Source organism: Centrocercus urophasianus, unplaced genomic scaffold, assembly GCF_019232065.1.
Source record: "Centrocercus urophasianus isolate 14NV4802_14NV808 unplaced genomic scaffold, USGS_Curo_1.0 seq_10, whole genome shotgun sequence".
Lineage (NCBI taxonomy): Eukaryota > Metazoa > Chordata > Aves > Galliformes > Phasianidae > Centrocercus > Centrocercus urophasianus.
Genome location: NW_024884142.1, coordinates 67,244,681 through 67,316,769, shown reverse-complemented (window position 1 = coordinate 67,316,769; position 72,089 = coordinate 67,244,681).

Genomic DNA, 72,089 nt, shown 5'->3' with positions numbered 1-72,089 from the left:
AAAAGAGACGTGCAGTTTTATAATATAGTCCTGGGTTCAATTAAGCCTTTTGTACCTGATCTGAGCGATTACAACAGTAAGCTTTCATGTGGATACCTAATATATATCCTTCTACTGTCTGCCTGTGGAGAGTGGCTTAACTTAACCAATACTTTGTACTGAGGGTTTTCATTTGCACAGAGAAGTACTTTTGCCAACAAGGATACCATAAAATGGTTCTGGAGACTGAATTAACTTTTCCACAAAATGGGAACTTTTAAAAGTTGGTCAAAAAAGTAACAATTAGGAAAATTAGCATACCTACTGATGGAGCTGTGATATCTCTGAAACTAAGAAAACCTTCACTAAAAGTGGAAATCTTTCTCAAACTTTCCATTAATAAGGAATGGTGTGGAATATCCCACTTTCTTTTTGAAACAGTCAGGTTTTTGTTTCTTGTTTATTTTTTTCTGTCTTGGAAGAGCATCATAATAGATAAATATGAATTTGATGTTTGAGTATTGTAGCTGGAAAACAAGAATAACTTTTTTTTGAGTGTGTGTGAAACTGCAGGTATAAAAGGTGTTAAGAAGTGTCATGTTTGTGTTCAGTCAATTATGTGTTAAATAATTTCAAGATAGATGCTATTAAAAGCTTAAGAAATCAGATCAGAGAACGTATGCAGAAAATACTTAGACCTAACTGGTCCAAAACCACTATTAGAACAATACTGAATCATGTAAGCAAGCTATTTTAAATCTTAGAAATGTGTGTAATACTATAAATATTAACAAAAAATATAAATTCAGGCATATTTGCCCTAGGCTTAGACTTGAGAAATGCAAAATTGACTACAGGAAAAAAAAAAAAAAGTTATAATGGATAATTACAAAAGCTATTTTTTTCATCCCACTATACAATTTTATGAAGAACCAAGTACACTAAATTATATACCTTATTCCAAAAAATATATTACTTTATGATATATTTCTGTAATAGTGTAGAAAAAGTAGAATGCATTTTGGGAATGACATTATAGAGAAGAACCTTTCTGTGACTGATAATTTTCTGCAGTCATAGCTGATTTCTACACAAGGGGCAGTGACCTTGGATGACAGATTATGCATGTATTCCAGTATTCTACACTTTCCTGCACTGTACTGTCAGACACCCTACAACCACGCACCTACATCATGGTTTCTGCTTTCTTCCATCTCTACATATGTAATTCTGAAGTGGCTCCTCAGAGAGAGAAAAGGATGAAGACTGCTCTCAACAGTACCAACATCACTTTGCAGGACTGATTGGCATGTTGTAGAAAAAGTTACATGTGCAAGGTCCACCTGGTAAATATGTTTAGCTTTTCTACATAGGAAAGCAATATTTTTGTACAGTACTTGCTGCTATCATACAATCCATCCCATAAATCTGCATAACTACATAAATTATGCCAACCTAACAGCAGGTGTAGTACACAGCTCCTGCCTGATCCACCCATACTAACGTAGACACCAGGGAGACCTCCTTTCTCCCTTCTCCTACCCTCTGCAGATCCACCAGCTCTGCACCTTGCATTGTTATACAGAAGGACATCTTGACTGTGTATTCCCACAGGAAAGCATACATCAGGGCTCAGTGGCAACATCTAGCTAAGAAAACCTGAAATCCAATCTAATTTTTAGAAGTTTTGTAAAAGTTGTCTCCCGTAGGACTGACTGTTACCTTCTGCCTGAAGGTTTTGGAAAGGGATGGGGAATTGAAATACTACCATGGTACAGGAAGCAGACTGATACCAGCTAAAAGGGACACTAGAGAGAAGTGGAATAACAACTGGGTATTTGAAATCTAATGACCGGGGAAACAACAGGCACTGCTAATTACATCAGACCTCTAAGTACTGGCTAACTGCTCAAGGGAACAAGAGTTTCCCTGAAGCAGCACAGCAGTAAACTGTACAAGAACTGGCATCAACCCAAAATTAATGATGTGTAACTCTGCAGGGAAAAAAATTGCTCCAAAATTAATTTAAAAAAAGAAAAAAAGAGGAGCTTTAAAAATGAAGGTGAACTACTTTAGCAGACAGAATAAATAGAAGAAAATGTTGAATTCCTGTAGTGTGAAAGAGGTAGAAATTAAATAGAATAGAATAAAACATAAACACGAATATTATGCAGCCTGTTAAATGTTTTCCAGACAAAGCTTAGATGCATACGCTGCTGCTTACGCAAAAGATCATGAGTACTTATTTTTTTTTTAAAAAAAAGAAGCACTGCATGCAAGTTCTTGATCATCACTGGCAAAAAATATTTTGCTAATGGTGTGGTTATGCTGAAAAACAGTGTTTTGTAGCTGAGAGCTTGCCCTATTCAGATAGTATTTTGTTCTCTTTGTAGCTGGTAATAATTTGAAGGCATTCCTTTCAGGGTTACCTATGTATATGGTCCCAGACTCACCTGCTGCACCATGTCACTTCAGGACAGTTTGACTCTCAGATACAGAGTTCAGATGGTATTCAGTTCCTATTTAAGGTATTGCAGTTATTTTTTAAATTCCTCCTTTTCGGAGGAATTCCTCCTCTTAAGGAAGAGTCAACAATCCTCTTAAAGTGGAAGGATTTTTTTTCTCAGAATTCAGAAACATTAGCAGTATATCTTAGGAGAATATTTTACATCTGCAGAATAGCATCTCAACTGAAGAATGACAGAAACCTAAGTACAGCAGTGAGATCCCTGAAGCTTTTGTAGATTTCAGATATATATATTTACTTGAAATAAAACATTTTTTTAAAGTATACAAGCAATTGAATTATTCATAGAAGTTGTTATAATTTGATGATAAAGCAGCTTTCTCAGGGTATTAATTGATGCTGTCAGCAACACTTGTCACTTTAAGGGAAACCATTTTCTTGGCATCATATACTTCATAAGTCATTCTTCATTATATTGTAATGATTATAGTTCACCTATGATGCCAACATTTAGCATTTCTGAAACATAATTTCAGTGGTCTAAAGTTACAAAAGTCTATGAGACAAACTTGCAAGGCAGATAAAATCCTTGCCAACAAGAGGAAAATTGAGAGGCAATTGCAGAGATGTTAATGAACAAATAATTGCCTCAGCAAATCATTTGAAGCTGCAACTATTAAGTTCTTCAATAATTATGCCTACAAAGTGCAATTTCATGGCAAGGTAAATATTTCTTATCTGATTTCTATGAGAAAATGCTTATTATACAATGTAATGGAGTAACAAGGGCTAGTAGAGTGTAAAAGCTAAGAGAAATTCTTGCTATAAAGTTTCTGGGACAAAAATGAACTTGAGTCCATTTAGGAAATATTTTCAGTGTTGCTTGTCACTGTAAAATATCTCACTTCAGTTAGGTAAGTTTTGTCCTTTATTTTCAGGTACAGTAGGTAGGATTACAACTACTGCCTTTAAAGAATTCTCCATGATTTATTTGCTTAAAGTTGACACTGCTTCCAAAGATGCTCCTTAATTTACAATCCTATTCGTATTTCAAAATAATCTAGATTCCCACTGCCAAGGCTAACAAATATTTCATGATTTAAGTAGAGTGCATGAAATTATATGCTTAGTGCCACAAACTATTATTTTAAGGTATCTGTGTATTGTTTTCCCATCTGGTTTTCAGGGATTATAGTAATTTAGAATAGAGAAAGAAATTACAATAGGTGGCATAGAAATACGTTTATTATTACATTAAAGCAAGCTCCTTCATAGCTGAATTATACTTGCTTGAGTTGGTTTAATATAGGCAAACAAGATTTTGTGACTCACAGAATAGAGAGGAAAGAGAGAAAACCTGTAAGTTGTAAAGATATTGTATGTCTTGACATACTAGGGAAAGTGCTCCTCAGATATGGATGCGGTTTGCTAAGAATTTTCATGTAAATATGCTCTTCTCTGTTGATTTGCGGAATCAAACTCTATAACCCAGAGCTAGGTTATAAAGCAGGTATGTTTTATTCAGCATTTGGCATCAAGCTGGGTGCAAGGGGGATAGCTCATCCAAACTTGCACACTGTAGGACAAAAGCTTGGTACACATATAGGCCGAACTAATACATAATCAATGATTTTCCCAGAATTTGTATCCATGTTCATTACATTTCTGAGAATCCATCAGCATAAGGTCCCTCCCTCTTGCACTTGCCCCACCGTGGGCAGTGGGGTCTCCTTGTGGTGGTCATGGGATGAAGGCTCATTGGTCTTCAGCCAAAGTAATTTGATCCTGACCTATCCCTTATGTGATGCTTTCTTGAAGTTTACAACAGAGTTTCAAGATGTTTTTTTTCTTATCTGGCCTCACATGCTGCTTACCTGCATTCCTATACAACAGTTAACCCTTATCGTGTCCTCTCTTTACTCATATTCCTATACAATGGTTAACCCTTATCTACTGCACATCCTGCTTGCTACTTTTTTTTTTTTTTTTTTTTTTTTTTTTAAATCTTCAGCTTCCTATACAGCCAGCCCGTATTTACCATCCATCCCCTAACTCATTGTGATGAACACACTCCAATTTATAAATCAACACTCAAACAAACAAGACAAAATAAGACATTTATGCAAAATAAAAGTCACAATGAATGTCAGGATGCTACAGGTAATTGCTGTGGTGTATTAAAAATTTATCTATCAAATGTATTGAACCAGGGCTATGCAGGAAAAGAAAATAATGATAAATTTCACAGTTCACATCTGAAAAAAAGATTCATACAAACACATTTGCAAAGAAACTACAAAGGTGCCCCTCAAATTGTTCTTTACAATAGTTTCTTTCCTTCGACAATGCTTTGCAGAATAATAGTATGCAAAATACTTAACTTCTCTTGTAATGGTAACAATCACAGGAACCAAGCAGCTAATGTTCCTGGCCATCGTTTAACACTATGGGAGAAAAAAGAAAAAATTCCTTGTGGGTCTATCAGAAAAGAAAGCAAAATTAGTTGCAGTGAATTGCCTTGGGAAGATGACTTGTCTCCACAGAGGCTACATAGCAGCCTCGAGATTTTGTCCTCATTCAGCTATTTTTAGCCTTCATGAATGACATGTAGTATTGATCCTATATGCTGATTGCCTGAAGAGGTTCTACACAGAAGTACTGTAGGAGTGCCATAGATATGTTTCTCCACATTCATTCAATGATTTGTCGCTAAGAAAAATTTACATTAAAAATTATTTCAATAGATTAAAAAATTCTAAATAATGTACATGGAAAATTCAGCTAAATAGATTTTGTTTATGAAATCTACGATCACTTTAAAAAAACTTTAAAAAAGTATACACTACAGCATCAACATCCCTTCTTACGACAGTTCATTATTTTAATGAGATTCTCAAATAGAACAAAAGTTCTGTCCAAACAAACATTTATTCAATATTCTTGACTTCAATGTTTGTTCAAAACAAAAGACGTTCTGTAAAAGATTAAATGAAAACATGAATGATAGGAGATAAATTTTATCAAAGTGTAGGTGTTATCAAAGGAATAATGTTAATACTTTAAATTCCTTTATCATATATAGGCTTCTTTTAAAAATCCACAGATTTAGGAGGAGTGGAGTGAAAAACTAACACTTCACAATACACTGGGAATGAAAATAAATCATCTGAATTCTAAGCATGGTTTACAATAATAGTTAGGATACCTGCAGCCAAGGCAACAAGAGCAAATAAATATGATGGTGCTGAGAGACTGAGAGAAATTTTTCTTGGATTAGTTTTCAGAGTTAGCTGTGGACCAACAATACTGAATGGCAGGCAGAGTCTCACCAATAGTCTTCCAGGAAAATAAGTATTTCTGAAAGGAGTTGTAATTTGTCAAAGTGGACCTTCTCAGTCACCTCCTCCTCATTAAGTACGCAATCTATTGGTTTAAAAATTAGCACGTAAAACATGAAAAAAAAACAAACACATAAAAGGTTATGGAGGAAAGTTTCAGAAACTTAACAGTTCACAGTGCTCTGAATTTGTTCACCTCTTTTGTCTCACCAGGACAGAATATCGTGAGTAAATTCTGAGCAGCAAGGAAAGACTGTGCTTCATCTATCTGCATAATATGTGTGCACCACTATTGCTGTAGTGGAACGCTGAATTGATTCAGAGTTATTAGTGACATTTTAATTTTTATAGTCACAGTACAACTGCCACTAATCTTTTTGCTTTACAGATGAGAACTGAAGCATTTAATTCTTCTGGAATATAGGGAAATCTTGTTGAATATAAAGTATAAAATAATTGGCCTATTTGAATACTAATTACAGGTAAGAGTCTTACTTCCCTAGATAGAGAAATTCAGCTTCAAACATGAATTGGAAATAAACTTAGTGGAATACGTCTGTGAGTACAAATACAGACATTAATGAAGAAACAAAAGCCATTAAAAGTTGACAGGCTGTGGGAGGCCGGAGAATAAAATAGATTCAGATAAAAATAGAATAGTTTCATGCTCTGAAGTGAGTAAAAACAGAGATACGATTGCTAATGTACTGGGGTCCGGGTCTTCTGATATCTTCAAAGATGAGATAAATATAACAGCGTGACAGATAAGCATCTTACTGTGTCAGTAGTTTAAAAGACAAATTTGTTTCTCATGTCTTTTCTCATCACTAAGATCATTTTGGTCCTTTTCTTATCTTGTTTATATTTAAGATGAAGAAGGAATTCAGTTTGCAGCAGTTAGGAAGTGGGATGTTTTCTTGTTGAGAAGGAATCCTAGGTTATGCCTCTTACGCTGATGAGCCTCAGCTTGTCTGACATTTCTACTATTCATCACAAGTAGTTATTGCACCAGTCAGTCTCTCAGCAGTCAGAAAACACTATCTGAATTGATGGAGGACTTGGAAACAGACACCTAAAACTGTTTTTGCCTGCGGCCCAAAGCTTAGAAGGAAAGGTAAATCACTGCTGCAGGATGACAGTAAGTTATACAGCTAGTGACTGGATCTCCGATTCATTTTTTCCAGATTGAATAGGATATATTTTCTGATCATTGCTGGCCAAGAGAGAACATATTCCAGTAAATATATCAAAAAAATACTAAGAATTCAGAGATCTTAGTTCTGACAAATAAGAAATGTAGATGCTAGTAACGAAATATGACAAATGAAAAAAAGCCTCTGAAATAAACATTCTCTAACTACTCTGAATCTTAGAAATGTAAGAGACAATGCCTAGAATTGATGGATTTTTTGATACATGATGAGTATTACTTAGTTATAAATGAATAATAAAGAACTCGTGCCAGAAGAGATTAAGCTGACTTGAAAAAGCAGAGGAGCCCAGAGAAAGCCAGGCAACCATTTGTGAAAATGTTTGCTTCTGTAAAGGCATCAGCAGAAGCAACATATCTTCACAGACATACTGAGCACTCCTTCTTGCTGCTGTTTCCTCACCAGACCATTAATAATTTTTGCAGTCACTGACAGTGTGATTTATCTGTAGATTAAGTGGTCAGTATTGCTTGTTTATATTAAATTATATTCAAATTCATGGAAAATAAGCATTAAAACAGTTATTCTGAAGAAATTTTTATCTGTCAAACATGAACAGGTTAAGATGATTTCTTTATTTATGCTTTGGAAGGGGTTGAAGGTGGGAGGGGGAAAACAAATACCACAGGAACCTAAAGCAGTTCTAATGGCAAAAACTATCACAGCTAGTAAAAACACAGAAGTGACTCTGGTCTCTTCTGGTCTCACAGAAGAGACAACTCTGCCAGTTGTCTCAAATGAACTCTGGAGAGCCACAAGCTCATGTCCTGTCAGAAGTACCTTCTAGGCTGTCATCTTCTCTGGAGTAACCTCTGTTCAGCCTCCATTTTTTGGAGCAATTATCTTTTGTATTACTAGTTTAAATGTCTTTAGATGCAGGTACTTGAGATTAATTCTGCTAATTCTGTAAATACACGGCATAATATCAAGTCTCTCTTCTTTTTCAATTGGCAGTGCTTGCATCATTATTATCCATCAAAAAAAGTGACTGCAGAAGAACATTCCATATTTTTTCATCTGGAACAAATAATTTTAAATTTAAAATACTTGTAGAATAGAGGGATTTCCTTCTCAGATATAATTTCAGAAATGGTACAAGAAAACTTCATATCCTTAGCCAGAGAGAGTAGAAAGGATATTGTACTTTGACTGGGAGTTTATATTGATTTATATCTTTGCTGTAAAGTGCAGGAGTTGCTGATAAGGAACAGGGAGTAAAAGAGAGTCCCTGTCACTGACAGGATAAAGCTCCTTGATCCCAAGAAATGCAGTCTCCTTTTTTATCTCGTTGGCTACAGTAGCTACAGGGTCAGGCAGCTTCTTTGCAGTAACTTCTTATTCTTAGTCAAAAGGAACAACATACTCTGTATTTGTTTATTTTTAATATTTTCCCAGGCTCCCTCTACCTGCACATATTTTAGGCTTTACCTGATCAATCAACTACATTACATCAGTACGAGGTTTTCTTACAGCTCTCAACAAACTAATCTCTAAATCCTATATTTTTCTGACAAAAGCCATAATTTTCATCACAACTATTTCCCAGGGCCACTGCTGAGAAAAGGCGCTGTGTGACAGCACCCTCCTGCACCAGGCATCCCAGATGTAGGGACTGGTGATTTATTTCTTCTGCTATACGTACTACTGAGAACCCAAACACATCATACTATGTACTGGGATGAACTTGCTATACTCCTGATAATAGTGGAAGACACAAATTGTAAGCTATTCTGTTGAAATGTTTTGATTCTGTAAGAGAAAGAAACACCTGACCATTTTGCTTTCAACTACTGTGTCATTTAATTACCTGGAGGCAATCTGTTTTCAGACAGACAAACAAAACAAGATTAGTGCTTTAGTAGCAAAACAGTACACTGCCTCATATGAAATGGAGGTATTTGTGCTCATGGCAGTTTTGTCTTATACTCTACAAGTCAGAAGAACACCTAAATATAAGTTACTTGGTACTTAAAATGACTGTGACTCAAAATATTAATTACCTAATTCAAGAGTAGGATACAAAACTGAGGATTTTCTCCACTGAGGCTAATCATGTTTGAATTAGATCCTAATTTAGTCATTTTGAAAAAATGGTTGTTCTTTTTTTCATTTCATTGTTTGTTCTATTTCTCTTATTTTCATTTGTCTCTCATTTTTTGCTCCTCACAGAAAAAGCAACAAGACAGCAGTCTGTACATCCTACTCATCAGGAATGGTAAAAATCATATAGTTTTATGAGATTTTGTTTTCATCATAAAAGAGCCTGTTGCTTATATATCTATACATGCACATCTTTTAAAAATGACATATTTTACAATGCCATTTAATATTAGAGATCTTAGCAGAGATTTACATTTGTAAATAATAATTTATAAAAAGCATCTGTTATCTCAACAGATGGTAACACTGAAGTACTAACAAATTACTTTAACGAATATAGTTCATTACCACCAACACTTCCTATGATAATGTGAGAAAATAATTAGTTTTCCTGATACAGAGTCACAATAATCATTTTAAAATGTCGGTAATAGTGGCTGCAATATCTAGAAAGAGTATTATTTTGTTAGTAATTCTAAAACAATACACGCCTGTTCCAAGAGTACCAGTCTGAAACAATCCCTCTCTTTATGGATGGAGGTGCCAGCAGTAAGGCCCCAGCTTTCCTTAAAGGCAGTGGAGGAGCCTCTGGGGCTGGTGCTGCAGTGGCTTGCTGCATGCTATGCAGCAGGAGGGCTCTGGATTCGGAAGGGTATCAGGAAGGTAGAGAAGGGATGTAGTCCTCTTTTTTTGTTCTGGGCAAAGCAGCTAGAACAATGTCAGAAGGTTGGGGCACAATGTTTCCTTCCATCTGATGATGATTAATGCAATTCAAGGTCATGAGAACTTTAGTTAAGAATTTCTTGATTTTTTTTTTTTTTTTAAACATTCATACATCCATGTCACTTAATTGCAGTAATGTAATTCCAAAATTTAATTGGATTAATGTAACTATATAAATCATGAAATACTTGCTTCACAGAAGTTAACTGCAATACATTGGATGTCACAGATAAAACAGGTTTCACAAGTTCAGTCCTAATTTCATCTGTACTCTTTAAAATTATCTCCTGTACAAATTACTACTATTCTCTTATGATGATCCCAATTACATGTGTTGAAAAGGCAAGTGATGAAATAAGCCTATCAGCATATTCCACATTAATTCCAGTACTACAATCCCGTATGTTGGATTTTTACATAGGTCACCCTGAAAGTAATGCTTCCTTATTTCCACATGTACTACAAAAGCACAATAACACTACAGGATAGAGAAAATTCTCAGCTACAAAGTACTAGTTTTCAACATAGTCACTACCATTAGTTGTGCATTTTCACCAGCAATGAACAAGAGCCTGCATGCTGCACTCAAAAATCTGCACCAGTGAAAGTGAGCCACCACCACTGTTGCTGCTGCTGAAATGCTCCACTCACTGCCTCACTATGCTCATCTCCACTATTTGGTCTCCAGAAATATCCAGCAAGCATAAGCGAATGTCAGCGTGTTCCTTCCCCCACCCTTCCCCCCATCCCTCCATAGAGGAATTCCATTCCACAACTTTGCAACACAAGCACTTCCATGTCAGACGCTATTTTGTAACACTGTCTCCTGCCATCTGTCACACAGCAACAACATGTAACGGAATATTGATGGGAAGGTTCAACCTCTACTGCCATACTGCCAACGCCTGTCTCTGACGTAATGGGCCAACATAATAAAATAGTGGATATTACTTTTGGTGTAGCAAAAGCATCTCTTAATTCAGAGAACAAGTTTTATGATTAATTTCCGATTGCTCTGTTCTTGGCCAGCCTACAAAAGGCCATAACATATTGTTCTTCCTTTATAACTGCTAGGATTGTCTAATTAGTCTAATGGCTAAATAAAGAGTTTTCTCTTCATTTCGTTCATGCAATTTTTTCCAGAAATATGCCACAGACCGTTTTAATTGGAGAGACAGAGACAAAAAAGCAAGGAAAAAAAAAAAATTACAGAAGGAAGAGAAAGGGTAATAAAATTGGGGTTCCTATGAGTGTAGGTTTATGCTAGAATATAAATATTTTTCAAAGCATAAAAAGAAGTTGTATACTAAAACAGATTATGCTTCATTCTATTATATATCATGCTAGTGAGCAGAACAAAATGACACAAGATGAAATTAGCTCCAGAACTTTAAAAGTCAGCTAGGAGAAGTTCAGATTCTACATTTATCTATACAGTGTTTATAACCAACATTAGGTATTTAAAACTAGAATTGTTAAATTGGTGCAAAAGGATTTCAACTCCTTCAGCCACCACCTACTTCAATCGTAAACACAATGTCTTGTGTGAGAGTAACAAAGAAGTAAAAAAAAAAAAAAAAAAAAAAAAAAACCTAAAAAAAAAAGGAAACCAAATAATTTAAAGAAAAAACTATCATCAGTGTTTGATATAAAGAGTGATGTTTGGCATATGATAGGAGTATGACACAGGTTTCTAAGTGCTGCATATTATATTCAATTTTTGAGTTAATTCTAAAACAACCTATGTTTCTAGGTAAGACAGTGTACAAGGTCTGCTACCTCAGAATACTAGGTAATAGTGGAATGTCTCATCTTGAGATCTTTAATGATTTTTTAAGCCCATCATCTTTCGAAGATGGTGGTGTTTTCTTAAACGAGTAGAAAACTTTGAAATGTTCAGCATTTTGGGAGTTAGGCGAGAGTTCAAGAACTACCAGCAAACACTAGTGCTTATATGCCAAATGCATCTAAGTCATCCAGATGCAAACCCATCCACTTCCTCATCAGCCATTTTACTAAAGCTGAACTGAAGTGTAAATGGAAAGGAAATTTCAGTTATCTTCTAGCAATTTTTTTCAGAAGTATTCTCAATCAGTTTAATAGATAATAGCAAAGAGTACTCAATTTGGTTCTATAATTTATCCTCCAGGAATTAGAATCCCAATAAACTTAATTACTTCATAGCAGATATAATAGGTCCCCAACACAGTAATTATCTGTAACCTGATAATTACTGAGGTGTAGTCATACCCAGTTATATGTAACTTAATAACGCTGTATTTGATGCATCTTAAGTTTCTTCATTCCAGGAATGTTATTTTTTACATTATAAAAACAATACCAATTTCATATAGCATATATTCTTAAAAATTCTGGAAGCTAAGATGTGAATATAATTGTGGGTTCTTCACAGACTCATAAACAAAAAAAGCCTAATTCTTTTTTCCCAGGATGCCTTTTATATCTCTATGTTGAAACACTAATTTTGTTATTTGGTATATTTCCTTTAAGATTGGTTTCCCATATTTAGATTGCAAAAGCTACAAGAACCATAGCTTAATTAAAATTCTGACCCCTCTACAAGTGATAAGCCAGTTTACGTCACCTGATATAAGCTACTATTTACAATAAAATATAAGTACAAAAACTGTTAGCAAAATCCAAACATGAGGGACAAGATCTTCTTCTCCCTGTCACTACAACATTCCCTTTTCCTATTAGCCAACTGGTGGCTTATACACAAATTAAGTGTATGCAGTAATGGTCTTACCTTTCAACATTTTCAATGAATGTGGCTCTATTGACATAAAGTACCAGTCCCTAACAGCAGAACAAAGTCTCACAATGCATCATTTATAACTTGATCTACATTTATGAGAGGAATGCAGCCAGTAACAAGATATCAGGATAGGACTATAGTGACATCACAAGTTTCCCCTTCCATATTTCAAATGCATAATCAGAAAAACATTAGTTTTTGAGACGTGCAAGTGACATATAGCTTTCAATATCTACTCAGTGTATTTGTTTTGCAGAAAGGAGAGAATAGATATGCTATGCTCTTATTTCTCTCTTCCTGTGTTTTCAGTTTCCCACCACTGGGAGCAAACTTCTGCTTCTCCTTATCTGCATGATGCACAAGCATCGGGTTGGGCCACCACCTACACTTCCCTTGATGCTTGCATCCCATGGGTGGGTGCAAGTGGCCGCGTAGGGCAAGAGAGGACCATGCGTCTGTGGCATCACTGTAGGTTTCAAAGGAATAAAACACATGGCACATTAGTAGAATTTCTTGCACCAAAATAGAAGTCTGTGAGTGGAGGTGTGGATGGATCAGGTGTATTCTGCTCAAAATCTCATGCAATTAGTGTGGCAAAAATGCCTAAACTGGGCAGTAATTTAAAATCCTAGAAGCACTGATTAGTTTGCTCTAAGCTAAGTTTTGTTTGTTGCTTTTCTCCATGTAATCGTTTCTTGTGCATGACAATTCCTATCAGCCTGGCTGCTCTGACAATGAAATGACAGGCCAGCAGCCAGGCAGCTGCCAGCAGTTGGCTGCCCTGCTATCACTCCTGGCTTCCAACTCAGAGCTTCTCAGGCACTGGGTCCTGATGAGCTTTCAGGAAGTCAAGAGTCCGAGCCTGACACATTCGATATGCTATCTCTCATCCAAAATAAAGGGAACATGAGCTCTTTTTTAAAACACTGTTGCAAGAGAGCAATTATATATTTATTTTTGCCAGCTGTGAAATTGTATCTTGATGGAAGGGGAAGCAGGTACCAATTTATTACTTAACACAGCTGTATGCTTTTCTGCTCAAAAGTTACAACTCAGCGGTTGGAAGAATCAATAGCCTGTTTTTGTTTAGGTTTATATGATTGTCTGATGACCAAAACAGCAAGATTTGGCTTCTTACTTCAATTTTTTTTTAAATGGAAACAAAGCAATCAGTGTACATATGTTCAGCATTTGATAAAAGACAGAATTATCCATGCAGTCTGGATGCATGTATTCCGAGTATGCAGCTGATCATTTCACTCCTTCCTAAGTGCTTTCTCACTGGACTGACAGCTCCATAGACTCAATTAATGACGGAGGCAAAAATTACCAGTGGTCAAGTTTTTAGACTCTGTTTCTGCTATTTTCCTACCTGATGACATTCTCATTTCTGAAAAATATTATGAATCTAATTTATTATTTTGAATTAGTTCACCTCTGAAGTCTTCCTTAATGTGCCTGTGCAAGCAGAAGGGAATTACTCTACATGCCCTCAACTCATAATCTTTCTCAGCTACCTGTATTGCTCCTTGCTCCAGATTTCCTGTTCTTAAGTTGGCTGCTGGCTTTCCAGAATTTCCCCAACAGATGCATTCCATGAACTGCATCTGCACTGCTGCCACAGGTAAAATTAATTTAAGTGAAATTAAAGTTGCATTCCCCGAGTTTGACACAGATTTTTTTGGTCAGGCAGTTAGCAACCTGTGTTAAGTAACAAAACACCACTATTGACTTCTAAGTACTAATGGATTGATATACTCAGTATATGAATGATACAGGAATAAGTTATCTCACAGGCCAAACAATTTTTGAAATGATTCAAGTCCCTCTCATGGGCAGATGCTTAGCATATGTGTATTCTAAATTCTGTCACATTTGTTCTTTTTGTCAGCCTTATCAGCTTGTTAGCCAGTTTGCTTGCTCCAAATGCTGGCACACAGTACCATAATCCCACTTCACAAAACTGAATGGCTGGGAAGCATGCTTAGATACTCTACTTCAAATTTCATACAATCCTTACTACAATACAACAACTAGAAGTGGGATTTAATTAAGCCTGAATTTTAGCTGTAAAATTGAAGAGCTGATTTCAATACTAACAGGAAGCAAGAGTACAGAAGAATAAGAATACAAGATGGGAGGTCTTAACTGGGTTTCTTTCTTTAACAGAACATATATAGAAATGATAAAGGAGAAGTAAAAAGCAAACCAAATTCTTTCCACTTTGTTTGGTTTTATTGGTGTATTTCTACTTGGCAAAAGATAAGCCTGGTCAGGCCATTTCAATAGTTTTGTATAACACAGTTGTAAAAATACTGAAAGGGCTGGTTACAATGATCATGGAGAGAAAAAAACCAGCCCTTGAATCTTTGATAAGCACCGTTGTCCTGTCCTCTAAGTCCGGCTCCTAAGGGAAATGTTAGTCTTGAGAATTTATTAATGATCATCATATGGCATGTATGATATGTATAAGAGAACTAGGGATCAAATTATACAGGAACTTTTGTTCCTATTTCAGGTACTTTAACATTGTCAAGTACGTTTACAATTACCTGCTATTGTGGCTTGAAATTATTGGTTGGGTTTACCTGATTCATGAATTTTACTAATAATTTATTAACACATTCTTAGATATTTCACTGGTATTAATGTATGAAAAAACTTGACTACAACTTTGAATTCACATTACAATCAATAATTACTATATATTTTATATAGGAGAGCATTTCCTTTAATGCACAGCAATATTCTCAGTACTAGCTGGATCCCCTTGGACTTTGTGAGCACACCGAGCCAAATATCTTACTAAAAAGGCACTTCTTATGTATAACATCCCCCACATTTCAGCAGCGTGCCTGGATTTTACAGAGTTGGAAAAAAAAAAAATAAATGAAAAAGATTTATTGATTTTGCTTCCCCTGTCTTACTACTCGACATAACAACCCCTGAACAACTTGAGAAACGCGAATCTGAATTCTTGAGTTAGGTTCCTCTTTTTGAAGGTGTTCCTGTAACAGGTTCCAGACAGACAGCTTATAGTAAAGGAATGGTGACCTGGGAATCAGGTCCCACAAGATTTTATGCTACTTAATTTAGTTTAAGATTATGCTAGGCAATTGTGAAGCTCAAACTTAGATTCTCACTACCTATTAAGTGCTTTTGAACTATACATCTGTCATTCACTTACTAGATGTATGAAAAGTACTTCTGACTTACTTTTTGGATAACATACATTTTGTTTTCTCTTTGAGAATATAAGAATTCTTCATCATCAACTTTTCACATACTGATCTTGTGTAGTATGTATAAATGTTTGCAGGGTAGTTCACACAAGCATGTAATAGGTAACCATTGTTTGCGGCAAGCTTCAATGAAGTTTCCAGGGCTTAAATTTTCTTGAAAAATGTTTTCTAAATATTGCTGAGAAAAGAATGTCATCTTAAGTAGAAACCTTAATGAAGTTACTTCTTTTTCTCCTAAAAAAATGCATGTATTACTTTTCTTGCCATAAACTAGCTGTTGCTCCAATAATATCCCCTAATATGAGAAAGTGCATAAAAATTATGCACCAGCACTCAAAACTTCTCTGTGATCTCCTATTCAGAAACAATGTAATCACCACGATTCTAGCATCAGGATGAATCCAACAAACTAAGGCCATACAATTGTTGACAGAACTGAAATTATGTATTATATGTGATTGTTCAGTGTATATTCAGATTACAGTAATGAGGTTTGAGGAAAAATAGCACAGAGACTTCTTGAGCTGAGCTGTGAGAACAAAGCTTGAATACTATGACAACGAAATGAAGAAAAACTAGTATTCTGATGAGACTTGAAGAATAATTTACGCTCTATTAACATATTGGTCATACATTAACTTGTAAGGATGGAATTCCAATTTTTGAAGTACTTCACTGCTTTGTCAGCAGTGGATTTTTCTTCAAGAACTAGCAAGGTGAAAAATACATAATCAGATATTTTGTTATCAAAGAAGGAGAAAAGGGCTATGCCAAATGATGTGATTTTTTGAGCTGACACCTCCCCTTTAAACTTCTCATAAAGGCTGAAGTGATAGCCTTGAAACTGACGTAAACTGTTATTCTGGAATATATATCATATATACAGCCAGTTGGTCTTTCTGGAGGAAACAGACTCCTTGTATTTTCTTGAGGAAGCAAGAAACATAGAATGAGCTGCATATCATTAACAGCAAGTCAACAGCAGGGATTTAGGAATTATGACTGGTTATTTAGAAGCTCTTAATAAGAAACTTTTCTGGAATAAGTAAGTCACAGAAATTTAGGCTTTACTACAGAATTTACAGATTAATTTCTGGAACATGAATTGTACAGAAACTAAGATAACCAAATGGTCTTTAAAGGACAGTGAGCTCAACAACAATGAGAGATTAAAGCACAGTAGGATTAAAATACATTCAACTTTCAAAATATGACAACAAGAACAAAACAGAACACATGGATGTAGAAAAAGCTTCCCAGAGCCTAAATCAAGAAGCAGAAACTTTTGTCTCAAAAGCAGGATTATACCCTGAGAAAGTCAGCAATTTGCCAAACCCAGTAACCCAACCTTGAACCTGAATTCTGCAAAACTCGATAAACAACTACTCTCCTTCTCCTTGCTGCTAACATTATATATTCATAGCAAGATTCAGCTGTGTTTGACTAAACCTCATATAATTCCAGAATACAGCTAGTTGTCTTTTATAGCATATAAAACCACTAGAACAGCAGCGCTAGAAGAAAAAGAGCAAGCCATCTTTTTGCATCCTTTTTCTCCAAAGCAAGATAAACTTTAAGTGACCTTTACCAGTGCTTGTTTAACCTTATAAAGAAAACAAATAGCAGATATAGCTGCTTCAAACCAGTTTAGGATCACCCATGAAAAAATAGAGGTTACAATCTGATAACGAAGAAGAAATTGCTTACCTCTTTCTCCAAGGATCAGGGTTTGCCAAATAATCCAAAGGTTGCTACAACTTTCCTCCTGGCAACCAGCCCTTCAATGAGGCTAGGAAGGGGTTCAGCCTGACTCCACCCCTTATGATTGCACAGGTGAATTGGTTCCATCTGTGCACTCAGGGCTGGCTATGCCCCTTCACCAGCTGCTCCACTACTGGTTCAGGCAGTGACTTAACAGTTCCCTAAAAACTTATTCTCAAAAACTGAATTAGTTTTGTAGCCTCTGGGGCAATTTATTCTAGTGTATTACTATTTTTATTGTAAAAGAAGTTTTTTTCTGTTAGCTAAACTGTATCTTTCTTACTGCCATTTGAGCACATTTCTGTACATTATAAAGAGCAAATTGTTACTTTCCTTTTATCAGCAGTCCTTTAAGCTTTGGAAAGTTATTGTTACACTTCTCTGTAGCCTTATGTTCCTTAGATTTTAAATAAATGCAGTTAATTCAATTTTTAATTGTTATTTTTTTTCTGATGTTTTTGAAACCTCTGGTTATTCTTCTCTGGACTACATCCAGCTGATCAACATTTTTTCTGGAAGTATGGCATTCAAAATTGGACAATAAATTTTAGATAAAGCTATATTCTATATATAAATATGTAATACTATTTATATATAAAATTTGTTCATTTTTATCACACTTGATTCATATTGATGATGTCTGTATCAATCAGGATTCTTTAAATAAATGATACAATTTTAATAGCTTAATCAAATCATTGCTATTAGCAGTGTGTATAAAAGCATATATACTATAAAAACGTATAAGCTCCTTAAACAAAACCTTACTACAATTATCAGAAATACTGTTTTCCTGAAAAAAAATTTATGGCAGCTTCTTGAAATGGAGTATGTTTTGCTACTCTCCAGTAAATACTAAATACAATCTCAGTTCAGAGGTATGTGTTCCACAACTATTATTATTATTATTACAGTATTTCCCCTGGTATGAACCGGCTGACATTTAGCAAGGTGCTCGGAATCATTTAGAAGAATTGTAGCACAATCAGCATATCATATATATTTAAAAGTCCAAATCAGGAGTCATTGAATAGATTCAGGTATCTCAATGGCAAAGTCCTGCATGTAGGATTCTGAGGATATTTTGATTAAATTTTAAATAATTAATGTGTATTACAAGTGACAAGAATTAAGAATTGGTTATCCATTTCCAGGAAATGCTTTGGATATTTCCACAGTTAATGAAACATACATTTTTCTGTTTGGAAGTTATGATTCTAGGACTATTTTGTGGAACTTTTTATTTACATGCTGAATGCATTACCAGAAATAGTATATAAATACTGCCAGCTCTTCAGATAAATATTGCTGCTTAGCATGTTGCATTATTGGCACTTAAAGGCTACATGATCAAATCTAAATAACTTCCATTAAAATAAAGCCTCCGTTTAAGAACAGTTTTAGAAAGATCTCAAAAATTATCTTCTCAAAGTATTCTTGAAATGATGTAATATTTTTCACCAGTTGTGATTTCAAGTAGCTGTCTATATCCTTCCTGTTAATTCTGCTAAATTAAATTAAGTTTTAATTCTGTATACTTTAGTGTATAAGAAGTCAAAGCAAACCATGATCCTTACTTGCACCTCCTTCTACCTGTTAAAGTTAGCAAATAAGTTAATGAAACAATGAAGACTACACTTTGGCTGATCAGCAGATGATATACTGAAGTAGATGTAAAAGCAGAGAATTAGTTTTGGCTGCAGGGTTTAAAGAATAAGGGAGAGAAGTGTTACAATTTCCCAAACGTGGGTTGTTTTTTTTGTTTTGTTTTGTTTATTTTTGCCTGCCTTTAAACTTTTAATGACACTTTGAAGCATGTTTGAGGAGCCTTGCTTCAGGAGGACAGAAGCAGCTAGTTTCAGTTCTCTAAGGATGGCACATAGAGAGCCAGAACAAAGTTAGTGAGACTGGGAGCTTGTCTCTACTCAGACCAAAGAAATGTAAACCACTCAGGCTTAATGTACATTATAAAAACAAAGATAAACTACTGGAGGATCAGAACTATTTGTAACATTCCTGTAAACAAAGAGATGCCTGTCTGGGGGAGAACTGGAAACACCCCAGGGAATGAATGAATAGAGGTGTTAGAGAAAGTCCAGTTACATCAAGATCAAATCCAGCCCTCCAAAAATAGTATCTTGATAAAAACATCAGTCATAATATTTTTGGATAAAGGCAAAGTTTAGGAATACCCAGACACAAACCTCTGCCACTACATTCAATCTACATCAGTAATTGCAGCACCAGCAGTTTATAGCACAAGAAAAAGCATATGGAAAAAGATTTTTTTTTTTTTTTTTTTTTTTTTTTTTTTGCATCCTTGTTTCAGAGAATGGATACAAATGGGAAAAAATCCTTCAAAGACACCCAAATGCTGCATTTCAGCTGAAGGTGAGTGTAGGTCAGTAACCTTCAAAACATGAGAAAGCATTTGGTATTCAAGAAGAAACCTATTTGTGAAGGAATACATACTGAACTGCATTTCAATATTCTAAAAAGAAAGGGTTGTTTTTTAGGTAAGATGTCAGAGGATGTTAATTAAGCCAGTAACTATGAAACAGGAAAAGGTCAAGGTAGTTCTTCAATTTCATTTAGCTGTAATTTTCAGCACCTAAATTTCACATAAAATAGATCAACTCTACTTGTTACACATGGTTACTTGGGACTTGCAATCTGAGGCCCTCCAAATCACCCCATCAGTACAAGTCCTGATTTGCTGCATTCCTGCTCACACAGCAGCATGTAGTCACAGCCACTGGCTGAGAACAGAGTATGGGTGAAGAATACATTACCCATGTTCCATGAAAAACAAAGTTCCAGCGCCATGAACAGCATCCTCTCCTATTATCTAGCTGTATTTTCATTTGCCACTTTAACGCTCATCTTTTAAATCATTCTTTATCTTCCAGCCAATCTTTGAAAAAGACCGAGGTATTTGATGTATGCTTTTTGTTGCAAATCTTGTTTTACTAGTGATAACTATTAGTCAGAGAGTTATATATTTCTTTTCCAGAAAAATTTCTCATAAAACATGTGAACATCCAGCTAGGTTAGAACAGACACAAATTTTATTTCTCTTGCAAGGAAAGTATGCAAAAAGACACTATTTACAGTGCAGGAAAAAAGTGAATTTCAATATTTGGAAAACAAATGCATCTACTCTGTGACCATCTCTACCTTGTTATTAAAAACAAACAAACAAGCAAAACCTCTTGCAGCTTGGCAGGACTGAGATACAAGAGGAAATACGTTAGCATACTTTAGAAGTAAATGAAGGGAAGAGTTTAGCCTGTGACAGTCTGTCACTGAGATCTCTAACAGAGGAAGAAAACAAGCTATCAAGATTAGCATCTAGCAAGAAATTGGTGTCACTTGTATAGAATGTGTGTTTGGATTGTGTTGCTACTTCTCCAGCTAGCTGACAACAGCATCTCTACTGAACAAGATATGCTGGCTTTAAGGAAATTAGTCTTTAGCAGCCACAGACAATCTGTCCAGATCAATTAATTGAAATGCCATTGAAGGTCTTTGACGGAAAAAGATGTATGATTCAATCAGTTAATACTCTTCATTTATTTGCTTGCTGCAGACATGGAATAAAATAGAGGTATGAGTACGCTACTGTAGGTAGGCATTTAGGCAAAAATTTCCTGGGCAATATTTTCTCCTTTGTGACTGTCTGAACACTATTTCTTTATAGTGAGTAGTAAAAGAGGAAGAGCAGCTGACAGTAATTGCATTTTGAATGCTACAATTTATCTTTTATAGAGCACATTATATTTTTTAATCATTTCTTTGGTATTTTGAATGTGATAAAAGAAATCCAGTCACTAGATTGCAAAAAGCATGCAGAATCAAACTGACATTGAAAGAAATAAAGTAGCACTGGACATTCACATATGCTAAAAAAAAAAAAAAAAAAAGGAGCTACTATAAAGAAAGGGTTTGTCACAAAGAACTTCAGAATTCTTGATAGCAAAGGCAATCTCTGGGATTCTGTAACCTCTTGTTCACTACACATTTTGAAATAGTTTAGTCTGCATTTAACTGAGAAATCTTGTATTTATAATAGACGACTTCACAGGTGTTGTCCCTGAGCATCAATCACATCAAGCAAAGGACAATAGGACCAGAAGGAACTTCTGTTTCATCAATCTTTTTCACAGTTGCTCTGACCTGGTTTAAACCCAAGTCTTCTTGACAGTGTTACAGAAATTATGTGAACTCCTGTCCTGCATGGATCAATTATTTAGAGCAGTGTCTACATAGGAAAGACAGTGTAGGACTAACTTTCGAAGGCAATGTGTTTAGACCCAATGCTTACCAGTGCTTTCTTTCATGGTTCTAGGCTTCAGCTGAAGACCTTGAAATGGACAGCTGATCTTCTGATCCTTCTCATGTATGAGAGTAAAACTGATATAAGCTTATAAAAAAATTATGTAAACAGAACTACTCTTTTCCACCATGAACCTCTCTTCTTTGATCAATAGAAATCTTATATTTGCTATCTTAGATTTATTCATGGTCAATCTATACTGGTTAGATATATGGCATTCTAGCTCTAGTAGCTTAAAGATGAAAGTATTTTAAAGATAGCCAAGCTTGGGATATCCAGGCTTGGATGAATAAGGACAATGAGCCCATCTAGAGAAGGAATTATTTGTATATGAATTATATTCCATCTTTTCTCATCTTTATGCTCACACGAGAGCAAATCACTTTTTCCCAAATATCTCATTTCTGAAGATGAAGGATGAAGAATGGAGTTTTGCCATTGCCTATAATAATAGTTATCACAAATGCAGCTCGAGAATTAAGTATCACCAAGGCAAATCACTGGGAGAAGCTGAGATAAATCATTAGGAAAAGCTAAGGCAAATCACTGAGAGAAAGAAATGATCAAATAATTGTTTTAATAATGGGGCCGGAAGTATTTTCTTAAAGAAAAGCAGCAACAAACAAACAAGAAAACTTAAACTGCTTATTTAAATGGATAGACATAATAATGTCTATTTTCCATTTGTTCTAATGCATAGTGAGTAATGTGTCATTTTGGTTCAGTCAGTGAACAAGAAATATTGAAACCAATGGAAGATACAAGAGCTAAAGCTACAGAAATCAGCCGTTGAAGAAAAACTTTTAGATCTTGCCATTAATCAATACCACAGAAACTTGAATCTGAAACATGCTGTAGGGTTTCTCCATATTATCATTTGCTGGTGTTCCTTTAATACATAATAAGAACCATGACAACACTGTATTACTTTTATTCAAACCTCAGTTATGAGTGTTCCAAACTGAGTAATAAATAGAGTTTATGCATGTATTGCCCTCTCCTAATTTGTATTTTAATTGAGAGAGTGACATGCAAGCTTGCACCACTGTAGGACTTCCAAAACAAGGTAAAATATTACATTTTCAGGCTGTTAAGAAGAAGCTTTCTAACTGTAGCATCTTTGTTCTGATAAAAACGTCTAATAATCTGGTGACTGATGTTTGGCAATTCTTGCTAATACAACTCCATTGAGGTCACCAAAATCATGTCAAGTCTTCAAAAATAAATAAATTGTCCATTACTGAGAAATAGTTGTAAAGCCTGTCTGTAGACAGAAATCATTATTGAGAGATCTCTGTGAAAATGTCAAAAATTGTGCTCAGTTTATAGAATGAAGATGTATCACCATTTTCTTTTCAGTACATGTCTGTGCAGTAAGTGGGAAGTCATCAGCAATTTTAATAGCCAGTAAGAGACAGGGTAAGACTGGACAAAATTTATGCTGATGGATCTTTTCTGGGAGTCACACAGGACAAAGAAGTTTCCATTGTTTTTCTGTACTTTAGTGTCTGAGAAATAGAAGAGAAAGGAGTAAGGCTACATTTAACACAGAAAACATGGAAGTGGTGCTGGAACACAAGAGCAAGAACAAGTTGGCAGAAGCAGGAGAGATTTGAAAGACACTTCAGTTTGACACTAAGGCTGGATTACAGATCTTGGTTTTAGCAGACAGAGAGCAGCACAGTCCAATACATGTATACATTCTATTCTGCCTGATCTTGAAATTGTTGTGATAAAAGAGTCACTGTACTATTATCCCTTCAGGATTACCTTGCTGAAATGAAGCATACATGAAGCTTCAGTTGAAATCCAGGCAGAACCAAACATTGATTTTCTTGCTGAGTTTTCACACTTTTAAAGATTTTTAAAAGATTTTTAAAAAATCTTTAAAGAGGCCTGAGCTTTGTTGTGAACAGATATGTCTGCTCGTAGTACAGCTAGAGCCTGAAATGTTCGATATAGCATGCCAGGATAAAATTCTTCAAAATCTGCAAGGGCTCATTACTAATTCTGACCTTTAAATAAAGCATATATCTGTAGGGGGTTGTCTTGCATGACTTGCTGCACACATTCCTAGGCTTAAATTTAAGAATACTGGAACACAGAGTGTGAGATGATTGATGGAGATAGACATGAGACACAAAAGCTGATACACACCTAGAAGGGGTTCTCATTTCATATACACCTGGGACATGACCAGGACACACAGCCTAGGAGCTAAGATGTTCCTAGTTGAATTTCCTCCTGCTTATTTGTCATACTTGAAAACGTGCTGTACAAATACTGTAAAGAGAAACTTTCCATTTGTTAGTTATTAGGTACTGTTGTTATGAAAGCAGCTAACACATGAGCTAGTTGGTGTCACTGATCAAAATATAGGAAATTATACAATCAGTTGTTTTGAATACTTCTGCTTTCAAGCATGGAATGATATTTGATATCTAATAAAACTGGCTTTTCCTAGGGGCAAACCAAATAAGTAGATGAAAGCAGAAAGATGTTTGAATTGGGAATCATTTGATGTGCCTTCTAGCCTTCAAGGAGTTGTTTTCATTAAAATCACTCATAAAATCAGAATCTGCCTCAATGTCTTATTTTAGCTTTTAATAATGGTGAAATAAGACACATTATTTCATTGGATATAAGACATATGTTATTTCATTGGACATTTATTTTGTCAGTCTCAATGCTGTCCGGATCAGATGAATAAAAGAGATATTTTATTACATTATATGAGGAAGCAGCTAATAATTTGTTTTACTCTCATACTCAGGTGCACATCTAAGGTCTCTGGTGAAAAGATTACTTGCTTGCGGTTACTTTGTCTTTTGGAACTATCTTACAAAGATCTTGAAATTTTCTAGACATCTTAACCTTATGACCAAGTCTTTCATCACATTTACCCTTAATATTCACACCAGCAACGTATTTCTTAACAGGCCTGACATACCACTTGCTGTAAGGCCCAAAAAATCACACTGGCTGGAAAGATTTTGACACAGAAGCATCATATGTTTTTTGAAGGAGCTCATGGCATGTCTGCAGTGGAGTTAGACACAAAAACGGGGCTCTTTGGACTGCCAGTCATATGCACCTAAGCACTCAAACACTCTCACACTTTAGTACAGAAATAGCATAAAAAACATATCAGTTCCTCCTACAAAGTGACAAAGATCCTTGTGAAATATTCACATTCCATAATATATTTTTAAAGATATACATATATTTCTTTTCTATTAGAAAAATTGAAATCTGTTAATGAACATTCACTTATACTGCTAGAATCTCTACTGAAATATTAACTATTATAGTAGATATTCTCAAATTGGAAATCAAGAAAGAGGATGCTTAACTAGTCTAATTGATTATCACAACAGCGTAAAATATTCACATATGTTAGTAAATAAGCTGTAGATGATTATGTTTTCAGTCATGCTTATCCATTAAGCAGATACTTATTGCAACTCACTCTTTAAGTAGTGTCATGTGTCCCATAGCAAAGTTATGGTAATAAAGATTGACTGTAAGTGCATGTATGATGCTGCAAATAGATTTCATATAATCAATTAATATGAAAAAAAAAAACCAAAAAAAAAAAACTGATTTCCTTATTTGTGGCATGCCCAGAGGCATCACAAGAAATTAATTAGTGTTCATTACTTGGCAACATTAACAGTAAAGCTACCTTAAGACCACCTGTAAAGAACATAGCTCACATTTGGCCTAATTGTTTCAGCAAGTGGCAGAAGAAATACTTAGGCCTTTGTTCCTGATTGCTTTGTTAGAAATGATTTATTTGTGTATGCTTTTCTGAGTAAGGTCAGAGAAGTTGGGCCAACAATGAAGCAAAACCAGTTAGGGAATTTTCTGAGAAGTAATCAGAAAAAAAATAAGCATTGAATATGCACATAATTTCTGAACAAGACAATTGTTTTTACTGGCTAATTTAATAGGTATTCACCTTTTCTTTCTGCCATGTAATTGTATTTTTTTTCCTCTCCTTGATGCACAATTTTCTCTTTAACATAACGTTTCATCATAAACACTCAACAGTTTCAATATAAAGCACCTTTTCTTATTGCTTTTATCTCATCCTCAGGAACAGTCTGCAAGGAGCTTATCTGTGATTCTGTGATTCTATCTGACTTTTCAGGAGATAAAGAAGGAATTTGCCAATAAAAACTTGTGTCTTAAAAACTTGATATGACAAAGGTGGCTATACTATTGCTATCCTTAAAGACTTTTGCAACTTTTAAAAACAGGTAAGTAGTGCCAGGTGATAGTAAAATTTCTGAATTTCCCTTCCATTTATAAAACGTTCTAAATAAGGTGTGCTTTTTGATTCATTATATACTGACTAGGGAAGCACAAAGGAATTAAGAAGCCAACAGATCTGTGAAGAGTTTTAAACATTGCAGAGATAAAAAAGAAAAAAATTGCCTTGATCATTTTTCCTTCCCCAGTCAGAAAAAAAAAAAAAGAAGAGTGTATGAGAACTTGCTTTAAGGAAAAATTTTGATTTGGGGTATGTTTTGATTATGATAAGTTTGCGTGTTATACTGAGATAATAAACACCTGCTTTAAGTATAAAGCTTACTTATTTTTCAAGCAGATGTTTTGTTTTCTTTATTCCTCATTTAGAAAAACACAGATTGTTCATTCCCATTGAAGATAGAGATTAGGCAGAAGAATTAACACAATCAGCAGCATATTCATAATGCACTGCTAAAATCCCGAAGTTCTTTTTGCACCACAGAAAGGTCTTCTGTCAGACAGAAAGCCAGTGCAAGCAAATAAAGCCTCTGGTATGAATGGTATGAAGTCCATACCAGACAGATAGAGATCTGTAGGCAAAAGTAGAGTTTTGACATAATTTTGTAACCTCATCTGCCATGGTTTAAAACTCTTTTAGAAATAGAGGGAATGGTCTTCAACAGTAGTTCTCACTTATGCTGAGTCATACACAGATTTGGAGAAAAGTTGAGTGCTACAGGAGTTGTCTTGTAATACAAGAGAAACCTTATTAGCCTTCAGCTGAAAAGGCACGCTTGCAGCCATTCAAAGTAAAATTAGATGTAAGGCAGCTATGAAACAGCGGTTAAATACCAGCTGGTATCTAATAGGGATGTATTTGTATCATATAGCTGCTTATGGTGTTATAGTCCAGTCAGTCTGGGACTGCCTGTGATGTAGTGCAAATTTCAAAGTACAAAAGCTCATTTCCTCATTATTCTGCAAGTTCTTCTTACTGGACCCAGTGGTATAAAGCAATAGTCCAGACTTCTTCCATCTTGAGATGTAAGTCAGCTGGCAAGGATGTTCTACTCCAAGATGTCCATAACTCCCAAATTAATTAGTTGCAATTATTTGTTCACTATAAGTAAGTTCAATATAAGTCAGTTCAATTGTGCCATTCACTATCTTTTCCTCCCCCATGCTATTAACAGAAACTCCAATTCCAACCACTTTATAAGTAAGTTACTTGGTTCTGCCTCCTCAAAGGTAGATGCTTCTCAGTGGGAGCAGAAATCTTTCTTTCCTACCCTATGTATTCACAGCAGAGGCATACAACATAATCAAGAACCTCCAGGAATCTAATAAAATAAAATACAATTATGTTATGTTAAAAACATAGTAAATAAAAGAAGTCATTTAAATATTACTCATGAAGGTATCTTGTGCATTTAAACTGAAAAATTATCTTGGAAATTGAAAGCCATTTTGTTGGTTCAATACTCATTTTTAGTTTTTTTCCTGGAAAAAACTCTTCATCTGTCACTCTTCAAATTCATATGACTTCAAATGTTGTGCACAACGAAGCATGTAATTAACGCTAATGTAGATCTTGCAGCTGCTTTTCATCATTCTTCCATTCAACAAATTGTATAAGGAAACAAGAAGTCTGTAAATACTAAGTGAAAAAGAAAAGCAAGTTATGTAAGGAGGGAACGTAACTCTTTACTAGATTAGTTGAGAGAGTTGAAAGTTTAAGAGGCACGGAAGAACTTAAGGAAGAAACTATGAGCCACAGTGTTTTCCTGCTTTTTTCTAACTTTTTTCTTCAGGAAGTACAATTTTTCCTATAAATGTAGTTCCTCTACATGTGCTTTTATCTGCATAATTAACATAGCACTAATTTCACAAGTAATAGGTGTTCACTGCTACTCAGAGAAGCAAAAAAATTAGGAAAAATATTAAAAGTTATATTGTCATCATGCATACATGTTTTTAAGATATTTAGAAAGAATCCATTAAACTCAGATTCTAAGTGTAATCCCTGATCTCCCATTGCACCAACATACTTCTTCATGACTTGGAGATTATCATTGCTGATGTTCCCATTCTTGATGACTGTTCAGTTCTGACTTTTACTGCCATGCCTTTGTCCCATGTTTGTATGTGATGGCAACAGAAGCAGTTTTGATTATAAAATTAAAACTCATAGGATTTACTAAGTGCTGAAAACTTCTGCAGTGTTTTCTGTAATGTCTTATTTCTTACACACGAATTCCAAGTAGATCTTGCAGTATAAATTCTAGTGCCTTAACAATTAAAAGTTCCATAATAATTTAGCAATTGCACATATAGAAAGCAAAATTGTAGTCTAAACTTGAAGCAAAATCCCCCACTTTTGTAAATAATACAATTACAGTGCAAATCAAAGTTGCTTATTTACAAGTGAGAATTTTTTCTGAAATATTTATGCACAGATTTTTGTTCCTGTAAGATCCTGAAAAAAAAAAAAACAAACTTCATAGCAACTGAAAATGTAACAGTAACGTAACAGTACGTTAATATCTGTAGTGAGAATGTTTTAAAGCAGATTATTCTAAGAAGCTTTTCCATGCTCTGTCAATTTTGTTGTTATTTCAGGAAAATATTCTGCTCTCTAAAAATTTTCAGTGGTATGAAAAAGAATTTTTATGATCTGTTCTGTATCTCTAGCAAGACACATACTGTTGGGGGCTGGTGGTACACTTTCTTTTTTCTTTCTGATGATTCTGCAGGATGTATAAAATATATTTTCTGATTTACCATTTTCAGAACACTGTTTTTAGAATGAAGTACAGCTTTCTCATAAGCAGGAAGGTGCGTGCTTTTTACAACTAAGCACTGACATATGAAATAACTATTTATTGGTTTTGTATTTATTATAAGATATTAACTATCAGACCCTCTACTCAGTGGAACAGCCAGCCAGCCAGCTTTAGTGGTCTAAGAAACGTTCTTTTTTGCTAAGGTCTAATATAACTGTATCTAGAGTTTCTAGTGTCTGTGGCTAGAAAACAAAAAAAAAGAAAAAAGAAAAAAAAAGAAAAGAAAAAGAAAAAAAAAAAAGAAAAAAAAGACTTCAAATAACATTCCTTCACCATATGTTTCAAAGATAGATAGGGAAGTAAGTAACACTTACCTAAGTAAGTACACTTACCTAAAAGTCTCAGTAATTCATAAATCCAATTGCAACATCCCAGTGTTGTCTTTGTTAGTCACTATGGTTTTGACTGTTTTAGGAGAGAATCCTGTTACTCTGAGACTGCTGAAGTAAATTGAGTAACCTTGAAACTTATTTTTCCCAGATCACTGTGTAAACAAAAATAGCATAGAATTTCTAATTATAACATAATAAAGATACGATAATCTCATTTTTTTTAATACACCCATTCAATGCACATATATTACTTTGGAGGAAAACTTGCTAGTCTATTGGTTTATTTTTCTAGTATCTCCATTTTCAACACCTCTTCCAAGTTCTCAAGATTGAAAAGTACCCAAAAAAAAGCAACCTTCTCAAATGAATCTCTTTGCAAATGCAGGTGGAAATATATACTTAGTGTCTATACATTTGGTATTCAAGCCCAATATTGATATTTCTCCTTTAGGCCAGGCACTCATATGTCAAAACTTGCTTTCCAGGATGCCATTTGCAGAAGACTCTTAGTTTGAGGTAGAAGTCTCCTGTGTCACAGAAATGACACATTTTCTGCCTAACAGGGAGACGAGCAGTGTTTTGATATGCTTGTGTTTTGGCTTTCCCCTATAATATTATAAGTCTCTATTTCATCCATTTGTTCTTACTGAAATATGAGTTATCAACGGTTTATAGATTTACTGGAAACTTATCCTGATAAGTAAAATTTCATTTTTCCCTTCCAGCATAGCTAACAATCTGAGTAGGATGGGGAGCATCTCGTTGTTTAGCTAAATCGTGTTTCATTAAAAAAAAGTTACTTGTAAATGAAACTACAAATTGCTTCTGGTCAGTAGAGACAGGTAATTTGTCTCAAGTTCAAACATGCACACAATTTTCGGTCACCGATAATTCTGTTCTTATTCCAAGTAGTGCAACAAATTCAAACCTAGACAGCAGCAATAGTATGGCCATAAATTAAGAAAAGATCACAGGATTTCCAGCTCACACTTTATCCAGTCCAATATCCTATTTCTTGATATTCTAAATAACCAAATGTGCATACAAATATGCTCATCACATTGTATTTCTTTCTAGTAATAATAGAGCTGAATCTAAGCCTTCAGGTATTAGGATTATTTCATGGAAAATTAATTAATTTAATATGTTAATATTTTAAATTTAATATTAACAATTACATCTCCTGTTCATTCAGTGTGCCTTTTTGGAGGGACTTGAGAAGTGTTAGACCTTATAATCTAATTTGGCAAAAACTCTGTGAAAAAAAGTATATGCCGACAGCAGGAGAAACAAATGAAAAACAAAACAAAACAAAACAAACCCTACTATAACTCCTACCTGCTTTTCATTGTTTTTTTCTTCTTTTCTACCTCTGTTTAAATCAATAGTCTCTGAAAAGGAAAACCAGTGAAATATTCATATGTGGTACATCCTTTTCTCTTGTTAAGACAGCCTTTTTTTCCACCCGTCTGTGAGATACAATAGGAATTTTTGTGAAAACAAGTGTAATGTTGATGTAATCCCAGCTTTGTCCCTGAAGTGTATTTTCACCATCACATCATTTTTAATATGTAATAGCATCATTATCTTTATAGCTATTATAATGAAAATCATTGTGATATCTACTTAAGAACTCCTCATAAACATTCATACTAAATGTTTATCTATTCTGTCAGAAGAAATAAATTCAAATGATTGCATCATGAATGCTAAGATCGCTGAAAGGAGCTCCATTCCAATTCAATTATTTTGCATATAGAGTGCTTTTGTTTGAATTGAAAGCTATCTGAAACTCATTAACTTGCCTTGCAGGTTTTGCAAAGCACAATTTTGATCTGCACAAGAATTTGGGTACCTCAAACCTGTTGTCAATTCAAAATGATTGATTACTATTGGGCAGTTTCTCTGTGAAAAGACATACATGCAATTGCATCCAATGAAACTGCTAAAGTATGTGTCAAGTTTGTTTAAAATCCACGCTTAGATAAACTATATAAGGTGCACTGAAGAAGTTCAGAGAGAGAAAAGAGTATGTATTAAAGAACTTCTTATTACGCAGATTAGTTGAGGAGGCTCTCAGCAAAGACACATTTTCATGTTGCTAGGAGAGATTGAGCCGTAATTCGCCTTAGGGAAAGAATGGTCTGTGTTCCAGGACAAAAGATAAAATTGATCTAGGTGCTGTGGAAGACTTCAAATATAAACCCAACAATAAAACTCAAAGAAATTCCCCAAGAAAGTAGAGATGTTCAAAGCCTGAATCCCTAACTAACACCATGTGAACAGAAAATCCAAAATTAAGTTTGCCAGAAGAGAATAAAGTTTATGAGCAAAATATGTCTTTCTAGACAAACGTATAGGTGATCAAACCAGCAGCGTTAAAATTATGGAACTGAAATACAGTAGTTATTGCTGCTTTTGTGATAAAACAGTAAAACAGGATACATAACTACTGATATTCCTGTGAAAGTGAAGTCTACGTATTGGACAATATCTGATGTGAAGGATAAATAAATGTCGGGACTCTGATAACTGAAGTGTAGGAACTAAAGTTAGTCTCAGTAAGAGCCCCCCCCCCCAAAAAAATTATCAACCTGTGTATTCTTTTGTGTAATGTGACAAGAGTTACCATAATCAGTTGTATTATTTAATCTATTTTAAGAGCATTTGAAACAGAAAATCAAATGCTGCAAGTACATGCTGTACACACTGTTGACTTCATTTTAATAAGGATAAATTTAAAGGAATGACTTTCAGATCAGTTGAATCAAATGTAAGCAGCTTTAGATAAGAATTTTCCCCCTATTATTTAAAGAAAAGCTAGTTTTGGATTACATTAAACTCAAAAAACTCAGCAGATGCCACATCTCAGTCCTATAAGAAAGAGAGGCAAATTAGAGACTGGCTGAAGAAGAATGACACGGAAGATTTTGGAAAATATCCTGAATCTAGAAAAAGGAATGGGAAAATAAAAAGAAAGAAAGAAAGCAAGAAGACAGATGGGAGAGAAAGAAGAAAAAAATAGTCTAATTGGAGGCAATATAAAAGAAAATCTATAGGGAGGGAGGAATATCCCATCTTAGATACAGTTAAAATAAGTATCCAATTGATCTGAGGTAAGGTCACCTCTAAGCACTGGAGCCAATTTTCATAATCCACCCTCAATGTCTTAAAATCTGCCAATTGGGGCATCCAAAGAGATTCTTTCTCTTCCTATATCCTGGTCAGCCATCAAAGCTTTCCCTAGCTCCTAGAATACATACCGGAAAACTTTTCATCTCTGAACTCTCATGTCATGCTGCCTGTCATCCTTGCACCAAAGTGTGCCATGCCTAGGCAGCTGGTAACTCGCTCCTTTGTAATAACATAAATAATCCCGCCCATCACATAGGGGTAATGAAAGAAGTTCAAGACAGTCAGTGAGAAGGAGGTGACAGAAATATTTAAGAAGCAGGAATTTTGACAAAATCCTTCCTGATTCCAAAAGGTAGGGGCAGCAGGCAAGGAGTTTTCAGACTTTGTCAAAAGCATAAAAAATGTGAGAAGGAAATATAGCGGTTATCAGTGATACGAGTAGATGAAGCTAGATAGTTCTAAATGTGATAGCGATCCTTGAATGTATTTGTCAGAAGCAGGTAAAAATTGGCAGGAAGTATTCTAAGAAACTTAACAGCTCATTTTCTTTCATAACAGCTGAGAGCAGAGAGCCAAACAAGGAGGTGAGGACACATGAATACCTAGCACTAAATTTTCAAAAGCTTGTATCTACTTCCTGTTAATAACAAGGTAAATGTCTATTTAGGTGGATTTTTAAAGATACTTTTTAATTTATGTCTGAAGATATTTAATACTAATAAAACAGCTCTCAGCTGGCCTTGAGTTTCATTGCTATTCTAGAAAGTGCTGTATTTCATTTTTAGCTTGGTGGCTTCTAGCCTGAAATATTTGAGAATGAAATAGTGCATAATTAAAAAAAAATAAATAAATCTGTTTTCTTATTTGGGGGAAGTAGCTTTTAAAATATATTGATTAAAATACTGCTTGTCAAATTTCTATTGAGAAGTGGATCTTTGTCACTTTATAAGCCACTAAATTCTGACACAGTCTTGATTACAGCTGAACAAATGCTGATGGTGTGAAAATAGTATGCTTTCCTTAAGACCCATAAAGAAATACCTAAGTTCCTTTAGAGAAAGAAACAGGCCTTTAAGGATAGATAACTTTCAGTGATTTCATATCACTTCCTGTCATAACAAAAGTCTCATTTCACATTACATAAAAAGAAGAAAGGATGTTGATGGAAAAAATATCCTCCTGAAAATCCTTTGAATGTATCTTATAACGTTAAGTTGGAAACCAAGGATAATTTATTTCTTTGAAAGATTGAATTATCTGGATTAAAACTAGATCTGTCACAGTTTTAGGACCTTTATGAGTCTCTGCCAGTAAGTAAACACACTTTTGTTACTATTTGCAACATACCTTTCGCAAGCATGAATACCTTATACAAATGTATCAAACCTACAGTTCATATAAAAATGTTTACGTTTGTGATCTCTATTTGCTGATAGAAAACTGTGTGCCAGTACTGAACATTCGTAACAAAAAATTATCTTCAAGACAGAAACTAGATGTCAATAGAGAAAAAAAGAAAAAAAAAAAAAAAAAAAAAAAAAAAGTATTTTAAAACCCTAGATAGAAATGGAGAAGTAGAACCTAGGGTGTTAGGAGGAATCAGTAAAATTATCAGTTGATAATAATGAGTCCAATGTGTAAATTCTTAAAAGATAGTGAAAAATAGAAAGACATTTTAAAAAGAGCTGAAAAACTGATGTGATGACAAAAAATATGTAACATAGGGAGAAACAAATATTTAAATCTCTAATATTGGATTGTTATTTCCCTTTTTTTTTCAGAAAAAAATATATTCAAAAAACTTTTTTTTTTTGAAAAGTTGAATATGTCACGTGGAAACTTGAATTTCATATACTTTTGTGAAGAATAAAATTGTTGAAATAGTCTTCTAGTGCAATGATTTTTCCCTAGTGCTAAGCAACTAATATTCAAAAATTGAAAAAAGTCGGTATTGAATAAAAATGTCTCAAAATAATTTAAGCAACTTTTAGATTTATCAAAATCAAAATAATTTATCAACTCACAGTTTAAAATCTTCATATTTTCAAAATATTCAAACCTGAATCTTAGATTCACATACAAATATATTTAACTACGATCATTTTCTTGGGACAAAGTAATCCAACCATGACAGATTTACAGTTTAACAAAGAGGATGTAAAAAGGTGTCTACATTATATTCATAAAAATTACCTGAGCTGGAAGTAGAAAAGATTCTTTATTCTCTCCAAATAACAGCATAGCAAGAAAAGGTCTCCAGCAGTTTTTCAATAAGGAGTTAGAGTCTGAAACTAGAAAAAAACTGTTTAAAATGCTTCTTCCTAAAATAAAGCTAGTAACCAAGGGCTGAGTCAGGAATGACTCAAAGGCATTCTGGTGCACACGCTTATTCAAAGGTCAGCTGACATGATCTTAACAATCTCTCTTGGGCTTAAAATTTATGCCTCTCCAAATACATAATTGATGATTATGCAAACACTTGTATGTAGGGAATGCTTCCTCTACTTTTTGAACAGGTAAGCTTATATTTGATCCTACAGAATGAGTATTGATATCCATTATAAGTTGTCAGATCAGTTAATGCAATTCCGCAGGGTATAATAATTACTCACTTATATTCAGTTGTTTTCATCCTACTAGGCAATTATCCATAATCTTTCAACAAGGAGTTTTACTGTCTAATTATTTGTTGAGTACATATTTTTATAACTCTATTAAATTTAATGTTTCAGTTTCATTTGCCCTCTTCCCATTCCATGTACTATTCTAACATAACATAGGTAATGTGAAGCATTTATAAACTAAGCTACTCAAAGACTATGAATTCTCAGATCTAGAAATACTTCATACATTTTACAATCAGGTATGCAAATACTGTAATTAACTAATAGGTAAGTTGTATTAGAGATCATTTGCTTTCCTAGAGAATGTAGCAGTCCCTGTGGCAGCAGTAATCACATCAGAATGTGTATATATATATAAGTATATAAATAATTTATATGGAATGCATCTACATATTGATACATTTAAGTATTTGTACGAGTATATAAGTATATTGCATGTGTGTAATACCCATACATATATAGTTCAGTGTTTTACAGACACCATCTGATTTTAAATGACTCATGAAATAACGGTGTCTCACTGAAATATATAATGTGTAATCTTCCTGTGGGCTATCAAAAACTGACAGTACACCTTCTACAGTTTAGCGTAGTACTCTCTCTCTCCATATATATATATCTAAGCAAGCATTTGTGTATATTGGTATTCTTGGAATTCTTAGCTGCATGTTATATATCATCATCATCAGTAGAAAAGTGGATATGACCAGCATTTTTCAGATATTTCATTCTAGTTACTGTAATAAAATATAACTAATCAGTTGTGTGCTCATAGTTTTTAGCTTCAAAGCAGGTCTCACAGTAAACGAATGAAGAGAGAAAAACTGAAATCATTTTAACTGGTGTTTCACTTAGTCATCGTGGTTTAAAAGGCTTATATCTTTAATCTACTAGTTTAGCAAAATCTATAGTCAGTCTACAAATTTGCACTGTAAATAAAATCTTTTTATCAGAAATATAAATAATAAATAATATATACATGTAAAAAAGTTATTATTTATCATAATCTCTATGTTGTTTTCCATCAAAGAGCTAATTGCTTTACAATTGAATCCTGTTTTCATCCTTTTTGTTTAACATTTATCTCCTTACCCATAGAAGGAAAGGTCATGTCAGTATTATCGATACATCAGCAGAAGAAAAGGGGAAAACCCTGGCTCCTTTGCCTTGCAGTCCAAGGCTCTGGTACTGTTGCAGTTCTATATCAATTTTATTCCTTTGTTTCTTATGTACAGCTCAAAAATTTGCCAGAGAAGTAACTTTGCAAGGTACATTTAGGCCTTCATTCTTATTTTTACAGAACCCTTACATGATGCTTATGAACTGATTTTATTTAAATGTAGCATACGTCCATTCAAAGCTCGCCAGTAACTGCCAAAGTGTAAAAGTAAAAATGAGAATTCAAACTTTACTTTGAATAGGAAAAACCTTATTTGATTACCAAAATTATCCTCTAAATAATAACCTCATGCAGCTGCTATTGATTTGACATAAAATATTTTTATGCTTGTGCTGGAGCATCCAATGAATCCACATCAAAGGTCTTGTATTTCCTCTTTGTTTGTTTCAAACTGAGCACTTCCATCAGAATTTTTTTTTTTTTTTTTTTTTTATTAAGATAGATTATGTAAGACACGTGTTGGATGTTTGCTTTTATTCTGGAGGAGATAGACTTAATAGTTACATGAAATAACCTTCAATAATTTCACTTATAAATGAACAGTGACACGTTGCTCAGAGAAGCTGTGGAGACTCCCTCCTTTGAGGCCTTTAAAAGATGAGTGGACATGGCCCTGGGAAGCCTGCTCTGGGTCACCCTAATCCTAGCAGAAGGATTAGACCATCTCTAGAGATCTGTTCCAGCCTTAGCTGTGATCCTTTGCATTCTACCACATGTGCCCTTGTGTGCTGAAAGCCCAAATATTCACTGGTGCAGCAGACTCACTAAATAACTTTCCTGAAGCATTTTCAAGGAGAGTTAAGAAACTTCCAAAACCGTAAGTTGGAGAAGATCAGAAGGAAAAAAAGTGTTGATGAGAGAGCTTCTGTATGCAGCTTGTATAGCTAAAATCCTCAGTACAACATAAATCTAAAGCACTGACATTTTTCGAAATGTACTGAATTACATTCTGGATGCTTCAGTCATTATATAAGAGACTTATACTCGATATCCAGGCATCTGACTTGATAGCGTCAGTGCTCTTCTGCAAGTTTAAACAAAACTTCATGTAACTAATACAGATCCTCTCCTTACAGTGGAAGAAGTCTCCCTTGCACCACTTTTCAGTTAAGAGAATGGCTGAGTGAACAAAAACAGCAATAAATTATCCACAGCGTTGATCAATGGTCCTGCAGCACTAAAGCCCATCCTGATAAACATTAAGTGGCTGCTGGGCATGATAAACAGCAACATTTCCTGTGTATTTGAAGACGATGTGTGCAGAGATGGAGACACAGCTACATGATTATGAAATATATACAACAGAACACTTCAGAGGCCTCAGTGAAAATTAAGGGCCTGTTACACTAGGTATTATAAAAAATATGTGCAAATATACATTTGCTGCTTTAAAAAGTTGAGTTTGTGAAGACTGCTACTCTGATAACAGATTTCAGATTTAAAGTGCATTCGATTTCCTCTTTCCGGTTCTCAGTTACTTTCTGGGAAGAGCTGGCAGATCTGTGAAGAAAAAAGAAGAGCACAACAATGGAACAAGCACTTGGGTAGGAAAAAAATCGTGTTGTCAAGAAAGCAGTTTTCTTCCCTTTGCTGATGCCTTGGACAGCTTAGTGTACAGTAGAAACTGTCTTTTCTTCTGCTGAGTTCATCTGAATTACAATGCTCAAAGAGAAGGGGAAAAGGAGAGATTTTTCCTGCTCTACTGGGTTCGGCTGACTGTAAGATTGACAGTGCTGGAAATGAAAATGGAAATGCAAAATATGTCAAAAGTAAGTGGCTAATGTTTTCTTGAAGGCTTTCTTGTAAGGGTAATATGTTCACATTAGGATACAGCTTTGTGCACCTATGCATGCCTGATATCTGAATGGCTAACACTGCAGTTATATTGAGTAATGGTGAGTAAATACATAGAATATAATGGAACTAGTCCGGACAGCTGCCATTTTTATCAGTTATATAATCTGCCTGATATAGGGATTGCTCAATAAGACGTGTTTGCCATAGTGACCAATTCTGTAGATAAATTATTAACAAGCATCTGTGAAATTACTGGCTTAAAGAGAACACATAACTCAGAGAAGCATAGGGTGAGAGGAAATCTTACAACATGAAGCCTGTGCCTTGAGTTATTTTCCATCAGTCCTCTGGATTGAGTACTCCTAAATCATTCTTCATACATGTTTCTGACCTAGAAAACCTCCACTTAAGAGGAAACTCCAGTTTCCTCAGACAGGCATGCACATTTTCTTACTGCTCACATCGCATTTGACTCTAACAAATGCTAACTCCATCAGCAAGGTGGATAGTGACACTATCTTAACCCAAGAGTAAAATGAGAAATCTAAATGCTAAAAATTCATAGTTAAACTGCAGAGAATTGTTAAACAGGAACAAGAGGTACAAATGATGCAGCTGTATCATACAGAAGCAGTAACAACATGCATAGATGCGCCAGGTGTGCTAGGACCAGTAAGACTTTGAAAGTGAAAACAGGAGTTTCTTTCTAAGGGTATGAAAGAAAGAAGTAAATGAGTAAATCACTTGGAGGTATGGAACACTGTCTCCACTTTTTCAAAATTTTTACAAAATTCCCATTGCAAGTAGGTGCCTCAGTACATTTGTAGGCATTTGACGTCAGTTTTAATTGTCAGGTGCCTCAAACTGAATGAACAAGGAATGAAAAACTAGAGTTTTTTGGCTCACTTCATCCTTTTTTGTGCTTTCACAGTAATTAAAAGACTTCATCAGAAAAATTATCAGCAGAAAGAAGTCCACAAAAAAGGCAAAATCATGACAGCATATTTAGAATTCAAACTTTTTTCTGAAGGGGAAAAACTTTCAGCATATATCACATTCCAGTTTTTGCCTTAAATATGGAAAAATTGCTGTTTATCACTCCTATTGATACTGGAAATCATTGAAGATTTACTGAAAGATTAAATATAAAAGTAAAATAAAGTACAATCTTGGCAACAAGAAAAAACAAAGAAGATTCAGAGACTCATGTTTATATCAGTGACATTCTTGTGGCACGGGAAATTAGTTCTTTTAAGTGAACTTGTTCTTTAAGGTAAATTAAAAAAATAGTATTAGTACTTTACAATTAAAGTAAATGTATGATTTCCTAATCTACCTATATTAGACTGATTAATTCAATTTTAAGAATATTTTCATTAAAGCTTTGTAATTCATATTTTATGTTAGAGGATGAGTAGATACAATTCAAAAAGTCTGTCTCCTTAAATTTGGAGTTATTCAAAAGGGTTGTTGTTTGTTTTTTAATCAGTTTGTATTACAATCATATTCTGCTCGTACAGATGTTTTGCATTGAAAGAGAACACTGTAAAGGTTTCATGCTGTGTTAAAATCCTCTCTTCTTTTTAGTCTTCTTCCTTTTCCTTTGTTTTAGCATAGTTTTCTTAATCTCAATAATTGCATTATTCCACCTACAAAAAGATTTAAAAAAAAATAAATGCAGAGCATTCTCTTCAGAAAGCCCTTCAGCTGTTCTTTGTTTTTGTTTTTGCTTTTTAATATATTGTAAACACAGTAGATCAGTAGATCACTGGTCTCCTGCATTTTTAGTTTTCCTGTAAAACTGCTTCATCTTCCCCACTAGGCTTTTTTTCTCTCTTCTCTTGTTCTGCATTTCAAAGCACAACAAACAGTATTACATGTGGCATGATGCATGTGGTATCTGCGTTGTGTAGAAGAAATATACACAACATTAAACATTATTTTATGAAATATCATATGTATCTTGAAATCTATATAATATTTTATTGAAGAACATCTATGTTTGAAGGTTTATTTTTAATGTCTTTATTTTATGTTATAAAATTAATTTTTATTCCCATGGCATGTTTGAGTTCAATACACATATTTTCCTCTTTCCTTCCAAATAAGGAAGATAATTTTATCAGTAATGTTCATTAAGTTATAACCGATGAAGTGATCTCAAACTGTATTTATTTTATTATTCACACTCAGCCTCTTGAAAGGAGTAATTTTTTATTTATTCAAGGCACTCAAGCCTCAATCATGAATTATTCATTACCTGCTGTTGTATCTGAAATAGTAATTTTAGGGTCTCTACTATTTAATGTGAAAGCTAACTGGCCCAAATGGCTTCAAATCTCAAGAAATTTTATTATGAATGGCTTCAGTCTGCTTTCAGATTGAGATCAACTGATACTATAGTGAAGTCCAGAAATAATATTAATTAGAAATTTATTTTTTCTAACAGCAAATCTGAAAATGGCATGTATGTTCATCAAAATAATTTAGAGGCCAGAACTTTAAAATGTTTTTAAATACGAGATGTTCAGAATAATTTTTAGTTTTTTACTTTTCTTGGTTTTTTTTTCCTCCCATGGTATTCTTTGTCATATTAGTAAGAGGGGAATAGAGGCAGAAATTAATGAGAGAAAGGGAAAATATTGGAACATAAAAAAAAATTAGGTACCAGACTTGGTACAGCTTTGTTGATTGTTGCTTTGTTATGAAGAAAGAGGTTTGTTATTTTTCAGCTTTCCTGGACTCTGTTCAGTTCCAAGAAAACTGATCACCATTTAAAAACCATCTTAATAAAAGCAACATTGTCCCTGCCTGTCTGCAGCCTTTGAGAAAATAAAAATAATTAAAAAAATGTTGAAAGTAAGATTTTTGAGGCATACTAACAAAATTTTGTACACATTCCATTGATTGACAAAGAAGAACACAGGTAAGAAGCATCGTAGAGCAGAATCACAGAAATACCAAAAGACCTACAAGATCATCCAGTCCACCCATCCACCCATCACCAATAGTTCTTACTAAAAAATATTGCCCAACACAAAATCCAAATGCTCCTTGAACACTTCCACGGTTGGTGACTCCACCACCTCCCTGGGCAGCCCATTCCACTGCCTGAGCACTCTTTCAGAAAAGTAGTATTTCCTAACATCCAGCCTGAATCTCCCTTGGCGCAGCTTGAAGCCATTCCCTCTAGTTCTATCACCAGTTACACGAGAGAAGAGGCTGACCCCTAGCTCACTACAACCTCCTTTCAGGAAGTTATAGAGAGCAATGAGTTATCCCCTGAGCCTCCTCTTCTCCAGACTGAACATTCCCAGCTCTTTCAGCCCTCCTCATAAGACCTGTGCTCCAGACCCCTCACCAGCTTTGTTGCCCTTCTTGAACCTGCTCCAGGGCCACAATGTCTTTCTTGCAGTGAGGGGTGAGCACCTTGGATAGATCATTACTGTAGGGCAAGATATGATAATTTTAGCAAAACGATATAAATAACTTCATACTAAATTACTGGCTTAGTGAGAATTATTTGTATACAAGCCAGCAAGCATCTTAATGGCTCTTAAAGAGTCCTTGAAAGAGCCCAGTGAGGTCAGACTCTGCTTTTACTTGTAAAGTTTAAGTGTGGTAGCTCTGTGCTTGGTGATATTCTAGCATACAAATGATGGTAATGAAGAGCAAAAGCATTTCAGAGTATACCACAGATTGTCTAACTATTGGAAAGAAGTATGCATGTAAAATGGATGTCAGAAGGGAAAAAAGGAGCTATTTGTATACATTTATATATCCATTAAAGAAGAAGCTAATTCCATAAGCTGAGATTATTTGCTATCTGTCTTTGTCTTGTTCTTGCTAAGACAGAAAGTTTATATTAACCATTAGGTGTTTACTTGGTGTTCTAGACATTGATTAAAAAAAAAAAAACAATACATTTCGAAAGTGTAAACTTTCTTTCATAATGATTTTAACAGCTTCAGAAATCCGTTTGAAAAGATGAACCTGTAGATAGATATTTAAAAGGCTTGTCTATATTAAGAGTCTGTATCAATGCCTCATATTAAACAATTGAGTATTTACCATTGCAAGTTTAAATAAAATATAAATCAGTGCTAATATCAGCTGAAATAATAAAATAGAACTATTGTAAATGTCAAGGACAAGTTTATCACACTGACCAGTTTTCTATTAGCATTACTCTAAAGACCTCATTGGCATACTCTTCTCAGTGGATTATTTAATGACGAGTTGCCAGTATGAAGCAGCAGCAGTTTTTCAGTTTTTTCTGACATTACATTTTAAAGTAATTCTCCTTATGCCCAATATTCTTCCATTATGATTCAAAAAAAAAAAAAAAAAAAAAAAAAAAAAAAACAACAAACAACAAACAAAACCACAAAGAGGTAAAACAAACTGTAAGATTTCGTCTGTGTGTGTGTTGGCTTGGTTTTTATAGTTCCTTAGTATAATTCCCACAGGAATTATAAAGGTGAACTGACGAATTATAAACCTCCAGACTAAAATCATTCTTTGCCAGTGTAACCCTGACAATATTAGTATCATTAAATAAATTAAAATAAATAAAGTGAAAAAAAAGTCTTTTGACTTTTTTAAACAACCTGGTAAAGTTGAACTCTCTGATGACTGTGTTTTAGAGACAATGTCTCTCAACATACTTAAAACGCCAGAATTCTTAACATTTATTTCACTGATTTTGCATCCTGACTTATTCTATGATGTCTACACAGCTGAATCCATTTATCTAAAAGAGAAAAAGAGTACCTTTAAGAATCTGACATGAGCAACCAATGTACAGTTAGATAATAGCATAGGGGTTGAAAACAAAACAAAACAGATCATGTGTAAGAAACTATGAATTTAAAAGGATGGTTTGTACTGAGCTGTGTGAATGGCTATGTGAGTAATCAATCATATTCTACTTGAAAATATTAATCATAATGTGAATGAACACACTTTGGAACACATATCACATGCAAGTCCTTAGACTTTAATGTGTAATTATGAGGCAATTTAAGCTGTATTGTTGCTTGTCACATCATTGTATGTATATATATTTTTGTAGCTATCCAGCATCATACTGATACACAATGATGAAAGATATATTTGTTCCATATTTCTCCAGAAAAATTCAAAGAGAAATAATACAACTTCCTGCTGTACTAGAAAGAAAGAACAGAAGGAGAGAAGTTACTGATTTTGCTAACAGCACATAGAAGCAATAAAAGAAGTTCTCTATTTGCCTGGAAGTTCAGCTGTGGGGGCTAGAAGATCAGTAGAGATGAGATATCATTTCAGGCGCTGAAGTCAGCAAGCACAGAAGAGGCTGTTCTTCCTTCTCCTTGCATCCCACTCTGAAATTAAAACCAGAGGAAAACAAATCACTACATCCTCGAAGACAATTAACAGAAAATTATAGACCTCTGGCATATGGTTGTACATTCTGGATCTTGCTTTGATTCTCTTATTATGAAATAAATATTGTGAATACTTTTTTTAATTGCTTTTTTTTCTTTTCTTTAAAGATACAGTCCCAAGATAAGAAAACTCCTCTAGATAAATATTACCATGTGTATATCGGGTAGTATGTTATCTCAGAATATTCTAAGAAAATGACATAATTAACTCAGCAAGGATTTATGTTTTGTTGAAAGACAGGTGAGAAAGCTACACAGAGTGAGCAATGGGAGCACACTGCCTACCTATCACCTGCCAGATTGGCAACCTCCCTCCTGAACGATCAATTCTCTCTGATCCACAGCCAAGCACTGACCTGGCATAACTGTGTAAACTCAGCACAAACATCTGAGAAAGGTGCATTTGTGCTGTGGAAACTATAAGAAAAGATGCGGAAGGAAATCTGGTGAGATAAGAAAAGTTAAACTGCAACCAAAGGAAAGCCAATCAATGTAAGATGTCTGCAGCTCAAGGATTCAGGGGTTAAATAGAAAGGCACTGGGAAAATATCCAAAATGAAGGGAGACCTGTGGATCTGGAAGATGTTGTCAGCAACACTGATGGTGAGCACATTCTGAAGAGCAGTTGTTGCTGATCTGTCACCACCTCATTTGTGCTGCTGGGCTTACACAGACTTGTTGACAGAGCTGCACATTACATCCAGCTGTTGGGAACTGCGCAGGGTATTAAAGCTGCCCTTACTCTGCCTTGTGTGTGGTAGTTATTGCCTGAACAAAGGGACCAAAAAAGAGAGATCTACAGGTTTTTGCTTATTCAAATGTCTTTCAAGAAAACAAATGAGCCCATTTAAAAACTTTTTACTACATTTGAATCAGAATTTTGGTGAACAGTCTTCCTTTATGAATGCTTTACTCCAAAGTGGTCCTTATAATATTTATCCTGAGTCAGGCTGCAATTTTTTCCTTTGGAAACAGGCTGGCAGTGACCGGAGTTAAAACTTGTCAGACTAAGTATTGCTGTTTCCAATTGCTACTACTGCACAAAATTTCTTTGCAAGTGCTGCTGAGTGTTGTTACAGATGTTTCAGTAAGTATCAGAAAGTTCATTTAGGTAACTGGTGCCAAGAACTATTTACTGCTACCTGTGAGGATTTTTAATATCATACAAGAGTAGCACTGAAGAAAGTTTTCTTCTGACAAATCAACAAAAGGTCTGTACAACAAAAAGCCTCATGACTCTCACTACAAACTACTGGTCCAGTGGTTACAGGCTGTACGTAATCACATAGTGCTTTGACACTTTTGCATATCCAAACCATTCCAGGTTGGTTTTAATCATCTTCCTTTACCAATCATTACTCATGAAAGTCAGAAATTGACCACATATAGGTATTTTTTGAAAATATGAAAAACATAAAATGTTTAGAATACCACTTAATTGGTTATCAAACTGCTGTATTGAAATCACTGCACTGAGAACATAAAGAAGCATAATGATGTCCTGTGTATCATTTTAGTGATCAAAGGTACATCTGAAAATGGTGGTTGATAATCTCATAAGAGGTTATAAGACATCCAAAAAATCTTTGGATATTCAATAAAGTAATTCATGCTTCCTGCTTACAATATAGTATCTCAGCGAAAAAAAAAAAAACAAACCACAAAAACAAAATACAAAAAAACAACAAAAAAATAACTAACAATGTTTACCACTGCTGGGTCTCCAATGATTTATGTTATGATTTCATTGTAATGATATGAGTCTGTCCATCCCATGGCTTACTTAATTTATTCTGCTTATTCTTCATTCCTGGACGTAACACTGCCAAATCCTTTTATTTTTCTAAAATTCCTATTTTATTCTGAATGTACTGGCAATATTCTATAGACTCTTTTGGACTTCAATGCAAGCAAAAATCCCATGAACTTCTCCAGGCATATTATTTATTTGCCTTCCTGCTTTTTAGTTATGAACCTCCTCAAATTTTCACTCTATTTGGCAGGTTTTTAGATGATTCTCAACTCCTAAAACTTTTGGAATTTCTTTTCACAGAAACAGTTTTTTCCTAGACTGATGGAGCAAGCTGGGTTGAGTGAAGTTTCTTCTTTATGGCTTTCCATGACCTGTATGATTTAGGGCAATGCATTTCAGCACTCAACACAACAAAATGAATTTTTGCTAAGTTCTGATGGAATAGTACTAGTTTTTCACCCCCCAAAAAATTCATATCTTCAGCCCAACCCCCTGCAAATGTATCTTGATTCTAGTGTTCCTCAGATTTCTAAGAATCAAGACAAGGATTTCTGATCAAGTCAAAGACTTCTTTCTCTGATGTTATATCAGCTGAGAGGAAAAAAGCTCAATCTAGCTTAACAGATAGATACTACTTAAAATGGCACCTTAGGGAGCCATTTTTTGTTCAAGAGTGTTGCACATTCTGTAATATCCCATTTGGTTGCCCATCAGATACGTACTAGGCAAGTGGGAAACTGGTTTAGAGATACTGTGGGCTTTACCATTCATAGTTAGGCTTATTAATTTGTTTGCCTGAAGATGCTTATGTGCTTTCTGTCTAAATGTCAGCATGAATTTTGTAGGTCCTTGTAACTGTTTTCTTAATGTGACTAAGTATAATTCAGTCTTTCTAGTAGTACTGAGTCAAATGCTCCAGTTTTCTTTGACTTATTTTCAAATTGTTGTCTGTAAATAATTGCTTACTAATTTATAAACTTAAACACATTTGATCCAACTAAGGGAAAAACTCAAAAAAAATTTAATGTAGCAGTAACATTGCCATTCATAAAAATTCAGTATTCCTGTTCACTGTAGCTCTTCTTTCTTTCTGGTAAGTTACTAAGAATGGTCAGATTTATTTCTTAAAATTGTACAATTTGCTCAAAGGAAATCTTTCTTTGAACAAAATTTCTGATTTTACACAACCATACTTTCAAATTATTATTATTTTTTAAAAGAAACAGAAAAATATTTGTGTTTACTTCCTTCCCAATGGTCAAAATTAGTTACTTCTTTCTAGGGCATCACATAATACCTATTGTCTTACCACACCCTGGAGATGAGGCATTACGTAGAATATAAAGACTTTGTTTTGTGCTCATTGAGACTGTCATGAAATGCTTGCAGCAAGGATTGCCCTATTGAAGTCAAGACAATCATTATAACCATTGTGAAAATGTGGCTTATAGCTTTTTTTTTTTTTTTTTTCCATGTAGAGAAAGCTCTGACCTACGCTGCTGTGGAAACATAGTGGGAGACATCTGTAGTTCTGCTAGAGAAACTTACAGGGAATGTAGAATGTCTGTAAAACTAAGAAGAAAACAAAACAAAAAAAAAATACTATGAGCTTCCTCAGGATGCTGCAGTGAAATATCTACATGATTTCCTGCTGCTCACTCAGATAGCAAACCATTCAAAGCAGGAGTGGGTACTCTACTACTTCATACATTTGAATACAAATCTGTTATTTTGAAGAATGCTATTACTATCTGATCAGTGCCTCAGTGTTTTTCAGAACTAAATCATAAAATTTTATATTTGTATATGCATTGCAACAGTATTTGTCTTAATAGGGAGAGCATCCTAAATCCCATTACCTAAACAGGATCCAGAAACAGGACATCCCATCATCCCATTACCAAAAGCCTTTTCTGGAGCTCAATCCAAAGTACACTTACATTTTATATATCACAGACTGCTGTTCCAGTTGTCACTTCCAAAAACTGCATCTGAAAAAGGTGGAGAAGGTGACATTTATTTCTTCTACAGCCTCATGGTGGAAGTCCTTACCAAGAAAATAATACATCAATGCCTGATTCCCTCAGAAGATTTTCATCCCCAAAAGTTCAGCTCTTGAATTTTGGGATCTCCCAGGTGCCAAATGTTAACTTTGAAACTGAGGTCCTGTGCCATCAATGTTATTTTACAACATTATATAGAAGTTGCAGAGGAACAAGAATAAGACTCCTGAGACAAAAAATGAAAGTATAAATATGTCAGAATACAGGCCGGAACAAAATAAAAACTTTAAAAGGTACACTATATACTGAAGCTCCGTTTAAAATAGAAAACAGCATGAATTAAACTCAGGCTTGTAGAAGCCCATGCAGTGTTATTGGTCCCAGTGAAACCTGAAGTAACATCTGACAAAAGAAACTGAGATAAATCTATTTATTACAACTTCTGATTGCCAATTCCAATGAAGGTTGGATAGAAGTAAGGAAATATCCCTTAGGACTAACCTTGTCCCAGCAGGGCAGAGGGCTGTCACAACAAAGAGAGGCACATGGCTGAGTGGCACCTGAAAACCATGCATTTCCACCCCATGCAGCAAGAAAGACCTCCAGGGACAGGGACAGTCATTAATTTCTTGCTATGTGCTGTTCTCACTCTGCAATCAGCTAAGAGTATGCTTGGATTGTGCTTTGTTTTTGGGGGTTTTTTTGGCCATGCTCTTCTATTTACAGGATATATTCTGCATATCTGACTCAGGCACTATTTGTCTTGAGATTTGAATTGGCAAATAACAAAATTACTGGGACAGAACAGCTTGGATGTTCTTTGCCCAACAAATAGTAACAGATGCTCATCTGCACTAAAATAACTTGAGAATTACATGATGTAAGATATTTGAAGCAGAAAAATTTGTGAATTTTTCAGTTTTATTTGTACAATTACCTACTCCTTGCAAAATAATCATACTCCATAACCCAATTTAATTTACAGGACATCTTAAAATTAGTGAGAAACTAGATTGTCAGCTATTTTCTCATTAACACTTTTTACCAATCATTTGATTTAAACTTCTTCAACGCTATTTGAATAATCTCCCTAATATTTTTCTAATGCAGCATTACCCTAGTTTTAGAAATGACCTACTTGATGCAAAGAAAAATTTTGAAGTAAGTTTTCCAAGCTTATCTTTCTAAAATCACATTACTTGCACTTGGATATAAGTAGTTAGTACCTTGTTTAAATACTTCCTGCACGTATTTTAATTTCATCAAATTCATTAAGAGTATATTTGACATTCAGAGTCTGTAATACTCAGGACATATTTTGTGATAAATGAATGTGAATCACATAAAAGGAACAAATTTCTAATATCTACCTAGACTCCTAATTTAGCTGCCATTTTAACACTGGATTTAAAGCTCTCTCCTGAAGACCTTACACTTATTTGAGAAAGATCATATACTTTTTTTGTTATTATGCTAACACCCACTCATTTTTCATACATGAAGCAGTCATATAGAACTAATATTAACATAGAAGTTGAGTGATCTTTGCATATTTATAATTAGTCCTAACAAATATTTACTAAAAGAAACAAATGAAAAAGAAGATAATAGTTAGTTAGTTTCCAAAAACCCTTTTATCACACAAATTCATTTCCTCTGTAAGAGAAGGCAGTGAACTGTGACAATGCTATATGTGAATGCGCCACCCATGCAGCATGGAAGGACACAACTGTGGGTGATCAACAGTGGTGGCATCCAGAGGAGACTTACTTCTTAGACCAGGACAGGAGTACTTGGTGAAAGAGCCTGCACATACTACAGCAGCGCAGTTCTAATTTCAAGTAACTGAAGGACATTTTGAACACAGAATACATAGGCAGCATCCATCATTTGAATTAATCTTCACTTGGCTGACTCCTAAAGCTGAGGTGACAGTGCATGGGCCAAGAGTAAGCTTTCCTTTTGCCAGCCTTGGCTAACCCCCTTGTCACACACACAAAAAGCAGGTGTCACATCAGTCAAAAGCCTCCTCGATCCAGCAAGCTGCACGACACTATTGGAACAACCATCCAGCTGGAAGAGAAAAAGCAGAAGGCAGTTTAATATATTCTTCCATTTGTAACTCCAGTTTTCTTTGCTGTTTCACTGAGACAATGAACATGATAAATATTGTACTTTTTGGTGCTTGTAACCTGGGAGACTTCATTCAGACTATGGAGACAGTAAAGGTAACATTTCTACCCACAGGTAGCTCTCAAATAAATCTGTCACTACTTATTAAATTAGTTACTTAGAGCCAACAAGTGTCTGCTCAGAGATCCAACCAAGCAGAAGCAGCAAATTCAGACAAGTGTGGTACAGTTGGGCAAATTTGGGCTAGAACTGGTAACAACCCAAACCATTTAACGGCATGACGCCTTTACATTTTGCAGAAGTTATTTAACTGGTGCAGTTCCAGCTGAAGACGATACAAAAAGTTTTCTTCTTGGGACACTCAAAGATTCTATTCTTTTTCTAAACTTGCACATAGACATGCATGTTCAATGAAAAGTAACTTAAACCACATACAAATAAAAAAATGTAAATATATTTGTTTCTATTTTGTGTGAATTTTAATTGTTTTCATCTTCAAATGTCACAAGCTCTCCCACACAACCACAATAAAAATAGGTTTTTTGGTTTTGTTTCTGATGACTATACTAAGTGGTATATGGCTTTAGCAGCTAGAAATATCAGTTACTAGATCATTTTTTTTTTTACAGACTAAATTTGTGAAAGCAGAGAACACTAATAATGGAATACAAATGCTAACAAGAGAGTAGCTGGATCTCAGGGAAGATTTCTGGAAAGTGGCCACTCAGTCATCCCAGATGTTTAGTTATGATTGATGGGACTGTCAGACCTGAAAAAAGAATAAATCACTGCAACGTCACTGGGCACTGAACTTGATGCAAGTCAGATCAGCTTTTGTCAGAGAATAGGTATTTGTAGAGTTCAGCTTCTTTCTAGTGGAGTAAGCAAACCATATGTCAATTCTTGCAGTTCACAAGGTGGATGAATGAACTGAGGAGAAGCACACTTGTTTCAAGCCAGGGCAGATACTGTAAGCCAAAACAGCTCTTTTCACTTGCAACAATACCCAGAAAATCCTATACTTTATTTTATTTATTATATGTTGGAACATTAACTTACTCTTTTAGTTAGATCATCAGTGACAACAAACTGTAACAATTCTGTGTGCCTTATACCAAAGATGTGCCATATGATAAGAATCAGAGAGCAGCATGTGGTCAGGACTCAGAACAAGAGAGAAAGTGTGTAGTTTTCTGAATGCCTCTGAAGATCCCTAAAATATTGCTTTGACTACGTTGGATACCAGGTGATGTGTGTCACTTTTTTTTCCCCCCCAATTGCAGACTCTCTAATACAGACTCAAGATCAAAATTAATACATAGCTGTATTAAAACTTAAATTTAAATCTTATTTTCATAACACAGAAGGGAGAAATAAAACATGACTTTTCAGCTTAAGTTAAACATCTCTCTTACCCACTTCAGGCTATGGCTAAGTTAACACAAATATCTAATACCAAGCATTTAAGTTAACACTAAAAGCCTTAGGATATTCAGTAGGATCTCTCCTGCTGATTTTCAGGGAAGAAATTATGGCTCTTTCAAAAAACTATAGGTATAAACTGACACAAATATTTTAAAAAACACCTTAGAGTTGTATCTGAACTTGAAGAACTGATAGGAAAAAAGAAAACAAAAAAGAAAAAACCCTGATCTAATATTCTTTAAAGTCCAGGAAAAAGAAATAAGCTTTAACATTACTTCTTTGAGAGACCAAACTGCTACTGCCACACACTGCCAAGGTGGAATGGTACTTCTGCAAATGCAATAAATCACAGCTGAATAAAAGCAGAGTTTTTCTTTTTTTCCTTTTTTTTCCTTCTGCATTTTTTTCCTCCCATTAAGTTTCTGAAGAAGAAAGAAGAAATTACAGCATCCAAGAAGTTGACAATGCTATATGCTACTGGAGTAACGCTCTGCATGCTGCTGTTTTAGTAAACGCACTAACCATATGTTATTTTCTTTCTCTTTGTTTTTTGATGTTTCATAAGATATTCCACCCTAGCCTTTTGCCATAAGCCAGATGGGAGTAATGATTCATATGTTCTGGGATTTGAAAGGTATATTTCGAAAGCACAGTTAATAAGTCTTACCTGCCAAAAATAAATCTCTCTGAAGTTTCTTCAGAGATGAGTTGTCCAGTATCCCTTAATCTCCTGACTTCAATCATGGAACTAGTATTTTCTTTCATTTGTTTGTTTTTGAGCTTCTTTTGAACTGATGCCAAGGAGAAACCACTGTGTCTTGCCTACTATCATTGCTGTAGGAGGTAAACTAGAAAGTAATCAATGCCATAACAATAAATGCTAACCCATGAAAATCTGGAGATTAATTGAAGCAATATGCAAAATAGAAAGTGATGAAAAGAAGTGAATATACAGTTGTTCAGTGTTACTGATTCTGGAAGAAAAACATTTTTAAAGCATTTGATACTACGCACCAGCATAAAGTTTCCATAACCAGACGATTAGGTTCGCTAATCTGACTCAGAAGAAAAAGACCTAAAATTTCACTTGAGGCAACACTAATAAAAAGAAAACTTCGAGCTTGACCCATCATTTTTAATATTCTCTTCCCTGAGCTTTGAAATTCCCACTTTGATACATGAAAAGAGAGTTTTTCTGTCACGTGGTAGTACACAACAATGGAAAAGGTGTTAGCTGAGATAACTGGGATACAATCTCATCAGGGCACACTCATTTCACCCTGTGTAAATTGGCATGCACTTCAAAGCATGGAAATCTGTTGGCATATGTATGAGAAAAAACACGTAACTCTGAGTACAATCAACAGGAGACCACAAAAGACACCAATAACTAAGTAAAGGAGAATGGAGAGGGCAGGCTTCTTTCAAAGTGGAAACTAAGAAATGTTTTCAGTGGAAAAAAGGTAAAGTCACTCAAATAATGATATTATCACGTTTCATCTAATTTGTTGAAAATATGCCATGTTGTATATGTTTTTCTTCTACACTGGGGAAGAACTACAGTCATGAGTAGAAGGACTGTAGCAATGATATGTGCTTTCAAGTGTTCAGAGGGAGAGAAAAGAAATACTACAGACAAAAATAGTAGTTTGTGTTTTTAGCATTAAGTCAGTGCAAATTTATTTATCCTGCTGCACTACCCCTAAATGCTCTTCCCTTCAAAACTGACCTGACTACTGAGTTGAGTAGTAGTAGAAGTTCAGCAATAGCAAGCATGCAAGCATTATCTTAATTGCGATCTGGTGAGTGTTTACAGTTGATTAAAGCCTTATCCATTTACTCACTAGTTTCTTTTTCTCTTTCTTTTTTTTTCCTCTCAATTAGCCACTCTTTCTAGAATCTTGGAATATTCATTTTGCTCCTGAAAGTTTGATTCCGTGCACAGAGCTATGCAAAGATGCTATCATACAGAAATCAGTAGGCAGCTTTGGTTCAATGTCCTCTGGAAATCCTGAAGTGAAGGAGAAATCCCAATAAGACTCAGCTAAAATGTTGTTCCTTTGGATGGCATACAGGATGACTACGCAAATACTAGTTTTGATGTGTATTTTTTTCATTTGAGAAAGCATTTGGCCATGACCCCTCAATTTCTCGTGCGCATTTTGGGAAGGAAATAATTACAGAGATGTGTTTGGATAGGTTTTCTTCTATTGGACAGACAAAAAAAAAAAAAAACCACAACACTGTATTTACACATAATACCAAACTGGGTCTTGCTCTTACTTGTTAAATGCTGAATGACTCCACTTCAGTAAGCAGAACATACTGGATCCTACATTAGCGAGAAGGACGGCACTTTTTGTGGCTTTTTATATTCAGAATACCATTTTAAGGCTTTCCCTGCAAGGTCAGACACTGCCATATGTAACATCTTTAGTCACAAGATGAATCCCAGAAAATAGAGCCTTATAGAAATTCTTGACTGTGTTATAACATAAAGGTATTTAAAATATGTACCTTCTAGAGCAGGTCTTGGATTAAAGATGAAAGGACAAACTATGTTTTTTAAAAAGCTATTCCTATAACTTCACAAATTCTTCTGGATTACTGCATAGCAATTGGAAAACTCTCTGTAAAATATCAACTACATTCACACACAGAATGCCATGTGACTTCTGAAAACAGATTATATTTTGAACCTTGGCTGACTTTTTAACTTGAATTTAGACATTCCTTGACCATGCCAATTCATGTTAAAAAATGAACAGGATCTTTAATTTTGAGTGATGCAATGCAATCAAAATGAAGGACAATGTGTTTTGTCTCTCAGTATTAAATAATGTTAGAACACTGTAAACTCCTTTTAAAGCAAGAACCTACACATTTTTCAGGTATAGTCTATGATTAGATTTCAGTAATAACAGTTTTGGAAGTATAGGGTTCTAAAGCTCTCTAATGGCTCTGTTGTTGTCTCTTCCTTTCTGCCCCCCACCTCCATCCCAAAATATATCTGACTATTGCCAGCTCAGCAATGCTTCAGTCCCTCAGCTAAAGGATGTAGGATATAATCACATACAGTGGACTTTCCAAATCATGCTTGCTATGTTTTCTCAGCTCTTTTTCAGGTCAACATGCAGAGATTCCTAGGTTCATAGACACTAGGCTAAGTATAATGTCTAAGTTATAACCATATTTCTTTGGGTTCTCTCCCATGATGGAGAGAGCTGGTTGTGACAATCTGAGACAGAGGATGACCCAATTACTATGAATCATAGATGTTTGTGCTTGCTATTCAATCTTTGTTTTATTTACCAGCATGGATGTTTCTTTAAATTATGCAACTATAAAATGATGGGCTCCTGGCTATCGTTCTGCTGTCACTGTGTTTTTGTTTGTTTGTTTGTTTGTTTGTTTTTAATCATTCAATGACAAATTGGCAGGAATTTGCTGAAGAGAGATAGATACAATAACAAGTAAAGGAAAATGAGAATATTTGTTATGCAAAATGATTTCCTTTACCTGTGAAATAAAAAGCAGACATTTTAAAATTTAAAACATGAATGTGTTCTTTAAAATAGAGATCTTTCCTAATGCAGACAAATGACAAACGTAGCCTTTTGTAACACTGCAGGTATAACCTGATACCTGAAGGGCAAATACTGTAAGAGCACTTCATTTATTTTGACTTCTACAGTAATAATGATAGGTATCCCTTCCTCAGCTTTTTTGTTTATATACAATTTCCTTACTAATTCTGGCTTGTACCCTAATTTGGTGGGTGTAATTTACTTTGCTCTTCATAGAACTGGTTGAAACCTGATTTTCTTTTCAGATAGCATTTGTTGTATAATGATACTTAGCTGTTTAAATTAGGAGGGGGGGAATAGAAAAAAATAACCCATGATTTCCTTATCACTTTTTCCTCACTAGAATCCATGTTGAATTGGAACTTTCCAGGTGGAGGAAAACCTCCAGACTCCATAAGTTTGTTACTGTTTTCTAACAATTTCAGTATATACCAAAAATGATTCAAAAGTTCACTAAGCTGCTTTTGTCTTTGCCTAGGCTATTTCACGCAGTTACAACTGTTACAATATCTGAAAGACAACATTCTATGATACAGTATTTAAACAAAATGTAACACATACCCAGCCTGACCTAACATAAACATGAAAATCTTCTGTAACTTATCTGGTGCTAAGAACAACTTTCCACAGATCTTTGCTGATTATTTTTAGCTTCACCATAATGTATTCATAGAGTTCTTTGTCTTAGACAATTTTCTTCATTTTGCTTTCCTTTTCTTCATTGCTATGTTTGTTAGTAAACTTTCCTAAAAGGTAGCACTGCTGATACAAGCTGGCATCAGTTTCAGGTCCTCAGGGCTCTACCAAGCCTGCCGCTATTAATTCAACCACTTTGGCTTTATAAAAAAAAAATGCACACTGTCAGCAAAGAAAAGAGCACAGCAATTAGATTCCACAGATACTAAAATTGCAAGTTGTAAACAAATCCACAAGACAACTACTGCTGTCTTTCTTCTTGTTTCCTTCCTGTGAGTATTTTAGGAAATGAGAGACAACAGGAACACATGCAGAAGCAGTGTTTCAATCACTTATTCGACTGATCATAATATGAAATTTGCAGTCATTATCATGGATATTTACACTGCAGGGCAGTAACAGAATGGAAACCAACAATGCAATTTACATGCTTAGTAGAAAATAAGCAATCCAACTCAAATACTAACAACTGTCTCATTAATAGCATTAACAGTCTACAAAAGTGATTGAAAAAGAATCCCCAGAGATAATAGAAACATAGACTCATAGAACGGCTTTGGAGGAGAAATTGAAGATCACCTAGTTCAATCTCCCCTGCCATGAACAGGGTTGCCACCCACTGGATTAGGCAGCCCAGGGCCCTATTCAGCCTAGCCTTGAATGCCTTCAATGATTCACAATATTTCATATAGGACACAATCACAACAGGACCACTTATTCCAGTGCCTAAAGACCCTCCGAATAAAAAAAAAATAATAATTCTTGTTAGCATTCAGATTAAGTCTCCCCTCTTTTAGTTTAAAGCCATTCTACCTTATCCTATCTCTTTCAGACTCCCTCCTACTTCTATGCTCCCTTCAAGTACTGGAAGGCCACAGTGAGATCTCTCCAGAGCCTTCTTGTCTACAGGCTAAACTAGTCCAACTTCCTCAACCTTTCTTAATAGGAGAGGTGCTCCATCCATCTGATCATCTTCATGGCCCTCCTCTGGACCCACTCCAACACATCTACATCTCGCTTGTACCGTGAGCCCTACGCTTGGATACAGTAATCGAGATGGAGTCTCACTAGGGCAGAGAATAGAAGGGGCCATCCCTCCCATTAGATGCAGCTCAGGGTACATTTGGCCTTGTGGGCTGCAAGCACAAACTGCTGGCTAATGCCAGCTTCTCATCCGCCAGGACCCCCAAGTCAATATCTGCAGTACTGCTTGCAAAGGCTTCTTCTCCCAGTCTATACTCATGTGTGGGATTGCTGTGACCCAAGTGCAATATCTACTACTTGGCCTTGTTAAATCTCATTAGATTCTCATGCATCCACTTATCCAGCATATCCAGGTCCCTCTGGGTGTAGTCTCTCTCTTCTATTGTGTCATTAGATGTAAGATATTCAGTGCTATTATAAGATACTGCTATCAACATCCATTTCTTTACTCTTTCTTTCAGCTGAATGTAATAACTTAATTAGAAAGAATGAGAATGAATGTCTTGGTCCCAGAAGGACAAGTTAGATTGGCCTCTTCCTAAAATAAGGCAAAAAAGAAAGCACATCTGCTGCATTTCTATAATCTTCAAAAGTGAGAACGTAGCTCTCATCACTGTGATGTGACAGCTTATTTTTGAAGTAGTCCCAGGACAATTTCTTTTTATTCTTCATATTCTCAGCTAATCTCAAGGAAAGTTCCTGGCTTCCCATTTTCAGATCATTCAATATCTTTGTAACAGTAAACAATCCTATTAGAATGACTCGGAAAATGCGTCCTATTTTTTTTTCATTCCATAGAAAATGTTGATTTACCATCAGAAAACAACTGAAAGCTCATATTTTTCTCCAGAACCCATAATACTTTAGTATCACACTACTGCTGTAACCCTTCTGCAATCTTTCTCTTCACAGGTCCTTATGATATCAGGTACTGTTCAGTATGTTCTGGCCCTTAAGATAAGAAAATTATGTACCTTCTAGATTTGGATTTTTTTTTTTCCACTAAAAAAATATTAACTAACGTGACAAACAAACAAAGACTTTTGCAAATTTTTCTTCCTTAAATAGCTGTTTTTTTCTAAATACTTTCAGTATTAATTTTGCAGCTGCACTTTCATTCTTCTCACATTCAGGTATTGCGCAGTAAGCCTAATTCATTGATTTAATGAGCCCCATTAAAATTTCAGCTCACATTGAAGATCAATAGGTCTAAGTTAAGAAACACATTTTAAGAATGTAGAAATATACCAGGAACAGCAGATTTCTTTCCTATTTGCTTATATTCTTTGTTCCAGACATAAGGGCCATTTGACAGTCAGCTACAGAGCTAACACACATTCTGCCCTAGAGAAAAGAGGAGGGCTGGAGTATTGATCAGTTGTGGTAGCTGCAATTATAGACATAATCCTTTATATTCTCCTCTTGCAAATTTTGGAATATGTGAAATAAATAAAACTACTTCAAATAAGTAAACTATCCATTCTGTATTCAACATGCTATATATTTTACTCAGCTGTTCAAAATCTGCAGATTTTATTCCCTAGTAATATTTATTTCTCAGATCAGAAGATTCAATTACTTAAAATTCAATGAAGCAATCAAGAAAATACTGAAATTGTACACACAGCTTGAATGAAGTAAAAGCAAGCTCTTGGTTCCTGAAGGCAGTAATAAATCTTACTGACTTCTCTGAGAAAGCAGAAAGAGACCAAGGAGACAGCTCTTGTGAATCTAAATATGAATCCACATTTGAGATGCTGAAAAAGAAAGTGGTCACTGAATAACCATTGCACTAAGGTCTAGGTTATCAGTATATTAGTTACAAAAGAGACATTATCAGTACAAATTCTTTACTCTGTAAATTGAAAATTGTGTTAGTATAAGCTGTTGGAAGTAGATAGATGCTACCGGAAATTAAATTATTATTCTATATCCATTACTTATATAAATGAGCAATTGTTGATGAAAAGTAGCTGTTGCAACGTTGATATCTTACTTTATTTTCTCCTGAAGGAATGCCAATTGAAATTGAGCATCATTAGTCTTTTTTAATTACTTACCAAGTGGCACAGGAATTGTTTTCAATTATTTTCTTTCTTTCCGGTTATCTGTTTGGCATATTACACAGCAGCCGGGTTTAGACTCTCAATCTCTCGCAGCAGTTAAACTATGAACCCTTCCTTCTAAACCAGCCAAAAGTAATGCTCTTATTTATCTCCATGGAAGCTACAACAAATATAAAAGCACAACACTACTTGATAGAGCAAATCCTCAACTACAAAGAGCTATTTTTTAACATAGTCACTACCATTAGCTGTGCATTTTCACAAGCAGTGAACAAGAAATTGTATGCTGCTCTCGAAACAATCTGCAGCAGCAGAGGTGACCCACTGTTACCACTACTGTAATGTACCACCACCACCTCACTGTGCACACATCCACTCTTTGGTCTCCATAAACATTCAACAACTGTTAATGACTGTCAGCGAGTGCAATTATTTCCACTTAGAGGAATTCAGTTCCACAATTTTGCTTCATATGCACTTTCATGCCAGACATAATTTTGTCCGACTATCCCTCTGTTGCATGGCAACAACATGTGATGGAATATTGGTGGGAAGGTTCAGCCTCTCCTGCCATACTACCAACATCTGCCTCTACTGTCATGATCAAACATCGTAAAATGGGAGGCATTGCCTTAGGAGCAGCCACTGTATGAAATTTAATCAGCCTAACAGAAATGTTGAGCTGTGGCGTGATATGATTATTGCACTTCTTTTGAGAGCATTTTTCTAATATTACCTGTATGACCAAGAGTTTTCTTTCCCATTCTGCACGTACTTCCATGAGAAATCCTGGCTTTTGTTTCATCATCTTGTTCAATTACTCAGAACAGAAGTGAAGACATTCCTTGGCATAACAAAAATCAAATTTGTTTTGGAGGCTTTATGTCTTGGAGCTGATACTGTGGCAGATTTCATATCTTCTCACAGAATAATCCTCCATGTAAATGTTTTATTTTAGAGGGTTTCTGCATAAAAGCAAACAAATTGAAAATAGAAAAATAAATTCTGGAATCATTGCTCCCATTGTGGATTGATATTATTTCTTCCTCACAATGAAGGTTATAATTAAAGGTGAACATGATGGGGTGTTATTCTCAGAACAAAATGACATTTAAAATGAACTGTGGATAAATTCCCAAACTGTCAAAACTTTGAAAAGTCCTATTACATATTCTTCTGGGTGGATAAAATGAATGTTACCCTCTGAGAAATGTTTCAGTGGAAATAAATGACATTTTCTACTGTGTTATACTTTGGAAAACATTTTTCTAATGGTAAAAATAAGATGGAAAAACCACATTTTCACTAATTTAAAGAAACAGAACTGGAAAATACTATGCTCATAACTTGCTCAGTAGGGAATCTACAAATAATAAATGAAGTGGGCTCAAAATAGATGCTTGAGCAGTTCATTTATTCAGATTTCAAGTAAATGGATTAAGCCATTATAATGAAATAAAAGTGCAGAAAAGGTGAGTTTGGAACTTCAGGCAGACTTCTAGGTAAGAGAGCTAATCTAAGTACTCAATGATATAACTCTTCACAGATCAGCACTGAGAACACAATAGCTCTCTTTCTGACTTGCACACTCCAACACATTAATTACTCAGAGCCCACTCAAGGTGGTCTAAAATTGGTACAAATGACTGTTAAAATACGTATTTTTAACTACTGAAAGTGAGCAGCTTCCACTAGGCACACTTGCCTCTCTAGTTTTCTATACCTATATAGTTTAGGACACATTCATCTTACATTACATAAATTCAAGTTCAGTAGGCTCTTCATTTGCAAAAATCCAAGCAACAGATTATACAGGTTTACAAAAGAAAGACTGACTTGTAACTTTGCTTTAATCTTCTTTGTTCCCTTGGTCTGTAGCCAGATGTCTCAATAATAGTAAAATATTTTAAGTGTTACATTTCTGACTTTGATTCAAAATTGTATAGATAATATACCGAAGCATAGATCACTATTTAAAGCAGGTGCTGTAGCAAAGTAAGCTTGTGATTTGTCTATGGTGCAAGCTAGAGAATCTGCTCCAAAAAGTTTAGTAAATTTGATGTGATCTATAGGAACACTAAAAAATTTGTGCCTTGTTTAAGATCTCCAAGTACTAAGACACTAGACAAACACTTGTTTAACATTAAAAAATTCTGTTTGCGGGGCTTAGCTTGTGCAGAGAGATAACTAAAGAATATCTGAATGCCCAAGACACTATTTATGTCTGATTTGTTACCTTTATATACAGAATGTGATGCTGATAAGGACTTGATCTTAACAGTTGTCTTTTTATGACTGCAGTCCAGGATACATAATGTGGACAAGGTCACCTGTAAAAGGGTGAGTTGCACACTGTGCACTCAGGACAGCCTTTGAAGTTAATGCAGTGGTGCTGCTCCTCCCCCCCTCCATGCAGTGGTTCTCTGCATGTGTGGATGCCTCTACTTGGGACCTAAAAGAAAGCAACTTTCCTCAACAAGGAGACTTTTTGACACAGTACTGCTTCATGTTAAAATTCAGTGACTATTGGAAGGAAAAATATTGCCTTAGCTTATTAATAGTAAACACCCTGACAAATAGCAGGCAAGGTTTTAAAGAAATTATTTTGAGCAAGTGCCAAGGACAAAAATCTACTCTTCTTACCTCTAATAGTGCCCTACTCCAGACTCACTGCTATACTTCACTCCTTTCATCTTTGAATATGTAATTGTTATTTCTTATGAAAACACACTTGCAAAATGTAAATGTATTTATATAATATACAATCAATGTTTATATCCAAACAGCATTTCTTCTGACACTGTAACACAGCTTGTGTAAAACTTTGGTTACTGCAGATTTTTTTTGTTGATACAATTTTTTTCTTCAGAAAGGGTAAGCAGCAAGGAACATAAAAACAGGGAAATATATCTATAATACAAAAAGGCTAAGCACAGCATAGTGCTCTTACATAGTACTCTTACAGAACACAGATCAGCATTACAGGAACGCTGGAAAACCTAAACAATATAAGGTCAAGGTCATTTATATTTTCTTAGGAAAAAGAGCGAGACTTTTCCTCTCTTCTACCACACAGGATACAGCCAAATTATGTGTTGAACACAATCCAGGCTGCCGCAGAGAATGCATTCCATAATGTATAATTGTCAACTTGTTTTAACTGCTTTTATACACAGTTCTGTACAATTTGATTAGCAGCCATAGAAGAGGGAGAAGGGAGGGCTCTTTGACACTTTTTACTCTCTGGTGCACAGGTGTTCAGAGAAGTCAATTGTCTCATTATCCTCTATTGTATCAACTCCAGTTCTCACATTGTACTGAATTGCATCTCATTCTGCCATTGTTCTAACTGATCTCAATTAAACTGTTTAAGAGACATGTTTAAAGTAAGAGAAAAAGAAGAAAGAATGGTAGCTGACAGATGTTAATCTTGTCATTTAAAATGAATAAAAGGCAGTCATTACATTCATGAATGGGGTGTTAAGAATTACATGCAGAACTATAACTTCCAAGGTCTGAAGACTGATAGTTTGGAAAAATTTATTGTTCTGCTAAGTGATAAATGAAATAGAAGATATCCTCAAATTATCTCACAGGGCTGTTTATATAATAGCACCAATTGTGAATAATTTTTACAGAAAACAAGGAATTTATCCTTGGATGAATACAACAAGTGCTGCTGACTCAAGAAGCAAACAAAAAATGAAAACTATTCCCTTCTCATTAAGTACTTTTTTTTTTTTTTTTTAAGAGCTATTTGTCACCAAAGTTGTATAAACTCATTTACAGGAATATTTTGAGTGACATTTCTAGATATAAGCGCAAACACTGATTTTCAGATTTCCCAGTCTTCTCAATAGTTTCATCTAACAACAGTGATAAACTGAAATGAAATACACAGATTTGATGGCTGTGAACTACAAATGCCATTCTGTTAGTTCTCACTACATGAGAGGCACTTACAATATTTATAACAGAAGTCTAAGGATTCCATATCAAAAGAGAAAAACCTGTTGAAGGAATAGTATAACATAATAGATAAACTAATGACTCATTTTCTAGTATCATTGCACATAAGGATCGTCATATTTAAACAAAATATTGCATTTGGTACATTAAAAAATAAGCAATCATCTCAATGTTTAATGACTCATTTTAGAAGAAGGTAAAATGAGAAGTTGAGAAAGAACTCTCAAAGTTTTAAGGATAGAGGGAGGAAGAAACCACTGAAAAAAAAAGTTAGAAGGAAATTGAAAGGGGTGATGCTTCAAAGTCAGAAACACCATGGACAACAGGGAAAGCTCAAATAAAATATTGGACGTAGGATTTAACCACCAGGAAAGACCCTTAAAACTCAGACAGGAATAGTCACAATCAGGAGAAAGGGTAGTTCACTGGGTGAAAGAATATGGAGTGCATAAGACTGGTTAGCAAAGGATTCCCAAAATAAGCAATAGGACATATTAATAAGGTTCAATAATAAATAACAGAATATGGCGGTTCTTCTTACTTCTACCTTAAGTAGCTGAGGATATGTTTCAATGCAGCAGTATTGGGCTTACCATTGGCAAATAAATTCAGTTCAATACATGACATTAGTTGAGAATATTTCTGACCGACATTATAAAGCAGAAGAATGACACTTCCACGTTTACTAAGGATCCTTCATCAAAGCACTCAAGTGCAAGTGCAGATGTCAGCTCCTACACTTCCCAAATTGGAAAGGCTTTGGGTAGCATTCCTGAGTCGACAGAGATTCTGTTCTGGAGAGAGAAGTGATCTGAACCTTCCTGCTTTGACATCACATGAATAAGCAATGAAACGGTACTTATAATATAATACATAAGTAACTGTAAGTTCATATGTCTATATCTATGTATGCATAGATACATGTATGTATCTATGTATCTATGTATGTATGTATCTATGTATCTATGTATGCATACTTACATATACACACAGTCTAAAAATAAATATTTGCTGCAGTGCAAACCAAAATTATCTTCACCATGATCCTGTGCACACAATGTTTCACGATGTGACTTATTAAGCTTTTAGAACAAGGAAGAACTATAACTCCCTCCTTTTAGAAGGCTGACAAATCAAGACACATTAACTTTGCTTTTCAAGTCGAAAAGTTTTCATATTAAACTAAATGCCTTATCGTGATCTCTCCTCAAACAGAAGAAAATATTTTTTGATTGGAGTAGTTTTTTAATAGTTATTTCAGTTTTACAGCAGAAATTAAAAATCAATATTTTCACAGGCTCATTTGTAATGGCAGAAAGTGGTCAAGAGTTAGCAGTAGCGAACAATGAACGATCCACTCACTAAATAAAATAGAAAAACTGATAGAAAGAGGCAGTAATCTATTACTTTGAACAAGGAAGTCTCCTTAAGTGAACGAGAGCAAGCCATCAATCCAGGAAGTATAAGAAACATTGCATGACATGTAATTGGAAGTTCAGTAAAAGGATTGACTAAATTAATAGAAAGCAGTAGTCAGTAAGTCAGACTGCGGGAGGACTTCAGATAGGATGATGCTTGTGGGAGCAATCAAAACAAGTTCTCTGAGGAAGAATAAAAACTCTGGGGTGCAGAGTTGTAAGAAATTCTCTGGGCATAGGTGAGAGAGGTTTCTAAGATATAGAAACCTATATCCTAAGAATAGGTTTCTAAGAGAGAAACCTGCTGCAGGTTAGGCTGGATTACTAAGGAAAGGAACTTTACACAAGGTTGTTAATGACCTCCTGTCAGCATACTGTGAACAATCACTTAAAAAAAATAATCTACAGAATTGGTGTCCAAAGGTCTTTTTTTTTTTTTTTTTTTTTCCAGAACACTGAGACACTAAACATGACATTTAAACAGAGAAATAACAAACATGAAGACATATTCCCATGTTCTCAACAAGCAATCCAGGGAGAATTTGTTTTCATGAAAACAGCTGCATCTATGACAGAGCTACCACAACAAGAAGGTGTATTTAATTTTTTACATAAAGTTTGTTAACCTTGTTTCTGTCTAGCTAGAAAGCCTGTTAAAAATTTATTCAGAAAACTCCTGGAGTTGGCACAGGTTTTTAGCAAAAAGGAAGTCGTTTTTTGGGCATGGCAGACAGCTCTATCCACTTTGGATTACACATCCCTAACACAAGGGTACTAGACTCCTATTTGGTAGTGGCTACATAATTTTAAGGAAAAGTTTTATATCATTTACTTTTATAACAAAGATTTTATATAATTTAAAAAATATATCCATAGAACTAAAAATTTAAGTCGCTCAAAAGTTCAAAGTTTCATTGTCCTTTGTTCTTCTTTCTCCATAAGTATAAAAGACAGCATAAGTAAAGTGCCCTTATTTCAAAAAATAAGGGCAACAATATAAAATGCTTAAATAAATACATTTTCTGAAAGTGCAAATCTTAATATTTTCTGTTCTTACATTTATCTCACTTTAATACTTCAGGTTTGTTCACTTGTTATTTTAAATCACAGAATCCTTAGAGTTGGAAAGAACCTTTAAAGGATATCTAGTCCCACTCCCCTGCAATGAACAGGGACATGCACAGCTAGATCAGGTTGCCCACGGCTTGATCCAGTCTCACCTTGAAAATGTCCAGGAATGGGGCATCCACCACATCTCCAGGCAACCTGCCTCACCATCCTCATTGTAAAAGACTTTTTCTTTCTATCTAACTTAAATCTACCCTCTTTGAGCTTGAAACCTTTTTCCCTTGTTTTATCACCACAGAACCTTCTAAAGGGTCTGTCCCCTTCTTTCCTTTAGCTCTCCTTTAGAAACTGAAAGGCCACTACATCTCACCTCAGAGCCTTCTCTTCTTCAAGCAGAACAGCCCCAGCTCTCTCAGCCTGTCTCATTGGAGAATCATTCCATCTTATTTCAACCCTTGGATCATTTTAGTGGCCCTCCTCTGGATGCACACTAACAGGTTTATGTCTCCTCAATACCAAGAAATGAAGATACAGTCTAATAGAAGACACAAAGTTCCCTTCGTTCAGCGGATTCCTCTGCAAGACTTACCCTGCTCAAATTGTTCTCTAACCTATTTTTGATGTAAGCTCATTCAGGTTATTGACAGCCTCATTCATGGAGCAGAGCTCAACAACTGCAAAAACGGTTTCACTGAGTTCTTTCAGTTTTTCTTTTCAGTTATTTTTCATTATTCTTGAAACCACAGAGGCTGGAAGGAAAAGATTCAGTGGCTAGCTCAGTTTCCAAGACTTAAAATAAGCATTACTTGTAGAAATAAATGAGCTAATTACATCCTTATGGTTCTTGAAGGAAATATTAAGAGAGAAGCCATCATTTATATTTTAAACTTCAGCTTTTCAAATTTTGGGATCAAGTACTGCAAAACTTTACAAGGCACCTTGAAGTTAAATAAAGCCCAGCAACCATCAAAAAATTGTGTTTCTTTTTGAACGATCATGTCTAGGTAAGGAAGAAGCTGCATTCTGTGGTAACTATAATCCCTGTTTGGTCTCCAGGCATGATTACACTCAGCCTGGACTGATATAATTTAAAATTTTCCTGCACATGCATTTAGGAATAAAAAAAACTAAATAGCAGCAATATCAAAAGTTATGTTTCTGAAACTACGTATGTGCCATTTTCTCTGAAAGTAATGCCTCTTACTTATTTCCACGGAAATTATAACAGACATAAAGAGCAAGATAACACTAGTTGTTAGGGCAAATTATCATCTACAAAACACTGTTTTTCAACGTAGTCACCATCAGTAGCTATGTGTTTTTGCGAGCGGTGAACAAGACTCCTTATGCCATAGTTGAAAAATCAGCATCAGCAGAGGTGACCCACTGTTACCATTGCAGAAATGACCACACACACCATCTCACTGTATTCACATTCACTCTTCAGTCTCCAGAAGCATTCAGCAAGTGTCAGTGAATGTCAAAATATGCAATTTTTTTTCTACATGGAAGAATTCAATTCCATACTTTTGCTGCATACATACTTCCATGTCAGACGCCATTTGTCAGTCTGCTCCTCTGCTGCCATCTGTCACCCAGCAACAAAGTGTTAGAGAATATTGGCAGGAAGATTCAGCCTATTGAAAAACCATCATCAGCCACATCCGATGCTCTGGGCCAACATAATAAAATCTTTTCAGAGCTGCCCTCGTACATTCCCTTCTTTATGATTCACTTTTCACATTTGCTGGAAAAAAATATATTTTAGAGTTATTACAACAGTTGCATGTACAATTCTTCTGGAAAAATTTAAGCTCACAGAAAGCAAGCTGAGGAAAGTTTTCATTCCGTGGCTTAGCTGTATCCTCACAGCCGATGAACAATTTTCTGCTTGATCTTCAAATTACAAATCTCAGAAGTCAGTTGCTGGAGTTGCAAAGATGCCAGCGTGAGGTAATAATCTCTGACACTCCAGTTCATGACTTTGTTGAGGTAAATCCAAGCTGTTATGGATTCTGTAATTGTGGATTTACCACAGAAGACTGTGATTTTTTTCTTTCCCTATGCACTGGATCTTGCCTGCATTATGACACCTGAATTCACTCTTTCACAGTTCAAGACACAGAGTTTTTGGTGTCATAAATGAAAAGAGTGTACGAGAGGAGAATTGCTGTAAGTTTGATTTTCCTTCAACATTTAAGCCCTGTTGTTATTTCATATAGTTTAGTGTAAGCTGTTCCTTGCTAACAAGATCTGGAAGTAAAGAAAGTTCTGGTTTGATAACCTTAGAATCTTCTTCAGATCTTTTTCTGACTCTTGGAAAGAAAAATAATCATTATGCCATATAATGTCTTAAGCAGAATATTCCTTGTGAATTCATGCAAACCTTTCTTTATAGGATCTAGATACACAAATGAAATTTAGATCTATTTGTACTTCACTGTGCTAAATCACATGTTCAGTTTTTCAGGAAGAATGAATAGTTTTTCCTGGTTACTCAAAGCAAATTACTGTTTTCTATGGTCATCACCTTTGTGTGTTCAGGAATTCTGTTTAGTAACGCACCTTTACAGTCAAACCTTCAAACCACGGAAAGCTAATGAATCAGTCCATTAAACCCCAACACTATCCCCTAAGCACTTCTACCACTTCACAATGCAGAAAACCCTTGAAGCTTGCCTGGTAAATAAAATGCTCACAGGTGGTGTACAGGTGGTGTTTAATGGTCTCTATGACAGCAATTAGCTCTTCCTGCCTTGAAGAAGATTCCTTTCGTCAAATTTACCTTTGATATCTAGAATGAAATGGAAAAGATATTCCTAGAATTCAAAGAGTACATACAAAACTGAAGGTCTATAAAGCTATTTCACACACACACAGCCTTGTTATTTTACTTCTTGCTTACTGCTGCTAGGTCATCTGCATTTTGCATAACTGTTTTCTTTTCTGAGACATTTGTTGGCACAAGGTAGGCAATAGTTACTTGTGACATTACTTCTTATGAGACAGAAGTAGTTGACAAGGTAGTAATCTCAGCACGTCTAGATAAAGGAAAAAGTGAAATAATTTTCAGGAAAATGTTGCTATCATAGCAGATTTATAACCAGGTTGAATTTTCTGTGAAAGAGTAAATGCATTTTGAGTATGAAGTACTATCTGAAGTTGTCCTAATATTAACACTATCTCACAATCAGTATTTCCCCTGTGATTAAAGGTTACAAATCAAGAAAAAGATTTGAAAAAAAAAGACAAGTTATTGCTATCTAGTAATTCTGTCCTCCTACTCAGCTCTGTAGTGGTAGATACCCTTGATTAACAGCTAAAAAATTTTCTTGCCTCCCAGAAAATCTGACAAAAAAGGGGTGAGCCTTGAAAATTATGAACAGGCAGAATCAACACAGCCATTAGTTTAGAACCGATGTAGGTGGAAAAATTCTTTCCCTAAAGTCTCCAATACAGAACAGCAACCAGCTTGACTATGATTAATAAATTTACTAATTTAAACTTGAATTCAAATCCCTCAAATTAACTCCATCTATTATTACCTTCTAGGTTTAAAAATCATGTTTTAATGGTGTGAATCTCCTTCACTTTTATAAATCATGGAACTTACTACAGTATTTGATACATATACATATGATCCTGCTACTACTGTAATTCAGTTTTCTATACGACTGAGTTCACCTCTGGGTTCATGTAGAAATTTCTGTCATTTCAACATATTAATGAAAATCCAGTATATATAAATGCTAATTTTAAATTACTTAGGCTAGTGTATTGTGCAGCTATAAATTATTAATAATAATTATTATTACTATTATTAAAGATAATAAGCTAACTCCTTACTACAGATAGCAACGCATACTGATTCTCACACTTGATGTAGCTATAGTTTTGGAAAAGAAAATGAATATTATAGATGATAGATTTAGATTAGATATTAGGAAGAAATTCTTTATTGTGAGGGTGCTGAGACACTGGAACATGTTGCCCAGCGAGATTGTGGATGCCCCCTCCTGGGAAGCATTCAAGGCCAGGCTGAATGGGGCTGTGAGCAACCAAGTCTAGAGGGACCCTCTATAGCAGGGGGGTTGGAACTCGGTGATCTTCTAGGTCACTTCCAACAAAACCATTCTATGATTCTATGATTACATTTGGCTATCTTAATCACACTCACTTTTCTTCAATACTTTAATTGTGATGTCTGCAACTGCAAAAAGATTATTGTAGACAAATAGCTATTCAGAATTTACTGTTCTTTAGCACCTGATGATCTGTTCCATTTTTTGCCAAGAGTCAATCTCTGTGGCAGCTCTGAAGTATACATGCATATCAACTGAAAAGAAATCTCAGACATATTTAAATGACATCAGATACAGCAAGCAATACGAGAACTTATTTCCCACTATTCTCAGTGTATCTGTAAGAACAACTTACAATCTGCTTTATTTACATACGGCATTACTATGTGTTCATTCTTTTGATTGTCTGGCAGTAATTTACACTTCATTCATGGTACTCTACATATATTAAGGGCTGAAAAAATAGTTTGTATAATACTTCTTGCCAAATATTCTGTATAAAAACATGAGACTATTCATTTTCAACAACTTCCTCACTATCTGCCATTTGAACTGACCAAACTATTTTTGTTTTGCTGCCTTGTGATCACATCTCCAATGGTTCCTCCTATAGGCTGCACAGATTACTCACATTCTGCAGCTTAACAGACCAGCTATAAGTATCTGTCTCATGTGTACATACTATAGTGTGTAGTAGGAGAACACCACAAGTATGCAAAAGCAGATAGAAAAAAGTTAAGAAAATCAGGATTAAAGATGCATGTTTAATTTTTCATGTTACCTTTTCTTCTAGTAAAGTCATTAATAACAGTATTATACAATTTGTCAGACTGTCTTTGCTCTGCCAAGTGCAAGACAAGTGCAAAATCACTAAAAAGTTGATTAAAGTTCTGATTAAATTTGCCAATTGACTTTACCAGGAATAAATTTCATAACTAAATTTAGCAACTATATCTTCATTGAAGTACTTGGCTAAGTATTCTGAATTTAATACTTCTATGGAATTTACTATTTGTAAATCATGTTAAGATATGAATATTACTCTCAAATTTTAATATTTAACAAGCTTACAAATCTTGCAGGAGTGCAATCACAGGGATAATTAAATAGAGCAATCTCTCAGGAAACCATCAGCTTCTGCATCACTTTTTTGGTTTTCATATACGTAGGTTGTAGACATAAAACACACAGGGGGCAGAGATAGGAAAAAAGGTTAAATTTCTATTTAATTGATGTTAGCTCTCAAAATGATCCATCATCCTCTGATCTCCAACAAATCCTAGATTTAGTATCTGGTGGTGCAGTAAAGGGTAAATGAACCCAGCCTTTATGCTTTTTTGAAATACGGAGCAATCAGGACTGTATTAGTTATAACTCAGGTCAGTAAATGCAAAATCACAAAATATGAAGTTTTCCTAGTTGGCTCCTGATCAAGGTTTCTGATCGTTATTTATAATATCTATAAGATTTTAGAGATTATTTCTATAGTGTTGATGTGCTGGAATACAGTAAAGCAAGTATTTAGTATAAATCATAGAATCACTCATGTTGGAAAAGACCTTCAAGATCATCAAGCCCAACCATAACCTAACCACACTACCTTAACACTAACAACTCACTGCCAAATCGTGTCCCTAAAGCACCTCCTCCAGATGATTTTTAAACACATTCAGGAATGACTCAACCACCTCCCTGAGGAGCCTATTCCAGTGCTTAACAACCCTTTCTGTAAATAAGTTCTTCCCCATATCCAACCTAAACCTTCCCTGGCACAACTCAAGGCCATTTCTCCTTGTCCTGTCACCTGTGAGAAGAGACTCCCCCAGCACCTTTCAGGTATTGGAAGAGAACAACAACGTTTCCCCTCAGCCTCCTCCTCCCCAGCCTAAACAGACTCAGTTCCTCCAGTCTCTCCTTCTAGGGCATATTCTCCAAGCCCTTCACAAGCCTTGTTGCCCTTCTTTGGACCTGCTCCAGCACCTCAGTGTCCTTTCTGTATTGAGGTGCCTAAAACTGATCACAGTACTCAAGGTGGGGCCTCAGCAGTGCTGAGTACAGGGGCAGAGTGACTTCCCCTTTTCTGCTCACCACATCATTCCTGGTACAAGCCAGGATGCCATTGGCCTTCTTGGCCACCTGGGCACACTGCTGGCTCACATTCAGCTGACTGCCCATCAGTACACTAAGGTCCCTTCCAACTTGGTGTCATCTGCAATCTTACTGAGGATGCACTCAATTCCCTCATCAAGATCACTGATAAATCAAGTAATTTAAAATAAAACATTATCTTATTCAAATCAAAAAGCATTACCTGTTAACACGATCTAAGACCTCTAGGCTGATACCTCTTGTGCAAGAGACGAGAGTCAGTTTTCCCCTGTCTGAAAATTAGCACTTTGTATTTTGTTTGCATTCACGCTGAGCTAGTTCTAGGAATATAAATACATTAACATGTTTATGCAAGTGCTGTTTTCCTACATGTTTCATTTTGATTTTCATATATGCTACTCTAGCCTTATTGGACTGGAGTCACATTCTCTTGGCCGAAGTGTTTGATAAATTTCACAGATTTCTGAATGTAAAAATTTTGGATCAGATTTTTATTTCTAGTAAGTTCCAGGCAAACACTCAGATGAACTGCAGTGCTCCAAAACATTCTTTTTTTAAACATTCATGTTTTCTCTGCCAAAATTGACTGGTTCATATAATCACTTGCAAAAACAAATGGCAGAGCAGTTTGGAAAATTTCCAGCGTGGATTGAATTAATGTTGGAGATGAAAAGAAATAACTGAAAACAGGAGACAAGTTACTGAAAGTAACATAACAGAAAAACACTCAAGAGTAGGGTGGATCTGCTCCTTTGCATTGGAAACAATGCATTACATAAAAAAGAGAACTAAGTAAACAAATGTTACCTTATGCAATTGGAAACATCCAGGACCACAGGAAGGATGCTCTACTGAAAGTTGCATTACTTGCAGGACAGTAACAACAGAATGGCCCCGGTTGGAAAGGACCTCAAGGACCATGAATCTTCAACCCCCCTGCCACATGCAGGGCCACCAACCTCTACATTTAATATTAGACCAGGCTGCCCAGGGCCCCGTCCAGTCTGGCCTTGAACACTTCCAGTGACAACCTCTCTGGGCAGCCCGTTCCAGCACCTCACCACTCTCTCTGTAAAGAACTTCCCCCTGACATCCAACCTAAATCTTCCCTCCCTCAACTTAAAACTATTTCTCCTTGTCCTGCCATTATCTACCCTTTTAAAGAGTTGATTCTCCTCCTGTTTGTAGGCTCCTTTTAGGTACTGAAAGGCTGCAGATAGGTCACCCTGCAGCCTCCTTTTCTCCAGGCTGAACAAGCCCAGCTCCCTC